This window comes from Gossypium hirsutum, chromosome A03 (assembly GCF_007990345.1).
Source record: "Gossypium hirsutum isolate 1008001.06 chromosome A03, Gossypium_hirsutum_v2.1, whole genome shotgun sequence".
Lineage (NCBI taxonomy): Eukaryota > Viridiplantae > Streptophyta > Magnoliopsida > Malvales > Malvaceae > Gossypium > Gossypium hirsutum.
The window spans coordinates 3,871,488-3,926,477 of NC_053426.1; the positions used below are offsets into that span (position 1 = coordinate 3,871,488).

The 54,990-nt window shown below is 32.6% G+C and overlaps 4 protein-coding genes and 1 pseudogene across 5 annotated transcripts in view; 1 reads left to right on the forward strand and 4 right to left on the reverse strand.

The window, feature by feature from the left end:
* Positions 1-262: 262 nt before the first annotated feature.
* On the reverse strand, positions 263-2,904 carry LOC121223113 (calcium-transporting ATPase 2, plasma membrane-type). Its single transcript, XM_041104143.1, has 6 exons — positions 2,624-2,904; positions 2,352-2,406; positions 1,279-2,261; positions 1,134-1,172; positions 805-976; positions 263-630 (listed from the first exon to the last, which is right to left on the reverse strand). The coding sequence occupies exons 1-6, from the start codon at positions 2,795-2,797 to the stop codon at positions 353-355; spliced, it is 1,701 nt and encodes a 566-aa protein (XP_040960077.1). The 5' UTR covers positions 2,798-2,904; the 3' UTR covers positions 263-352.
* LOC121223750 (uncharacterized) lies at positions 2,623-8,592 on the reverse strand. Of its 2 annotated transcripts, none has more exons than XM_041106041.1 (7): positions 8,206-8,592; positions 7,130-7,608; positions 5,671-5,815; positions 5,452-5,588; positions 5,300-5,359; positions 5,137-5,205; positions 2,623-5,036 (listed from the first exon to the last, which is right to left on the reverse strand). In XM_041106041.1, exons 2-7 carry the CDS (start codon positions 7,319-7,321, stop codon positions 4,941-4,943), a joined length of 699 nt encoding a protein of 232 aa, XP_040961975.1. In that variant the 5' UTR covers positions 7,322-7,608; positions 8,206-8,592; the 3' UTR covers positions 2,623-4,940. The 2 variants fall into 2 exon arrangements, with proteins under 2 accessions (XP_040961975.1, XP_040961977.1); XM_041106043.1 differs by having other exon boundaries at positions 5,692-5,815; positions 8,206-8,563.
* A 12,920-nt stretch (positions 8,593-21,512) lies between these two features.
* LOC107929261 (beta-adaptin-like protein B) lies at positions 21,513-28,215 on the reverse strand. Its single transcript, XM_041106049.1, has 15 exons — positions 27,920-28,215; positions 27,138-27,335; positions 26,315-26,428; positions 25,937-26,187; positions 25,479-25,614; positions 25,211-25,390; positions 24,980-25,072; positions 24,634-24,845; positions 24,429-24,492; positions 24,136-24,315; positions 23,637-23,729; positions 22,775-23,181; positions 22,349-22,538; positions 22,065-22,268; positions 21,513-21,971 (listed from the first exon to the last, which is right to left on the reverse strand). The coding sequence occupies exons 1-15, from the start codon at positions 28,004-28,006 to the stop codon at positions 21,672-21,674; spliced, it is 2,709 nt and encodes a 902-aa protein (XP_040961983.1). The 5' UTR covers positions 28,007-28,215; the 3' UTR covers positions 21,513-21,671.
* Positions 28,216-43,678: 15,463 nt separating this feature from the next.
* On the forward strand, positions 43,679-50,602 carry LOC121223752 (general transcription and DNA repair factor IIH helicase subunit XPB1-like; annotated as a pseudogene).
* Positions 50,603-52,775: 2,173 nt separating this feature from the next.
* LOC121223753 (DNA-directed RNA polymerase subunit beta''-like) overlaps positions 52,776-54,990 on the reverse strand; it is a 3,103-nt gene continuing 888 nt past the window's right edge. The window contains exon 1 of the mRNA XM_041106066.1: positions 52,776-54,990. This exon is cut by the window's right edge and continues 888 nt beyond it. Coding sequence (XP_040962000.1) covers positions 54,046-54,741 — 696 coding nt within the window. The 5' untranslated portion in view covers positions 54,742-54,990 and the 3' untranslated portion in view covers positions 52,776-54,045.

Below are 54,990 nucleotides of genomic sequence, written 5' to 3' on the forward strand. Positions count from 1 at the left end.
GCATCTCCCTATATTGTTGGATTGTAGCCTGCAAATCTTCTCTCGCTCATGTATTTTAGCATTTCCATTCATCTTGACTATTTATCAAAATGGTGGAAGAAAATAGAAGGGTATGATTGTTGCTCTATCGTTGGAATTATAGAAAGGATGGATTATAGGTTTCTACAGCATCACTTTTATTTGGTGTCTAGATCTACCTTAGTGTTAATAATGGATGGAATCTTGGTCTTTTTTTCTCCTAATGATGATAACTCCTTGAAGGTAGAGACAACTTTTTGCTTATTTCTCAGATGATGTTAACTGTTATAATAATTAAGTTAGACAATATTTAGGGGTGCACAATGGTAATGGTTCACACTATGAATAGTGTAGAGGCTAAGCTCATGTAAATTCCAGGTGCTGGTAAGAATTCTTCCCTATACATCACGAAGAGTGACATTAAGGCTTCCTTGATGTTCTTCACAAAATCCAGGCATATAGGCTTCATACTGGGACCAGCTTCAAAGCAGCAGCGATCGGCATGCTGAAGAACCCGATCGGTTGGCGGCTCGGTTGCAAGTGCAAGTGCTCCTAAAGTATCCATGATCATATTCACCCACAATAGCTGAACAGCTGTCAGAGGAGCACTCCCTGCAGCATAAGAAAATATGAGAAATTTTATATTGTTCGGAGTTTTCGTTTCCTTGATACTTACACTCATGAACACATAACCATATTTCATATTCCTGTTCAAGTGATTATCATTTGCAAAGAAGCTAGAACATTGGTTTAAAATATTAGTAGGCAAACATATTCCGTTGTTACCTGTCAAACATGCTGAGGAGAAGTTAACAATTAAGGCAACAATGTTGACAGTCAGTTGAAACTGTACAAATTTCTGAATATTTATGTACACTGAACGGCCCCATTTGGCCACTGTCAGAATTGTTGAGAAATTGTCATCAAGAATGATGACATCAGCACTCTCCTTAGCCACCTGGAATTGAGAATTGAGATTAGTTGAATCTTGATTTTGGTAAATATCACGCAGTACATATACTTGAGCAAAATATTTTACTAGGATCTAACAAAGAATCATTATCATAACACTAGTATCAGGCGCATGAAAGAATATCAGTTCGCAATTGCTTTACCAGAGTATGCTTGTCCATAGGAGAAGATCGAGCTATCACCTGCAAAACGAGAATTGAGGTATGAATTACAGGATTTATCCTTTTGTTAGAAGCACCTAACTGGTATTTGAAGCAAAAATAACAATGGGAGGACACCTGAATCTTAGGAATTAACTTGAGCAAAGAACTCCAGCAATTTCAGTGCCTCATCGCCAGACCAACTCCAGATAGTCCCTTCTTGCAGTTTACTCCTTAACAGTCCTTGCACCATTACGGCAAAAGTCACTACAGCAAAAAACAGGCCTACCTTCCCAATGATAGTTGCTACTCCATTCAATTTCACCTGCAGTGGGGTCTCATCATCTCCCCCTTCACTGAGGGTTGCCATCAATTTGCCCCATTGAGTTCTCATCCCAACAGTGGTAACCAACATCTTGCATGATCCATCTTGAAGCTTAGTACCAGAAAGCATAAAAGGGTTTTTATCATTCACCACTACTGGCTCACTCTCCCCTGTTAAACTTGATTCATCGATTAGCACGGAAAATCCCGACACAAAAAGGCCATCAGCAGGGACTTGGTCACCAATATTAAGGTGTACAATATCACCAGGAAGCAAATCATATATGGATAATTTCTGCCTACAATCATTTCTTGTTACCTGAATGGTGATTTTCTTTTTCTCCTTGTCCAAATCCTTAAACTGCAAAGATTGGCGATAATCGCTGGTTGCCGTGACGAACACGACTAATAAGATACTTGCAACAATCCCAAGTCCATCATGAGCTCCGGCTGGCCAACCTTCCATTGCTATCCCAACGACCAACGACACAATAGCACATGCCCCAAGGATCATAAGAGTCATATCCTGAAGAGCTTCCCAAACAAAGACCCAGAATCCCTTAGCTTCAGGCTCAGCAAACTTATTGATTCCATAAATCTCTTGTCTTTTACTCAACAAAGCAGCATCAGAACTTAGTCCAGTGTTGGTGGATGTGGAGAGTTTTTCAGCAATGCCACTTACTCCACCATGAAACTTTAGTTTCTTCACATCATGGCCTTCCACAATGGATCCTAACTCATCAGCACAAAGTTGAAAACCAGCAGCTATGACTTGCTCAGGAACAACATAGTCACTAGGTTGTACACCTGCAAAACGAAGATTCATTTATACATATTCAAAGGCGTTTTACGAAATAAAAACGTGAACAAAGTTGAATTTGCAGCAAACGGTCTCACCTGATATAAACTGAAAGGCAGCTTTCGAAACCAGTACAGCAATTCTCAATTTTTCCTGCAATTTTCCATAATAATAACAATCTCTACATTGCCATAATCCTACTACCATATTAGAAACGCAAAGCCAATTAACAAAACTAAAAAATTCTGCTCATTTCTCTCATGATAATCACTAATCAGTATATCTTTACTACATTTAGAAAATGATGAAAAATTGAAAATGATATCTGAGCAATCTCTAAATGAGAGAGTGGATTGAAAAGTGAAGGGACCTGATTAGTGCGACGCATAGCAGCAGCCTCATAACGTTTGGAGAGGTTGGCAGTGAATCGAAACCGCCGTTTCGGATTCTTCACGAAACCAACAACTGTCCTCCATTTTTCCAATGCTTCATCCGACGAATGCTTCGATTTCAAATCGAAGTTCTGGTTCAAATAACTATCCATCAATCCTTTCTTTCAAAAATGTTTCAAATCGCCTTTGTTCCTAAAACAGCTACCTCAGCTTCATTCAAATAATCGAAGAAAAATAACTGTGGAAACCGATTAAAGATAAAAAGAGAGGGGAATTTCCGGTACTGCTTGCAACAGCAACGCGGAAGTTTGTGAGAAAAATTGGTGGGAAATAAATAAGATCAAAATGGAATAGAAAAGAAACTGAGAAAATTCTTTTAAAGAAATGGAGGATCCGAAATTTGATGCAGTTTAGTAGAGTGTTTGAACTGGTATTTTCCTTCTACTATTTAGGAACGGATTTAAAGTCAAAAGTATTCCATTTTTGCAGCAAAACTAAGCACGAAAGGCGAAGCAAGAAATTGGGGCTACTGGCCGAAGGCGAAGCAAGCAATGAAAGAGATAAAGGAGAGACAAACCCAGGAAACAGAGGGCAAATTAGGGCGTGAAACTAAAACGGATGTAAACTGAGGAGGAGTCAGGGATTAGAAAACAGAGTCTGAAATTATAATTTTTTTAAATTAAAAAAATGTATATAACTATATATGTGCTAATATTAAATTGTTTTTTATATTATAAAAAAGTTCAATTTCACTTTTAATTTTTTTACTATAACTAAAAATTTAGCAACATTAACTTTTCTATTAAAATATTATACGATTATGTATAATTCGAATTCCATTATGTTACTCTTTTTTGAGAGGTTGCCTTACTCTTTCCTCGTACATACATCATGATAACACTTTAAATTTAATTAAAATAATGATGTCAACATCGTTAACTATATAAATTATTGATATCAATTTTTCTTAAAATATTATTCTAATAAAAAATAATTTTATCATAAGTTAAAATTAATATTTTTATGAAAAAAATAATTTTAATATTATTTTTATTACATAATTATCAAATAAATTTTTTTCGTTTTATCTATATTTATTTTTTGAAAAAGAAAATAGTACTGTCGATTTGATTGAGGGCATGGGTCCATTGCTAGTTTGAAATATCTGGAAAGTTGTGTTATAGCCCACTCCCAGTAATGGCTAAGCGACAGTGCCGTCTGCCATGAATGCCCATGCCAATGATGAAATAAGTAGGGGCAAAAAAGTCAGAACACCCATTTTCAATTTTAACCATCAGCAGCGGCAAATAATTAAGGAGCAAATGGGAAATCCATATGTCCCTATCACCCACTGTTGCACAGATCTCCATGCCACCTAATGCCAGCCTGGCAAATTTTCTTATAATTGTGGGCTTGCTTTACTTTCCGCTAGTCAAATGATAATTGAAAAGGTTTTCAATATACTGTTATTTTTTTAAAACTTTGAGATTTAATCCTAAATTAAAAATTAGATTTATTTCTGTCTATGAAGATTTTCTAATAAAAATAAATTAAATTATAAAAATAATTATTTTTATTTATCACATATGACATTTTATATTTAAAATATTATATTTTAATCACTTATATTATCATTTTATTATAAAATAATTATTTTACTGTTAAACTTCGTTACCTCTATAATGACAATCTTACACAACAATTTAAATGAATTTTAAATGACAACTTAAATATTCAACTAGAACGAGAATAATTTTGTAATTAAGTTTAATTAATTAAAAATTTTAAATTAATTACACCTTGAATTAGAAAAAAAAATATTTCATCCCAGTTAAACATCTAAGTTAATAGTTAAAACCCATTTAAACTACCGCATAAAAGCTTAACAACAAAATAACTAAAACGTAACATTTTAAATATAAAAAATTAAAATGTAATCTAAAACAGACAAAAATAACTATTTTTATAATTTACCCTAAAAAAATTATTTTTAACTTTTTTAAATACAGAGATTAAATCTCAAATTTTGTTCATCTATTCGAACAACCGGAGATTTCAGTCGTTAGTAGTAAGTTTCAATGAAGTCGTTAAGGGGTAAATTGCATTATTGGAAATGGTAGATATACTAGAAGAAAATTAACAAAAGGGCATAGACCCTCTATATTACAAAGGTTAGAATCCGTTTGGTCGGTTGAGCGACAACTCTTCCCAATTAGTCTTTTTTTTTTTTTAAATTAGATTCTAATCTAAGGTTAGAGTTAAAGATATGTATGTAAATTATACAATGTTTGACACTCAAAGTTGCTCACCCTTGGTGTCACCGTCTACCGTTTTCAGTCTCTTAGCCGCCGTGATGAATTCTGATATCACGAGTACCTCGTTCAACGGCCGCTGTATATAAATAAAACGGATGTTAGGTTCAAGCAGAGTAGCATAACCATGGCAACCATGCATGCATGTATATGTATGCGTGGATGGATGGATGTTGGACCTGTGACATAAAATGCTGCTGCACGGTATTAAGCACTTGTTCCCGTGGTGAATAAGCATTGATGCCACCCTACAAAAATTCCAAACAAAAGAACTCTAACCATACTTTTCATTTACATCCTCGAAAAAAAAATTCATCTAGGTAAAGGGTTAGGAGGACGTACGAGTTTGAAGTGTTTGCAATATCTTCGTAACGAGTTGGTATCGAGTCTTGCCAAATTTACCTTCAGATATCGGAAGACAAACACAATACGATCAGAAAGTGTTCGATGAAATTAAGGGTATGTGCAATGGATAAAGTTGGGTGGACACTAACTGATTGTGGCGTGTGAATAATGGATCGGACGTCTCTGTAACCGCTACGATTCGTTGATTTCATGGATGCAGATGGAACCCAAGGTTTCGTATGTCGAACTCTGGGTTTCGCTGGCCTCTGGAACTCAATGCTACTAGCTGATCAAAGAGACGAAAAGGGGATGATCCGTTATGTTAAAACCGACATCGATGATATTTAGTTAAAACTGTTTTGACTTACGGAAATCATGGTCTTTCTCACCAATGTCAGAGCCACTGCTCGAGTTATCGAAATCATGATCACCGTCTACTTCGTTACCGGTAGGATGTTCCAACACGCTCAATGCGTTTCTTTGCAACTTGACTTCAACACCATTCTTCAAAACCTTGAAAATGGCAAGCACTAGTGTGTCACATAATATGATTCTTCCACAAAATAAAGTCAACAAAGTAAGTGCTCACTAGCTATAAAAAAAAAGGGTTTAGCCGCAAAGGTATATCCAAATAAAAAAACAAATCTTATCATAACCAGTTTCATTAAGGACACAACATCATAAACTAAGATGATGTCTGGTCCATCTTCCCCAATTAAAAAACCGATAAAAGGCTAACCAAAAGTTAAAAGCTTTATGTTCACTAACACGGATATACTCAACTTCCTTAAAAATTGATGCAGACATCAACTAAAGATAATTAATCATAATATTAATTCTGTCACTTGTAAGATAATTTATTTTATGGATCCTTCCCACCACATCATCCACGATCTACTTCAATTATTTAATAACATTTCATCAATTTTTTCCATGTCATTGATACATAATTTTGATAATTTTTTATCCTAAATCCTAAACCCCAAATCATGAACCTTGAATCCTAAATCAGGATTCAAGGTTTAGAATTCGGGTTTTGAGTTTGGAATTCAAGTTTGGATTTAGGGCTCAGTGTGAAAAATATACAAAAATTAAGTGTCAATAACATGGAAAAGATTGCTGAAATGTCATTAAATAATTGGAAAGGGACCATGAATGATCTAGTGAGAAAGGTCCATAAAATAATTTCTCCATTTGCTCATAATTTTGATCGATATAATGACAAATTTAGCTCTTGATATTTATGCATTTTGTCAAATTAGTCTTGAATTCAGCCTCAACTATCCTCAACTATTATATAAATGTTGCAGGCTAAATTTGTAAAATCATGACTAAATTAACAAAATGTGTACACTTTCAGCACTAAATTTATTATTATACCAATCAAATCCATATATCATTGATGAAAACATTAAAACTTTCCATTAGTTACTCACTCTCGAAATAGACGAAAATTAAATTGCTCTAATTTTTTCGAAATTGAGAGATAAGGAGAGATGTTCCGAATATATATATAAAACGTGAATCTAGCCGTATCCATATCTGATATGCATACAAGTACAGTAATATTTACAAGTAAAACAATTACAATGCCCTATGGAAAAAGCATAGACCATAGTTACTCCAAAGAATAATCCACACCAATTAAGGACCAAGTTGGTACGACTTAGAAACCATAGACCATAGTTACTCCAAATCAAAGCTTCTTTTTTTTTTAGACCCAAAATTAGTATCAACTTAAGACTTCAAAAAATCATATTGATTAAGGTGAATTTGCATTAAAAAAAGAAGCAGCCAATAATAATGGAAGTTAAGAGGGGAAAATACCAGCCAATGCCAACCACCAAGGCCCACAGCTTTCTTGACTACGCCTTGTAAACCAACCAATACTGACTTTGTTCTATTGTTTCCAGTGACAATAACTTTGGTGTGTCTCGGTAAAACCGATAGCTCTTCGTCGCCGCTTTCTTCCCTGAACGGTGACAGTACCCGAGATGAACACAATTCCTGCTCCAACATTCTTTTTCTTTTCCTTCTGTTAATCGATTCTCAAAAATACCCAGATCCTCAAAAACTCCGCAATTATCTTCACATTTAATTTAAAATTTCTAAGAAAAAAAAGAGAAACCCAGATTTTGAATGTGAGTTTTGGGTTTAGAGAAAACCAATTCACTGATTCACGGGACTTGGATTGATATCAATTAATGAAACCCTCTCCCTACCCCCTCAAAAAAAAGAAAAAGCAAAGAAGGGGATGCTATCTCATAATTTAGTTTCTTCTTGATAAAGCTTGCTGATGATACCACCTGAAAAACAAGCAAGATTTTGTGTTAATATTTGAAACCCTTTTTGTATGTATTAAGAAATTGAAACACAATCAGAATTGTCATATTTCTGTTAATCATCAACATCAACCCGTGAAAAAAACAAAAGGAAAAAGATTTTTGTAAAGCTGAATTGTACACATCAATAGCTTACAAAGAAAAAAAAATTATGTTTGGTTGCTGAGAGAATTGTTAACTATATAAAGAAAGATAAGGAATCCCAACTATAAAACAAAGGTTTTAGTGATAAAGAAAACCCATTTAACCTTATGAGGTAAGCATTTAGAAACAAGAAATTAAACTTGGGTATACACTTCAAAAACCCATTAAATCTAAAAACAGAGAGAGAAAAAGAGCTAAAAGTAGAGGTAAAATTCTATTTGCTGCAATTTTTTTCCAGGAAACTGTATCAAAATAGAGCAATGTTTCTCACTTTCAAATTCTGCTTAAATTCAATAAATATATAAAAAGAAATCAAAAACCCAAGTGGGAATTAACAAGTTCTTTTTTTGGGTATTATAAGAGAATCTTGCATTGAATAAAAGAGAACAAAAGTTAAACCCAAAAAATCTGATGTACCTGCAAGAGCACGAGAAAAATGCGAAACGATTCAAAGAAGAAAGAAAGAACAGAGTACGAGGATGGATTTTGGGTTCGTAACGGATCTGTAGTGAATTCTGAATGAAACAAATGGATAAGAAGAGATAGAAAAGAAAAACCGCTATGAACTGAGCAGAGAAAAAAAAAACAGGGAAATGCACAGCTTTTAAGAGAAAAATTTAATAGAAGAAATCCATGAAAAGAAAAAAAAAGAAAAAAGAAAATGGGAAAATTATGTGAGAAAATAGAAGGAAAAAAAAAGGGTGAGAGAGAAAAAGAAAAGTATAGAAAAGAATTGATGAGAGAGAGAAAGGGAGGGGGATGGTGGGAAAAGCACACTAAATGCTTACCAACTGCCATGGAAACGACCTGCCATGTGCCGTACGGTCACTCCTTTCTTTTTCTTTTTTCTACCGGCTATACCCGGTTTTGTATTTTTTTTATTTTGTGTTTGGGGATGACTCGGCTAAACTGTTATTTGAGCCGAGCTATCGTGTGTGTTTTTGCCTTATACCTTAAACAAGCCCTCAAGAAAATCTTTAAACAATTTGTATTAAAGACTAAAAATTATAAATATTACAAAAAGTATTTAAAAATTCTAATAAATTATAAATTATTTAAACATATTTAAATTATTTAAAATTTTACAAAAACGTATTAAAATTCTTAAAAACTTATAACAAATTATTTGAAATATTAAAATTGATATAAACTTATGAAAATTATTAAAAAAAATCATAAGAACTTGAACTAGATCATATCAATCAATTAGACCAGCTAGATTGAAATTGACAAGGGTATCGATTCAAAGAAAGTCGTCAAATTAGTTGACTTGGGAATCGAACAATTAAACCAACAATTTTATTTTTATTTTAAAATTTTTATCTAACCAAAATTTTATTATCCAACTTTTAACATATATTAGAATGAAATATTTTGACTAAGATTCTCAAAACCGATTCAATAGTCAAAACAATTTGGCCACCACTTAGCCAATTCGGCTAGTCCATTCAATTCAATTAAATAAAACATTAAAAATATTTTTAAAAAAACTGTTTCCACCACTTGGTTCCTAGGTCAAACGACCTAATGACTTTATCTAGATCGATACCTTTATCGATTTCGGTCTAATCGATTCAATCGACTAATCTAGTCCAGTTCAAGTTTGTATGATTTTTTTATATGTTTTTATCAATTTTAATATTTGTAATAAATTTTTTATATTTTTCTATATTTTTTTAAGAACTATTTAGAATTATAATACATTTTATAAAATTTTAAATATTTTCGATATATTTTATATTTTATTAGAATTATATTTTATTATAATTTTTATAAGTTTATAAAAATTTAATATTTTCAACTATTATATTTTTAATAAAATTTATAATTTATAATTTATTGTTTTGTTTTGTTTTTCTACTTTTTATTTTTTTTTTGTTTTTGTAATTATTTTTATGAGAAAATATTAGATTAAACTTAAAGTTGCCACGTGTCACCATCTGAATAGTTCTTCAATTTATTTTAATGGCCAACATGGTCAATGATAAAAATCATTAATGGAGGGGCTCAATTAATTATTTTAGTTAACGACTTGAGCTTAATTTGGTGAAAAATAATACATGGATTTAATTGATTTTTTTCACATTTTCTTAATGGCTTTCTTGATAGATAAGCCTTTTTTTTCACATTTTAACTTATGCTTTGATTTGGATCAAATTCTACTGTTAGATTTTGTACTTTGCATAAGTAGTGAATTTAGCCCATGTAGTTTAATTCGGTAATTTTAGTTCCTTTATTTTTAGAAATTTGAAAAATTTTAGTCATTACCAAATGGTAACTATTATTTATTAAGTTAGATTATTTTTAAAATTTAATGCGTCAGACATATTAGTAGCTTTAATTTTTTCAAATAATTGGAAGTGGTAGTGACATTCGGACTAGTTGGCCGCAACTTTTACAACATTATTTTCTTGATTTTGTTTTGTTTTAAAATTTAGTCCACATTATCGTGGTTTTGTCCACAGTTTTATGGTTTTATTTTTTTCACATTTTTCGTAGTTTTTGTTTTGTCAACTTCGTTTTCTTTTGAAGCATATATGGTCTTATTTTCAATTTTTAATTTCTAGTCATGTTCTAATGCATGTGTGAAATTTGCCAATATAAGAGTGTCGCTAGATCTATTAAGTACCATTCTCAAAGGGTTTTATCATGATAAATCATGGTACTGGTGATAGATTCAAGATAATGATGAGAAAGATAAATTATATGAGACTTAACCTTTTCTACATCACTAATATGGTGGGTCTCTTAGGGCTTTTGGCAGTTTTTTCTTGATTGGTCGAAGTTCATTATCAAGTTGATTTGATGATGGCGAAGATAAAATGTAAATTTTAACGATTTGATCAATTTAATGTATCTCTAGTTTGCTTCTGAATTTTAACATTTTGAATTCACTTGAACTAAAATTTAACTCGAAATTACCCAAACAACCTGTAATAGTTTGAACAAAAAGTGATCAAAATGTAAAATAAGAAAATCCTAAAAAGAACCGAACTTAAAATGAAATGATCCAAACTTGAAAGAACTTAACTTGAAATTGGCCCAAACAGAACTAACCTAAAAGTTTTAAAATTTGAATAGGCATGAATTATATTAACTGGACATAAAAATAACACAACTTGCTAGATTGTATATGATATCCTTAAATGTTAGTGTCAATTTTATATAATCTTAATTGAATTCTAATTAAGGCTAGTTTGGCATTGTTATAACGATTGAGAGGTGTTATTGAAAAGCTTAATTTTGAAAAAAATACTTTTGAAAAGTGCAATTTGTAGTTACAAGTGTTTGACGTTGTTGTTAAACATTACGGCGTAAAGTCAAAATGTCTATTTTAGACATTGTTGAATCACACAGTTGCTAATTGCATAGAAACTAAATGCTTGATTGGAAGTACTTGGCTACAGTGATCACTTCGCTACCACTGCAATGAACTAATAATACAAAGTAAACAAGTGCTACCAAAGATTGTATATGCAATTCGATTCCCCTATGTCTACAAAGCCTAACCCAGTAAGTAATTCTACTATCTTTAATCCTCAATATAACTAGTGAAAGTTCTATCACTCACGAAGTATAGTAACCACACTTATCTTAAAGACTTAGAACACTCACCTCTAAATTCTACCCCTGAGAACTTAGGTTATAAACATACATTCTTTATTCTCAAATGCACTCACAAATACATTCCTCAATGAACAATAAAGTGTTCTCAAATACTCAATACATCACCTTGTATAAGGCTCTCAATATGCAAGAGTTTTAAGAGACTTGATAACATACTGGAAATTAAATATTTTTAATCAATTAATATGAGTTATTTTTAAAATTAATTATACATGAAATATTTGAATAATTTAATACAAAGATATTTATAAATGGTATTTAAATAATTTAATATAATGATATATAAAATATTAATTAATTTAAAATTTTAAATATCTTTGAAATAGTTAATATAAAGAATGATATTTTAATAATTTCACTTTAAAACACAAACACTAAAAACACCTAGATCATATTTTTTGTGTTTGAATAGAAAAACACTATTGTTTAAACCATTCTAAATTTAAAGTAAATTAACTTTCTATTTATCCAATCTTACTTCCAAACCTAATATTTTTAATTTAACATTTCAAATTTTTAAACAGACCTTCAATTCCAGGCGAATAACCTGATTATTAAACAAATAGATAAACTATTAAAATAATTACTTTTGTTTAATTCAGGTTACATTTTAGTCATTTATGTTTAAAATGTTACGTTTTAGTCACGTACATTAACGTGTTGTAATATTTTAGTCATTGAGCCGTTAATTGTATTTAATGGTGTAATGGTAAGCTGATGAGACACGTTAAATCATCATTTCAAACAAAAAAAAGGTTAAAAATACAATTGGTCCCTATATTTTTTCGTTTTGAGCAGTTTAATTTTTTTTTTTATGTTCTTTTAACTTTCATTTTTTTCTTTATTTTTCATCTCTTCTACTTCTTCATCTGTTTTCCTCCCTTCTCCGTCTCTTTTTATTGTAGCTTTTCTATGTTTTACATTTGTTAAAATTAAATGGAAGAAGAAAAGGAAAATAAATAAATAAAAAGAAAAAATTAAACTGTTTAAAAAATAAAAGTATAGTGACTAGTTTTAACAAATAGAAAACATAGAAAAACTACGTTAAAAAATATAGAAAAGAGAGGAAAACAAAAGGAGGAACAAAAGAGAATGAAAAGGAAAAAAAGAAAAAAAAATATGATGACTAAATGTATAATTTAACTTAAAATTTTTATTTGAAATGATTATTTAACCTGTTATGTCAGCTTACCGTTACACTGTTAATAGAAATTAATGACTCAGTGACTAAAATGTTATAACATATTAACGTAATTGACTAAAATATAACAGTTTAAACCTAAATAATTGAAATATAATTTAATAAACATATTTTAAGAGTTTATCGTAAATTTTAACACTTACCGCTAAAACTATTTTGTTTTTTCAATTATTAGAGTAAATTGTGTTTGGGTGGCATTATTGGGATGGGACCCAGTGTTATCGGGGCTGGGTTGATAGTGATCTTGTGGGGCCCGTGGATTTCTTGTTTGTTGTGAAAAACATTGTACTGCATGGCTTATACGGCCACACACGAATCCTTCGTGACTCCATTAAATGCTTATTTATGCCTTATGTTTCCGTTTTTCATTATTTCTTCAATTTGGTCCTTCCTTCCCATCAATCATTTATCCTTGTTGTATAAGTTTTCACTACTACTTTATGTAGTATAATAGGATATCCTTTTGGCATGTACTAAATACTTTGGCAAAAGTTTTATGACATGCAATGCAACGTGTCATAGATAAAAGCTCTGAAAAGATATTTTTTTAATTTAGGGACAACGTCAGAGGACAGTCAAATGTATTGTCTCTAAAGATGATAATATTTAAATTGTCCAATAAATTCTAAAAGATTCTTTTAAAAAAAGTGGATGCAAGATAGAGTGGAGTGTATTTTTTTTTTAATGAACTATGAGTATGAAGCAATTATGATGATTGATTGTCGTGCCTCGTTCCACTATAGAAAGATAACATTTTATTTTTGTATATTAAAAAGGGTAAAAATGTAATAACAAGTTATAAAAAAATTTTCATATATTTTATGTTTTAAGTTGTTCTGAAGAATTATATTTAAATATTTGCTTACCTTTGACAGCTCAGTTTTAGTTCGGTTGACATTAACACTATTATCAGTGCAAGAGGACGTGAGTTCGAGCATACTGAAGCATATTTATCCGCTTATTTAAGACTTGGAAAGAAAGTTATAACTAATTCTAAACATTGTATCTGATGATGCATCAAATATTCATGAAAGTGAAAATAATTTTATTATTATATATCCATAACGGATCAAAACGAATGATGATGAATTTAGCAACATTCACCTCCATTTTTATTATAAAAGTTCAAATTTCATACAACTTCAACCTTGCAAAAGGTAATATCCATGTCATGAACAATATCTTGAATGAATGTCAATTTGTATGGAGAAAAGAAAAGGTAAATTTCGTTAAAAATAATAAATAAAAGAATACAATTAGTTAAAAAAGCTTTTTGTTTTTGTTTTAATTAAAAATATTAAATTGTTTATTAAGTAATCCAAGTTCTTTTTATTTATTTATTTATTTTTTCTATCCAAAGTCGAAACTTATTATACAATAATATCCAACCCTCTAATAATTGAATTTTTTGTCTATAAATATTATACAAAACATTATTTTCAATTTTGAAATTTTTTGGGACTTAAATGTTTAATTTCAGAAAAAAAAATATTTTATAGATCCTTCGCACCATATTATTTTCTGTCACTTTCCAATTATTTAGTGACAAATTTGTATTTTCTTTCATATAATTGTCATATAATTTCGGTAATTTTTTACTTCAAATTTTAAACCCCAAACCTGAATTCTTTGGGTTTAGGATTCAAGTTTAGGATTTGAAGTTTGAGGTTTAGAATTTAGAGTTCGAGTTTGAGTTTAGGTTCGGGGTCCAAGATTCAAGGTATGGGTTTGAGTTCGGGATTTAGGATTCAGGATTTGTGATTTGGGATCTGGGTAAAAAATTACCAAAATTATATACCAATTACATAAAAAAATTACTGAAATATTATTAAATAATTAAAAACGGACCATGAATGATATGATAGAAAGGGCAAAAAATAATAATTTATCTTAATTTAGTAATTAAGAAGGTGATATACCATTCTCACCCCATTATTCATGGTCCATTTCTAATTATTTAATATCAAATCAATAGTTTTTTTCATGTAATTACATATAATTTCAGTAATTTTTTCACCATAAACCTTAAATCTCAAACCCAAACTTCTTGGGTTTATGGTTTAAGTTCAAGGTTTGAATTCAAGTTTGAGTTCGAAGTTTAAGATTTAAGATTCAAGATTTGGAGTTTGAGTAAAAAAGTTATGTACTAATTATATGAAAAAAATTATTGAAATATGATTAAAAATTAGAAAGAAACCATGGATAAAATGATGGAAAGGGTAAAAAAATAATTTCTCTTAATTTAATAATTAAGAAGGTGATATACATCGAGTTTTTATATTATTCAATTCTTTTCAATAAAATAAATAAATTTTAAAAACAGATGCAAAGTAAAGGTGCTCATAGCCTAAACAGCCTCCTCGATTCTTTTTGAGTCGAGTTTAGATAAAATTTTTAGAATTGGATCGGTGGTTGAATTAATTAAATTATCGACTTACATCAAATAAATTATTAAAAATTTCGTAAAAGTTTTACAAATTATAGATAAAAAATTATAAAATTCGGTTCGACAGATGTTTTAGCTTTGTTCAACTTGTTTGATGTACTGATCGATTCTTGATCCAACTGATCTCACCTGATTCTATAAACATTAGGCATAATTTATATTTTTCAATTCTGGACTGACCAGATTTGATTCGTTTTATTGTTTTAGAATAATAATATAATTTTTTTTTGTTCTTAATTAAATTTAAATAAAATTATTATTTTTATTTTTGAACAACAAAACAGTCATCTTGACAGACTTGAGAAGACCAGTTCGAATTAATTTTTTTAAAATCGAATTTCAATCCCGATTTATGAACACCAGTAGCAAGTACTGTTTGTTTGTTCTCTTTTTCTTCTTTTCCAAATGTCCTTCCAAAACGTTCTATTTTCAGGACTCGCTTAGAAGATATCCGACAGTGATTTTCAGCGGCTAGGATTCACCCGATTACCCACGACGCTGTCGTTTCGACCGGATATTTTGTAATTTAGCGTCAACAAATAGCCAAGCCGAGCTGATTTAGTCCAGAAACCAAAGCCAAGCCGATGACCGGTTGTTCCAAGAAAGAGAAACCTACAACGTACACGTGTTAGAGACACAGCTGTCGGATCTTATCCTAGCAACCAAAACTCGTACTATTATACTACACCTATCAAAATTATTATTATTATTATTATTTATCTCATACACTTCCAATTTTTTAAATTCGGTTAGTAAAAGATGACGTAATTTTTCAAAAGAAATTAATTTTATTACCCATCATTTAATTTTTAATTGGCTAAATTTATCGTTTTTCATGAGGTAAGGAAATAAATTTATTTTGGAAAGAGTATGAAATAAATAATAAAAAACCTTATCCAGTTGAGCGAATTTTTCACGTAATTGGCAAAAAAGTTTATTTAATTAGACACGCTTTCACATTTTTCAAAATTAATATATTTTCCTAAATTTTGAAAAAAAAAGACTTATTTGATCTATTAAAAAAATTGACATATTTAACCTATTTATCCTTTAAAAAGTATCTTGTGATATATAAATAGATAATAAAAGAATAAAGTGTTAATTTCTTTTGGTATAATCACAATTTAGCTCCTAATATTTATATTCTTTTATTAATTTGTTTCTTATTTTTTTAATTAAAATTAAGTTTTAAACGAATATATTGACTAAAATGTTAAATTTTTAAACATGGCAATCCGAATGACAATTCATGTTCAGTTCATGCTAATTTCTTTTTGAATTTTATAAATTTTAAATTAATTATTAACGTGACATATAAAACATATAATATCAAGTCAACATAAAATACACAAGCTGCATTAGGCAAATCTAAAATTTTTTTAAGCAGAGGCCAGAATGAAATTATAAATATATTGAGATGTCGAATATAAATTTTTTTTCATGTATTAATTTATTATTTTTGAAGAATTAAATAGAGTATTTCATATTTTTGGGAGCCAAATCATATTTTTCTCTTATATTAATTTATAATCAAATTACAAATTTTCAAAATTTCTGGAGCAGGGCTCAACCTGCCCTTTGTATCCACTTGATCGTTCGTGTTAGAGGCGAACATTGTTAAAAATTAACATTTTAGTTAAAATTTTTATTAAAAGATGTTATTCGATTATTTTAAAGAATTAATAAATGAATTTAATTAAAAAATAAAGGATTAAATTTGATATTATACCTTAAAAAATTATAATTATTGTTTTAGTGGGAAAAAAATTAAATAAATTTGAAATATGATTTGAAGTTCGGTTATGCAGCTGGAGCGCATTTGTAATCTAATCTAAAAGCCCGCTTCTAGATTTTAGGATTCAAAGTGTGGGCCCTTTACTGACCCCACATGTTCCCTTTCTTTGTTTTTTTTGGCACACATTTTTATTTATTTATTTATTTTTATTTTATAAAATTGAAGTTTAATAAAATTTCCCCCTTTTTTAAAGAGGCATTGCTTTAAAAACAAACTTTGTAGCATTCAAATTTTCAAACTTACCCACCCAACTACATCTATCAAAGCTCAATAAAACAATTTATTTATATTTATATTTTCATTTTACATATTCAAACAAATTATTTTTTTCTAAAGTTAATTTTTTAATTTAATACATAATTTTTAGTGAAAAATAATATATAATTTTGGTAAAATTAGTAAAATATATCAAAAATAGAAGTTAATTGGTTAAATAGATCTTTTTTTAAAAAAAAATTAGAGAAATAAATCGTTTTTGAAGAGAGTGTGAAAGCGTGTTCAACTGAGTAAACTTTTCTACTGACATGTCAAGAAAAATACTTCCAATTGGGTGCGTTTTCCAATAATTATGTCCAATTAGTTGTATTTTTCTTGACATATCAGGAGAAAAACTCGTCCAACTGAACGCGTTTTCCTACCAACTATATAGAAAGCGCGTCTAATTAGACGCGTTTTCACGTACTCTCTCAAAAATGATATATTTTTCTCAATTAAATAAAAAGTTTATTTGACTAATTAACTTTTCTTCGACATATTTACCTAATTTAGTAATCTTTTTTTGTCTGATTCTGATATTAATAATTAATTTCTTTTGGATGTGTTTTTCTAAAAATTGAATAAGGGCAAGTATGGAGGTTTCCTTGAAGTTGAGTAAGAAAAAGAAGAGTGGATAATTTGTCTCTATGTGTGAAATGTTTTTTTCCCGCCAAAATTGATTCTAATGTGTGGGTTAGAAATCTGCACTAAAGTTCATTTTAATTTTTTATTATTATTAAAAATAATATTTTAGTTCTGTAGGTTTAAAAAGTTAACATTTTAGTCCCTGCTAATTAACTTTACTTTTAATGAAATAATATCATTTAACGGTGATCGACGTGATATTAAATCAAATTAAAAAAAATAGTTAATAATTTTGAAAATGATTAGAGATGGGAACTTGATTTCGCATTTACCCCCAATTGTTTTCGGGTTTTTTTTATATAATTATTGTGTTTAAATTATTTATAGTTTGGTACACGTTAATCTCCATTAAACTACGTCATTCCGTTGATAAAAGTATTATGGAGACCCTTGTATTAAGTGTCGAACTGCATTTTGCCTCTCAACTGAAAAACATGGATAAATTAGTCCCTAAACATTAAATCAAAATCAAAGAGTAAACTGATCATTTTGTTAAATTTTTTTATCCATTTCTATTGTTAAAAATTGATTCCTATACATTAAATAAGGTACACATGACACACAACGTGCTACTATTTAATTATTCTATCAACCTCCTCACGCTAGTTTTTTATAGTAAAAGTAGATAAAATTTTTAATAAAAAAAAGGTCAGTTCACTCTTTATTTTAACATATGAGGACTAATTTACCTATTTTTTTAGTAAAATGAGTAAAATGCAATTTAACTCCTAATGCAGGAGCTGTATGATACTTTTACCCATTCCATTTGATTACAAGATTTAATGCAACGTCAGCTGTTGTTAAATAACATCATTCCTCTAATAGGAAAGCTAACGTGTAAGTACTAAAATGTTAGTTTTTTGAACATCTAGGACTAAAATATTGTTTTTAACAATAAAGTTGTTAAACTAATTTTTTTTTGATATGGTACAAGGACTTATAATAAAATTTACCTTAAAATATTAATTTACTTTTTAAATTTAAAAATTTTAATCTAATCCTTGTTAACATTTTTTTATTAAAATTTGTTTATATATATATTTATATATTATGTATCATGTATGACAAAAATTGAAGACAAAGACAAGCGCAGCTATTAAAAACGTGAACAATTTGACGCAACCTTCACACTGAGGCCCGCTTCCTACGCTTGTCTTGTCCCTCAAAATCTCAATGCCTTTTAATCCTTGAAATTTTGAAGACATTCTTTTATTTATTTTGATTGTTGGAAATTTTATTTTAGATTAGGATTAAATTATAATTTTTACGATTGGTATTTAATAGTTTATAAAGGATTAAATTAAAATTTTTGTTATTTTTAAAAGGTTAAAGTATAATATTACCTTTAATAATTTAAAATTTTAAAAATTTTAAAATATTTATATAGAAAATTTTCTATTTTAAGAGAGTCGAAGCACCTACCAATCCCTAACTATGCCCCTCATTTCATTTGGAGAAATTTGTAACTTGTCTTATTTGTTGGTATGTTACCAAAATATATTAATTATTTATTTGTATTTTTTTTAGATTTCTGTATAGACAGTCTTACGTTTATAATTGGAGAAGAGATTGAATCAAACAATGTTATTTTTTAAGGATTCTTATGTGATCTATTTATTTTATATTCTAATATATGCAATTCAAGACTATATGAGTTGACTTTACGAAGATCATGATATAAAAGGTAATTGATGAGGTTTGGATAGATCATATGATGGATTGAAGTTTACTTAGTGAAGCCAAATTTATACTCTAAATATAGAAGGCTTGTTTACTTAGTGACTTACACGGTGCTAGCGTAGTTAACACAACGTCAGACAACAAGTCATATTTAAAGTTGACAATCTTTTGGAACAATCTTTAGATTGAGAATCTTGCTTATTGTGGTAGTATGATATTCCATTTATGAAGAATGCTCTATTTAAAGCAACATATCTTGAAGATTAATTTGAATCGGAGCAAGCAATTAGATCCTTTGAAGTAAGATGATTGGATCGAGATTGCGTTGAAGTCTTACCTTCAAACAATTCTATTTTATTTTGGACTTCACTATAATATTGTGTATGTAATTTTTTAAGAGAATTGATTGTATTCTTAAAAAAGAATACATGTTTGTGGAAACAACATTATTAAAAAAGATAACTAAGAATCCTGAACATAATCAGGAAAATAATTATGGACAGACATGCAATGAACTTTTCATCGCCATTCTTCTATTCCTTTTTGTGGAAGAACATGTGCAAAGATGTGAAACAATTCGTCATCAAATGCCAATTATGTCAGCAAATAAAAGCTTCATTTTTGCTTCCGAATGGTTTGCTACATCCATTGCTCATTCCCAACTAGTTGTTTGAAGGCATATCCATGGATTTTATTGTTGATTTACCAGCAACCAATGGGAAAATTGTCATCATGGTAGTCGTCGACTGTTCATCTAAATGTGGGCACTTCATCGATTTAGCATCCAATTTCACCAACGAATCTGTAGCTGCAGCTTTTGACAGAAACCATTCATTTTCATGGGGCCCCGAATGAGATTGTGACAAATGTATATAGGGTGCTATGTGGCGGATTATCCCGAATCTTGGATGCAGATGCTTATCATAAGCGGAATATTTGTATAATACATCTTACTTCTGATCAAATGACCCCTTTTTGAAGTTTTGTATTGTCGTCCACCACCAACAATCGCCCACGACTCTACTGGGAACTCCTTAGTTGAGATTGTATGCTTAATGGTGATGAAGTGTTGTCTTCACTGAAGCATAATTTGCGAACATCTCAACCTCGGATGAAGGCTGATCAACATCAACGTGAAATTTACTTTGAGGAAAGAGATTGGGTAAATGTTGAACTTCTACTTTCTCTCTCATCTTTGCATACTTTTTGCACTTCAATTTTCCTCTGGGGCAATTCTAAATTTCTTTCAGCTGTTTTTTTTTTTGTTTTTTTGTTTGTTTGTTTTTACTATTTCATTGTGGTTGGGAGTGGGGGACCACTAACTGTCACTGCTTCGTGATTTCAGCAGCGATGGATAGGACAAGAAATCCCAGAAGAACCCCAGTGATGGTTTTTACAGAGCAGTTTTATAACATTTACCAACCTCTTCACGTTTTAATGTCTGTATAAAAGTACCATAAAATCCCTTATAATAAAAATTATATTATATTTACTCTATTTATTAAAAATAGATAAATTAATTGTTAGAACAAAAAATTAATTAAAAATATCTATTTATACTGCTAAAAATTAATGTGCATAATGGAATTATTAAATAGTAACACATTACATGTCACATATACATCACACTAACATAAAAAAAAACTCATTCTTAACAGTAAAAATCAATAAATTAAAAAAAAAATATTTTTTAATCTAACATATAAAAATTAATTTAATTTATCTATTTTTTAAATAAAAACAACAAAATATAATCTAACTCCCATTAAAATCAACTCTAATACTTTTACCCCGCAAAAGAGGGTTCAAACTTTTTAATCCCATTAGTACTCCAGTCATAATCATAAAGCCTCGTCTGTGTATTACATTAATTTAGTCATCATCTTAAAAACTGGTCCACGTTGCTTCTTGCTTTTGATAATAACAAGCAGCCATTAACAGCGTAAAAATACATATGTTCAGTTTTTTTTTTCTCTCTGAAAAAGATGGAAAAGTTAATTGTACAAATAGTATTCAACACAAAAATGGAAAACACTTGCAACAATAGAAGAAAAAAGAAAACTGAAAGTTAAAAGTAAAACAGAAAGCAAACATGCAGGGATTATTTAAAAGGGGGGAGATGGGGAGATTAGCAAGAATGTGAATCCAAGAACTCGGTTGCTCGAAGATGAATTTTACATGCATTTTAACATTTTTATAACCAAGTTCAAAAATAACAAAGAGGAAAAGAATCATCATGCCTTCAGGAGTGTTTCAATGGCTTCGAAAAACAGTGGCGCCATCTCTGGATTTGGGGTCTTGATCGCACACTTCACACCCGGGTTTCCAATTATTGTTGTAAGTTCAATCAAGAAAGGTATACCTCGAGGGATCTTGGCTGAGAAGTAGAATACATCTTGATTGGCATGTTTGCGCTTCGCTATAAAGAACATGTTTGATGCAGCTAGTCTATCAAGGGTTGCTTCAGCACTGGTCACCACGATGCCTGGGAATTCTTTCAAGATCTCATTTGAATCGGGTAGTGACCTCCATGTCTGTATAATGGGAAGAAATCATTCCATTTCCATTGCTAGGATCATCCTTTTGTACCATTAAAAAACCAAAGTACTACAGAACAAACTTCCTACCTCGAGAAAACTAGTTCGCTCCATTCTCCCATCCTCGGTAAAGAACACATGCAACAAGATTTTGTCATTGAAGTACCAGACTGGTTGCTGACTATTTTTAACAGCAACCTGCAGAAGAGTGTTTGGAGGACCAGTGGACATATTCTGGAACAATACCATGGGCAGCATTGTTCCTGCTGATGCTCCCGGTGCCAATGGGGGAACCTAATAGACAGTACCCATTAAATCCTAGAAATGCAACAAGAAGCTAAATAAAGCATCAATACTACGCAAGTTGTGATTACCTGAAGAGGTCCAGCAGCTGCCAGACCGAATGAATTCTTGTTAAACTGAATCATAAATCCATCGAGTGTGATCTGTGTGTTATTCTCAAACAGTAAACTGTAAAATATTTGACCATCCTGTCGAACTAATTGTGCACTGATTTGCAAACCCTGTCCACTTCCTGCTGGTAATAAAATAGGCAAAGGGGGGCTGCAAATCATCAAGGTAAAGAATACAGTAAGGGCAACATATCAGCGTGTATGTACTTAAGTACAAGCCTCATGCATGACTCCGATTACACAAAAAACTGTAAAATATTTACAAAGTTCTTCTAGTGTTAAGCAACTTAATTATTATTTAAAATATTTATAACATGTGCAGCAAAATATCCTGGTAACTAAAATGAGACTTCTATCTGCAAAACTAATGCATTCCAGCATACTTACCCAGAAGATGTGGCAGGCTGATCAGCGGGGACAATTTGATTGTTATCAAGGCCAATCAGATCACTTAGGAGGTCAGGCACTGCAGCAGGTGCAGGAGCAGCTGGGGCAGGAGCTGGCTGCCTAGCTGCAGCATGTGGGACACTACTAGAACTGGGTGGTGATGCACCACCATTAGCAGCATTGGAAAGTGTTTCAGAATACCTAGTTTCATTTCCATCAGGGTAGTCATCGTCTTCAGTTTTCTGTGTTGCAGTCTTTGCACGAGTTACAAAAGCATCAGGAGGTTTGTGATAGACAGAAGAAAGTGTAGCGATATTGGCAAGAAGCTCATCAAGAAGGGTCGAATCCAGTTGGTTTGAATCATCACTGATCACAGGTTTCTCAGCTAACACAACATCCTTAGCTGCCTGAGAGCAGAAATAGGAAGTCAACTATATAAAACATCCTGCATGTGGTCTAGATTCACCTTTAAATAAATAACATTCATGTCAGCAATGACACCTGCATTCAAACAATGCTACATCTATTGTGACCTATGATACTGGGACTAGCTAGATTCTGATAGAAGACAAATCAAATTGGGACAGGAAAAACACACAAATAAAAAGGCTCATGCTAATCATACCAACATGGTGAAAGGCATTCTAAACCTCAGCTTAATCATATAGTACATGCCCATTTTAAGAGTGGTCATCAAAATGGAGATGAAGGTGATTCAAGCAAATACTTAGATAGCCCTTCCCCTCCAAGGTAAGGAAGGACATGAAAATAAAAAATGTCTCGGAAGTGAAAAATGATTCCTCAGAAATTTGAAACTGAATTCATTGAATGGTGCTCTGCAATTGGTCGAATAAAACCATACCTCAGGATCAGTTGATAGAAGGCGCCAATAAATGTAGGCACGGTCCCGTAAATCAGGATTGTCAGTTTCCACAGTAGCATTATTCAATACAACCTATGGATTGACCAAAATATTAGAAGTTAGATAGGAAGTGAAATTATTTTCCAAATAAAAATTCAAAAAAAAAAAAATTCCTTGAATAATCAACAATCAGCAGTTAATGTAACTTGTATAACCGGATAATAAAAGCAAATCAAAGTCATATGTTCAGTGGTTCTTAGTGGGAAAAGTAAGATACTAATTCTATGCCTGATTCCCCCATGAAATGATACAGTTTGCATTGCTCTAGACCTGCTTTCTTATGGGGTAATTGCATATAGAGAAATCAGACAATGGTTTTGGAGAAGTGTAATGTGTAATCACAGATGATAAAACTATTAGTAAAATCCTTGCACATACAAATGTGATAAAGCCCAAAACAAATAACAGAAACTATGCATGAAGAATGCATATATAAGACCTGAATCATCTGCTGTGGGCCTTCTGTTGGCTTCTTCAGAAATAGTTTGACTGTTGCAGTTAGCAGCTGCAGTTGAACTTGGGGAGGTTCTTCAGGGAAACTCTCCAAGAAGCTTTCAAGGAGCTCGTCAGCATTGTCAATTCTTTCAGCATATTCTCCAATTATCCATATCATTGAAGCCTTATAAGAGAGGGCACAAGAAGAGGGGAAAAAATGCGCTTAGAAAAAACAATTAAGAGTATTAACAGAAAACGGTGCTCTGATTCGTTTTGCAATTTCTAAGACAAATGTACCTTAGCTTCTGGCTCATCCAAAGTGTCCAAGCTCTCACAGAGGGTTGCAATAATAGATTCATATCTGTGAAAGTTATTAGGAAATCATCAGCTGGGATTCAAGTTGCACACACAAGCATTCAGCTACTGTTAAGAAATATAATGACAGGGCTTTTTATATTTTGGATAATATTGGAATGCAAAGGAGTAAATAAATGATACTTACGTGTTAGGATATCTTCTGAAGATATCTTTGATAACTATAATAGCCTCTTGAACAACATAGTTCACTTTAATCTTGATCAACTCAAGCAGAACACTGATGCACCGTTCAGCTGCTCTCTCTAACTTGATAGCACAACGACCGATGGCACGAACAGCCTTTCTGACAAAATCTACATCTACTTCCGTTGCATATTCTTTGAACTCCAATAAAACCTACATAGACATCATCCAAAGGGACCATCTCAATATGATGGTATACTAACAATATGGTTTTAAATGCAGGAGAAAATAAACTATCAACCTAAATAAGTCCATAACTAATTCTCTACAGACCAAAATCTGGATACCTGGTCTATATTTCGGTCGGAAGCAAGCTTTATCATGATTTCTAACTTCTCCATCTTCACATAAATTGGATCATTGTACTTGCAGAAGAATACCTAGAAAGAATAAGCATTTGATAAGCATACATTAAAGGCAACTACATTGATACAGAAGCATACAAATCAAGCTGTCATGCAAAAGTGTGAATAATGAGTGTGGGCAAGCATGCACATGTTCTATTCATATAAGTCCACCTTGATTTCATGGGCAAGAATCGTAGGCCGTCTTTGTACTATGAGGTTGATATTCCGCAATGCAACATATTGTATCTCGGGTTCAGCAGAGAGTAAGGTCACAAGAGGAGGAGCCATCTTTTTGCAAAGATTTCTAACAACATCAGTGCTAGTGATAAGTTCCATTTGTTGAAGGATCATCTGGAAAGCACAAAATTATGGGGTGCTCATAAGTCAACTAATAGAAGACAATACTGATGCAAAATTATGAATGGAAATGAAGAGTCACCTTAACAGCTGAAAGTACAACAGCGCAATTAGCATGTTGAAGTCGTGGCGTAACTCTTTCCACAATATTTTCTGCTTCACGTGCATCAGATGCCTTGTATCTGGAGAGAGCGTCAAGTATAAAAACTTGACCCCACCTGACATGGAACATTTTCAAAATGAGATGGGTAGAACAAGTTTCCCAGGGAAAATTCAACAAAAATTAACAGATGCTAGGTTAGTGACTTTGTTCAAGTTATAATGCCTGAAGATTAATATAGCAGCATATTCATCTCAAAAACCATGCTATTATACCAACATCCTATTACTCACTTTAGAAAAATAAATCATGATGTCCCAAAATGGAAAATACAAAATATCAAAATCCTATTGATCAGCTTTTTATAGCAATTAGGAAGAGAGCTCAACCACATGGCAGTACCCTGATTGTATTTGTAGGTTTCAAACCTCTGAACTTACTCTGTGCATTCATTAAGAGCAGTAAGAAGCTTTGTAAGTGTGGGAGTAGTGATTTCAAATATTGGTCCACTACTATTCTCTTGTATCTCAGCAAGAGCTGCCACAGCATTAGCCACAACCATTGGGTTATTGTCAGATATCAAATCCTTGAGAGAGTCCAGAAAACCTCTATCCTCAACCAACTCAGCATTTATATCATAAAGTTTAGCAACACATATGGCAGCTGTCTTGCGAACATATGGATCATCATCCTGTTAATATACAGTAAGAGAATCATAATAACTTGAGTGACTTGCATAAAGCAAGTCTATGATATTGGAAAAAGGAAACCAAAAGCATTGCTAAAAGTTTATACTATATGCTATAACAGGAATCAACCTTTAGGCACCTCTGAAGAGGATCACAAAGATATTCTGTGATCTTATCAACACGGATGCATCCCATAGTCCGAACAGCCAAAGCACGAATTAGAGGATTTGGATCCTGTGAATCCTGGATACATACTCATAAAGCAAAAGCTCATTAGAGATTTATAAAGCATTATTACAGAAACCTTAACACAAACATTACTCCAAACAGAACATATCATGTAATCCTAATACTCTATAATCCTTGATACCCTTTGAGGCAGATGGAAAGACAATGGGTTGGTCAGAAGTGCCACTTCTTCGACTTTTTCTTTTCCTTAATACAGATTCTATCAACCAGAAACATTTGTGCGACAAATTTTGCAAATGCACAATGTGCTCATAAAAGAAGAGACATTCTTGCCCTAGTATGCAAACCCAAACCAAAAGAAAAACATTTAACACAAATAATTTACAATCACTTTCAAGCTCTGGGGAATCCATAACTACCATTCCTGAGATATTTAGGCTGCTCGTAAAAGAAGAGACATTCTTGCCCCAGTATGCAAATCCAAACCAAAAGAAAAACAATTAACACAAATAATTTACAATCACTTTCAAACTCTGGGGAATCCAGAACTACCATTCCTGAAATATTTAGGCTGAGATATGCAGCCTGAGCATGAAAAAAATGCCAGTATCTTACTCAACTTAAAATTTCAAATTTAACATGTTCATATCAGGCAAATTCGATATCCATGCCCTTTTTTTTTGGGGGGGGGGGAGAGAGAAGAAAAAATTATCTTTTAAGCTATGATAAATAGCAAAGACAAAGGGCATAATAAGTTGCGCACCTTTACAAATGTATTTACTGCAAGAATAGCAAGGTCGGGCTGACTTTTGGCATAATTTATGAGATACAAATAAACAAGCTTTTTCAGCTCCAAATTCTCTGTTTGCATGCAATTCACCACATCTGTGAACAGCGATGACACATCCTTCCCAACTGTCATTGCGGCAATAACCTTCTTTACGGCATCTTTTCTTTTATCCTTCATAACATGGAAAACAAAGACATGATTACAATCCCATAACCATAAGCCACAAAAACATAGATGCTAAAATATCCATTCAACTTCCAATGGATACGGTTTACGCTTCTTTCACATGCTAAGAGCGCCAGTGTTAAAAATTCTTAGAAAACTCGTATAACTACAGCAAAATCAAGAGAATTTAAAAAAAATGCACTACAGTTAAAATTCAGTTTCAAATTAGATAAACCTAACTGTTCTCGATAGAAACTTTATGAAAGGAGAAACATAATCCAATACTCGAATCGAGTAGCATTAATCCTAATAAAGAAAACTGAATATCTCTTTCCATTTCCAGCTTATTTTCCATTATCTCTAATCGATCCAAATAAGAACCTAAAGCTTAGCTAACAAATACGTAATTCAGCAGATTGACGACTTCAACGAACAAATCAAAACGGAAAACCAATAGATCTAACAAAAAACACGAACTAATGACATCAAAATGTATCAAATCGAAAACCTAGCAAATTAAAACAAGCAGATCAACAAAGAAATCTGCAGAAAAAAAATAACGAAGATGGATTAACAAGTAGGTTAGCTACCTTGTACTGAGAATTGAGCTCTTCCTTGAGTTCAGGGATTTCTCCCTTCTTCGTCGTTGAGAAGTACTTTGAATCGTGACCGCTCATTTCTCACTCTTCGAGACCTCCTCTTGGCGGTGTTGTAGATTGGAGTCGACGAAGAAGAATAAGTAAAAAGGAAACGATGGCGAACAAACTGTGTGAAAGATCATATAAACGAGACCAGATCGAGGATTGAAAAAAAAAAAAAGAAGAAGAAGAAAAAGGCTCGTTTTAATCTGCTGTTGGGCCTATTCTGGAAGCATTGAGTCCAGTCCAGATTATATTCGGACTTTGGTGACTAAGGGGATATGATATCAAACCCCAACATATTCAATCTAGTACCACGGAGTCAAGCTTGAAAACTATCAAGCTCAATTAAATTTCTATTTTTTAAGCTCGTGTTTGGTTTGAAATATAGTTGAATTAAGTTTATTTATCAAATTTTTATTTTAACTTGAGTTCGAACTTATTTGGATGGTTAAGCATAGGATTAATAAAAAAAATATTAAAGGTAACAATATAATTTGATAATATAAAAATATGAAAAGTTCGATAAAATTCACAAGCCATTCTAGTAGAATATTACTAAACTTGAATTCAACTTGATCGATAATTCAAATTCGGTTCAATAATCATCGAATCGGGCCTGAATTTTTTTAAATCAAACTTGAGTAGCTTGCGAATACCAGTATCTCATTATCCCTGATTCAAGCCCTTAACAGTAAATCTAGTTTGGTTAGTTTCGTTTCTTGATTTTTTTTATTATACTAAATTTAAAGTTTTTCATTCATATTCATAAAAAATTTAAGTAAAAAATAATCAATAATTCTTATGTATTATTTAAAAAAATATTTTTTATAATTTTTTTAATTTATTTTACTATTTAAAGTACAGAATATTTATTTTGACATGTCAATTTTTAATTACAATTTGAATAAAAGTATAAATTGATTTGGGATAGTGGTTTTCAAATTTGTATTCTAAAAACCTTAAACCCCAAACATATTCAGTTTTTTGACTTTATTCTCAACCCTAACTAGATTAATTAGTTGACTCTAGAGTGGTTAGTTATGCCAATTACAACCAAAATTTGAAATTTGATCCAATCAATGTAATGAAGATATGTTTTTAATTTAATTTGTATTTGCCTGAATTTAAATTTGATCATAACTCAAAGTTGACTTAAACTTGAAACTATTTAAACTCAATATTATTAAATATTAAATGACTCAAACCCAAAATAATTAAATCATGAAATGATCTAAACTTGAAAATTTAAATGGCTAAAGTCCAAAAACAACTTGAATTTGAAAGCATAAAAGCCCAAACTATTTAAAAAATTTAAAATTTGACCTTATTCACGTGCACAATTGAAAGAACTAACTTGATAAGCTGAAGGTAGGGATACGAATAAGACACTAGTGCTCGCAAGTTATTTGAGTTTGATTAAAGAAAACCCGATTTTGATTCGATAATTATTGATATGAGCTCAATGTATCGATCAAAACTATAATACCCCTACCCGTATTCATTGCCGGAATAGGTTACAAGGCATTACCGGAGTTTACGAATTAATTTTTTTAAAAAAAAACTCAATATAATCCCTTTACAGATATCTAACCCTCCCTGCAATATTGAGACCAATCCACATCAACCAAACCAATTTAACATATTTTCAAGGTAAATTCATGCATATTTATAAGATAATGTCATCACATACATAAAACCAGGTTTGTTAACCATACTAATGGCTAACTTTACATTCATTTCACGTTAACATTTACTTTGTTAGCTTATACATGCCATTGATTTCCAAAATAAATTTCTTTATATACCGAAATCTTGAGGTTGATAGTGTGATGTGTCTCCGACCAAATCCGACTTTCGAGCTCTTAACACTACAAAACAGGGGAAAAGGAAACAGGGTAAGCACTTTGTACTTAGTAAGCTCATGTAACAAGAATTATACTTACCTAATATTTTCAATACAATACAATAAACATTCTTATATCCATTCAATGCATTATTACCCTAACATGCACAAACTCAACATTCAAGTTAATACAATAATTTCCATGTACCTATAATATATATACCATGATTGATGAGCTCATCAATACCATGATTTCCATTTCCTTGTTATTTTTCCATATTTATCCCGTTGAATTTCTTGGAATTTTCGATGGGTTTTCAGAGGTACACTTTTAGGTACATTTCTGGGTCCGTCAATTCATATTCATGTACACAAATTTCCATTTCAGAGAGCACACTCCCGCGAACCTCATCCTTACAGCGGGATTACCAGTCTAGGCTAAATCCCCTGTAATATAAACTCATAGAGTATTGTCGGGATTACCAGTCCAGGCTAAATCCCCTGCAAAGACAATTACTCTAATGAGCTTGGATCTGAATTACCAATCCAGGCTAAATTCAGACCCTAATTCGAATTACCCGTTCGGGCTAAATCCATTTTCCACATATTCTTCGGGAGGGCTATATCAAGATAGGATCACCCGTCCAGGCTAGATCCTTTTTACCGTCAATTCCTTTTCAGAGATCCATCAAATTTTCCTTTCATTCAACTAGGATTTCTTCCCCTTTTTATCAAATATATCAATGTTTCATTAATTTTCATACAATGAACATTCAAATCATATTCACATCAATAACATACATTTCAAGTATTTAAGAATATATTTCAAGTTACATGAACTTACCTTGATACTTGTTTGTAAACAAAAAATCTACTAATCCCGAACTTTTTCCTTTCCTCGATCTAGCTTCGTATTTGAATCTTCTGGATCTAAATAAATAAATTTAATTATCAATTTAATACATTTCATGTTCATATCCAACATTCTCTATAATTCAACTATTATTTATAGTTCATTCAAAGCTGTCTACTTGAGTCATAGTCACTAAATTATTTTTATCTTGAGCTACAGAACTCCAAATTAGGATCCAATAATTTTTTCTGAAACTAGACTCACATATATTCTGACCATAAAATTTTCAGAATTTTTGGTTTAGCCAATAAGTACAGTTTATTCTTTAAAGTCACCCATGTTCTGCTATCCAACAGTTCTGACCCTTTTTCACTTAAAATTAATTATCTCTTGATACAGAATTTTAATGATGTTTCCATTTATTTTTCTTGAAAATAGACTCATTCAGGATTCTAGACATATAAATTTAAGCCCCTAATTATTTTTATTCAATTTTTTTATGATTTTTCAAATTCAGAACAGGAGAACCCGAATTCATTCTGACCTTGTCTCACAAAATTAATTATATCTGAAAATTTACAAATCCATTGCTTACACCGTTTATTCTATAAAAAACTAGACTCAATAAGATTTAATTACAAATTTTTTTCATCTTCTAATTCGATTCCTACAATTTATGGTGATTTTTCAAAGTTAGTCTACTGCTGCTGTCCAATATTGTTTTAGTGCAAGCTGTTTATTACCATTTTTCCCCTAAGCTTTTAATAAATAACAATTTCGTCCCTACTCAATTAGCCTCTCAATTGAGATGATTTTTCTCAATTAACACTTTATTCTATCACCTTAAACTAGTTTACAACCTTTAAGAATCAGAATTTCAGTAATAGACTTTAATTCCAAACATTTTCACAATCAGGTCCTAAAAATCAATTTCTATTGAAATTACCTAATAAAATCATCTCATAAACAAATTAAAGCTTTAATTTCATTCTATTTCATCATAAACTTACAGAACTCAATCATGGTGACTTTCAATTTCATCCATGAAATCAACAACTAATGAATTTAATAGTAGGACCTAGTTGCAAAAGTCTTAGAAACACAAAAATTACAAGAAAAAGGCAAGGATTAACTCACTTGGTGCAAAAATTATGAAATACCAGCTTAGAGAACCCTCCTATGGCGTTTTTAGCTGCTGGAATTGAAGAGAAATGAAGAGAAATCTAGATATTTCCTATTTAGTCCTAGCTTTATTTAGTTAATTTTGCAATATTCCAATTTTTCCTTTAATTTATCAATTTTCCTGCTGATTTCATGCCCTTGCCGTCCAGCCCAAATAAATTTTAGGTCTAATTGCCTTTTAAATCTTCTCTCTGTAGAGGCCCAAATTTACCCGGCCCAACAAATTAAAATCAAACCTAAATCCTACCCAATTCACAAACCCAATTACAAAATCAGACCCAAAACTAAGCCCAAATAATAAAAGCCCTAGCCCAATACAACCTAAACTTATTTTCAACAAAAGACAAAACCCTAGCCACCTTGCCTCCCACATGCACCTACTCCACCACCTTGCCTCCCACTTGCACTTATATCATCAAATGGAGAAGAGACATAAAATGATAAAAAAAATGTATGTAAAATGGCTATAAAAGCCATTCAAGACTAGAGTTTGAGGGGAGTTTTTTGGGAGAAAAGAGTTTGAGGAGAGAGTTTTTGGAGAGGCTAAGTTTTGGAGAGATTAATAAAAGATCAAAGCAAAAGAGGTTTCTTTGTCTATTCTCGTTTTAAGTTCTTTGTTTGCTTATTGTTTTCCTTTCAATTTTATTTTGTTTTTTATATGAAAGTAAAAATAAAAGTAAGAAGCTTACCCATATTTTCATTACCGAAAAAGAGTTTTTTTTGAGGTTCGGCCGCCGTGTACGGTGGCACCGACGGCGGCCCGTGGGGGTCCGGTGACCGGAGTAAGGCCGGACTGATGACTGTATTTAGAAGAGAGGGGAAGAATGTTATTTTTATTACTATTATTATTATTATCATTATTACTATTAATTTTAATTTTAATTTTAATTTTATCTTTTTATTATTACTACCACTATTTTTCTTATTAACATATTATCATCATTTTACTATATTATTATGCCCTTTTTTATATATTTTTATTATTGTTATTAACATATATTATTATTAACATATTATTTTTTTATTAATGTATTATTATTATTTGCATTATTAACTATGTTATTTTGTTATCATTTCTTTTGATTGTCTATGATAGTCTTAAAAGTGGTCCATCTTGTAGTTTTCGTGAATTTTTTTTTTAGACAAAGAAACCTCTTTTGTTTTGATCTTTTATTAATCTCTCCAAAACTTAGCCTCTCCAAAAACTTTCTCCTCAAACTCTTTTCTCCCAAAAAACTCCCCTCAAACTCTAGTCTTGAATAGCTTTTATAGCCATTCTACATACATTTTTTTATCATTTTATGTCTCTTCTCCATTTGATGGTGCAAGTGCAAGTGGGAGGCAAGGTGGTGGAGTAGATGCAAGTGGGAGGCAAGGTGGCTAGGGTTTTGTCTTTTTTTGAAAATAAGTTTAGGTTGTATTGGGCTAGGGTTTTTATTATTTGAGCTTAGTTTTGGGTTTGATTTTGTAATTGAGTTTGTGAATTGGGTAGGATTTGGGTTTGATTTTAATTTGTTGGGCCAGGCAAATTTGGCACTTTTTAAGTCTTTGCTCCATTCTCGTTACACGAAAATGAGCAAAGAGGGGCAGCTGTAGAAGCCTAAATTTGCCCGGCCCAACAAATTAAAATCAAACCTAAATCCGACCCAATTCACAAACCCAATTACAAAATCAGACCCAAAACTAAGCCCAAATAATAAAAACCCTAGCCTAATACAACCTAAACTTATTTTCAAAAAAAGGCAAAACCCTAGCCACATTGCCTCTGACTTGCACCTACTCCACCACCTTGCCTCCCACTTGCACTTATACCATCAAATGGAGAAGAGACATAAAATGGTAAGAAATGTATGTAAAATGGCTATAAAAGCCATTCAAGACTAGAGTTTGAGGGGAGTTTTTTGGGAGAAAAAAGTTTGAGGAGAGAGTTTTTGGAGAGGCTAAGTTTTGGAGAGATTAATAAAAGATCAAAACAAAAGAGGTTTCTTTGTCTAAAAAAAAAATTCACGAAAACTACAAGATGGACCACTTTTAAGACTATCATAGACAATCAAAAGAAATGATAACAAAATAACATAGTTAATAATGCAAATAATAATAATACATTAATAAAAAATAATATGTTAATAATAATATATGTTAATAACAATAATAAAAATATATAAAAAAGGGCATAGTAATATAGTAAAATGATGATAATATGTTAATAAGAAAAATAGTGGTAGTAATAATAAAAAGATAAAAATAAAAATAATAGTAATAAAAATAACACTTTTCCCTTCTCTTCTAAATTCGACCATCGATTCGGCCTTACTCCGATCATCGGACCCCCACGGGCCGCCGTCGGCGCCACCGTACACGGCGGCCGGACCTAAAAAAAACCCTTTTTCTGTAATGAAAATATGGGTAAGCTTCTTACTTTTATTTTTACTTTCGCATAAAAAAACAAAATAAAATTGAAAGGAAAACAATAAACAAACAAAGAACTTAAAACGAGAATAGAAAAAGAAACCTTTTTTGCTTTGATATTTGATTAATCTCTCCAAAACTTAGCCTCTCCAAAAATTCTCTCTTCAAACTCTTTTCTCCCAAAAAACTCCCCTCAAACTCTAGTATTGAATGGCTTTTATAGCTATTTTACATACATTTTTTTATCATTTTATGTCTCTTCTCCATTTGATGGTGCAAGTGCAAGTGAGAGGCGATGTGGTGGAGTAGGTGCAAGTGGGAGGCAAGGTGGTAGAGTAGGTGCAAGTGGGAGGCAAGGTGGCTAGGGTTTTGTCTTTTTTTGAAAATAAGTTTAGGTTGTATTGGGCTAGGATTTTTATTACTTGGGCTTAGTTTTGGGTCTGATTTTGTAATTGGGTTTGTGATTGGGTAGAATTTAGGTTTGATTTTAATTTGTTGGGCCGGGCAAATTTGGGCCTCTACACTCTCATTAGACATTTAAGCTATTTAATCCTCCCATCCACTTTTACACCTTTTACAATTTAGTCATTTTTATTTAATTAACTAGCCAAACATTAAAATTTCCTAACGAAATTTTAATACCACATTAATAACATTTCATAAATATTTATAAAATTATTTTCGACTCAATTTTACGAGATAGAGGTCTCGATACCTTGTTTTTACCCTATTTCTTCAATAATTTCTTTTTCTAACTAACCACTAAATCGGTAAAATTTTTCTATCAATATTTTTATACGATTTTTCTATCATATCAATTTTCATGCAAAAATATTGAAATAAATTTCTCTTTAAATCGAATTTGTGTTTACGAAACCACTGTTCCGATAACTTTAAATTTTGGTTATTACAACTCTCCCCCTTTAAGGATTTTCGTCCTCGAAAATCTTACCAGTAAAGAGATTTGGGTATTGTTTCCTCATGGTCTCCTCCGGTTCCCATGTTGCTTCCTCAATCCCATGCTTTTGCCATAATACTTTCACCAAATTTATCTTTTTATTTCTAAGCTCTTTTGTCTTCCGTGCCAATATCTTGACCGGTTCTTCACTGTAAGTCATATCCGATTGAATCTCTACTTCTGTCGGAGAAATAACATGTGAAGGATCCAATCGGTACCGTCGTAACATAGATACATGAAAAACATTATGGATTCTATCAAGTTCCGATGGTAATGCTAATAGATAAGCGACCGGTCTAATTCTTTCTATGTTTTCATATGGCCCGATAAATCTTGGACTCAGTTTACCCTTTCGACCGAATCAGAGAACTTTCTTCCAATGAGACACTTTCAGGAATACCTTGTCACTGACTTGAAATTCAATCTCTTTTCGTTTAAGGTCGGCATATGATTTTTGACGATCGGAAGCTTCTTTTAGACTATCTCGAATAACCTTTACTTTTTCTTCTGTTTCCTGGATCAAATCAACCCCATGCATCTTCCTTTCATTGAGCTCTGTCCAATATAATGGTGTTCTACATTTTCTACCATATAAAGCTTCATACGGAGCCATTTTAATACTAGACTGATAACTGTTGTTGTAAGCAAATTCAATTAAAGGTAGATATCTCTCCTAATTACTTTCAAAAGCTAGTATACAACATTGGAGCATATCTTCCAATACTTGAATTACATGCTCAGATTGACCATCTGTCTGAGGATGAAATGCAGTGCTGAAATACAATTGAGTACCCAAGGCTTCTTGCAATTTGTCCCAGAAACGAGACGTAAATCGAGGATCTCTATCTGATATAATGGAGACAGGCACTCCATGTAGCCTGACAATCTCAGATATGTACAGTTCAGCTAGTTTATCTAAAGAATAATCCATACGTACCGAAATAAAGTGAGCTGACTTTGTCAATCAGTCAACAATCACCCAAATAGCATCTTTTTTCCTCGGAGACAAAGGTAACCCCAATACAAAATCCATAGTGATTCTTTCCCATTTTCATTCTGGTATAGTAATTGGCTGAAGTAACCCTGAAGGTACCTAATGTTCAGTTTTAACTTGCTGACATATTAAACACCTTGATACAAACTCAGAGATATCACATTTCATTCCTGACCACCAGTACTTTTTTTCATATTATTTTATATTTTATTACTCCCCGGATGTACAGCATAGTATTACAGTGAGCCTCGCGTAGAATCTTCTGTATGAGCTCTGAATTCTGAGGTACACATATCCTACCTCTGAGTAATAAACAACCATCAGAATTAATTTGAAATTCAGAATCATTACCTGACTCACACTGTGCCCGTTTAACCTGTAACTTCTAATCATTCTTCTGAGCTTCAAATATTTGCTATAGAAATGTTGGTTTAACTCTCAATTCAGCTAGGATTGAACCATTATCAGTCAATGATAACTGGGTATTCATAGCTTGTAAAGCAAACAAAGATTTCCGGCTCAAAGCATCAGCTACAACATTTGCTTTACCCGGATGGTAATCAATAATCAAATCATAGTCCTTTATCAGTTCAAGCCACCTGCGCTGTCTCAAATTCAAATCTTTCTGTATCATCAAATATTTTAAGCTTTTATGATCAGTATAAATATGACATTTCTCACCGTACAATTAATGCCGCCATATCTTCAGCGCAAATACAATAGCAGCTAATTTAAGATCATGTACTAGGTAATTTCTTTCATGTGGTTTAAGTTGTCTTGAAGCATAGGCTATTACTTTACCTTCTTGCATTAAGACACAACCTAAACCATTTAATAAGGCATCACTATAAATAACAAATTCCTTACCCGGTTAAGGCTGCACTAATATAGGTGCTTTCGTTAGTAGATCTTTCAATCGGTTGAAACTTTGCTGACATTCATTAGTCCACTCGAACTTTACATCTTTCTGCAATAATCGAGTCATTAGAGAAGCTATCATAGAGAATCCCTGTACAAATCTCCGATAATAACCAGCTAAACCCAAGAAACTTCTAACTTCAGATACATTATTTGGTGGATTCCAATTGACAATAGCTGAGATTTTACTTGGATCTACCCTGATGCCTTCGGCAGATACAATGTGTCCAAGAAAACCCATTTCTCGGAGCTAAAATTCACATTTACTGAATTTAGCATATAACTGCTTCTCTCGCAAAATTTGCAACACAATTCTCAAATGTTCTGCATGTTCTTCTTTATCCTAGTTCTGAAGGTTGTTTTTGGCACATCTGACCTTTACCCGTAGCTGATAATAACCTCATCGAAGATCAATCTTTAAAAACACTATAGCACCTTTCAGTTGATCAAATAAATCATCAATTCGGGGTAACGAGTATTTATTTTTTATGGTTACTTTATTAAACTGCCGGTAGTCGATCACAATTTCAAAGACCCGCCCTTCTTTTTCATAAACATAACCGGAGCACCCCAAGGTGAATGACTCGATCAAACAAAACCCCTGTCAACAAGATCTTGCAACTGTGTCTTTAACTCCTTTAATTCTGTAGGAGCCATGCGGTACGGAGCTATGGAGATCGGAGTAGTTCCCGGAATCAAACCTATAGAAAATTTTACTTCTCTTTCTGGTGGCAATCCTAGTAATTCTTCTGGAAACACATCGAAAAATTCACATACCACTGGAACTGCATGTATCTTTGACTTAAATACCTTGGTGTCAAGTACATAAGCCAAGTAAGTATCATACCCTTTTTTGACATACCTTTGTGCTGCCATTACTGAAATCACATCAGATAACCCCTCTGTCTGATTAGATTTAACCCGGAGCAACTCATCATTCTGACATTTTAGCACAATATATTTCTGTCTACAATTTACTACTGCATCATGCTGGGTTAACCAATCCACGCCCAATATCACGTCAAATTCATCAAATGGCAGTAACATCAAATCAACCGGGAAACAATAACCTCTTACCATCAGTGGACAATTTTTAAAAATTTATCCACCAAAACAGATTGACCTAGGGGGTTCCAGACTTTAACCACAAATTCAGTAGGTTCAACAGATAAATTTTTAACAATTGCTAGTTTAACACATATATATGAATGCATAGACCTAGGATCAGTCAATGCAGTAATATCAGTATCAAGTAAAGAAAATGTACCAGTAATAACATCGGGTGCTGAGGCATCTTCTCTGGCACGGATGGCGTATGTCCTAGCAGGTGCTTGTGACTCAGGCCTACCTGCAGTATCTTTTGTAGCTCCTCGACTACCATTGACATTACCCGATGGTCGAGGTGGTCTGCCCCTCGAAATTGGATTACTCGGCTTCAATATCTGTTCAGCTTCTTTTTCACTCATTTCTGGACAATCTCTGAGGAAATGGTCAAAAGAACCACATCGGTAACAAGCCCCACTCTTTAATCGACATTCACCAAAATGAGCTTTATTACAGTACTGGTATCTCGGCTTAGGAGTGCCAACACTGCCAACGCTCGTCACTGATGGAGTAGAAGGTCTTGGATTAGTGCGTTGAGAACCTCGCTCTCTGCCCAAATACCCAGTGGCTGAGGTAAAACGATTCTGATACTTCTTCAATTTCTTTGAAGCAGAAAATTGGGATTTTCCCATGATCTTTTACTAAAAATTTGAGCTTCCCTCTCAGCCTGTTTCTTTTCTTTGCTCAATTCTTCTACTTTACAAGCACTCTCTGCCAATGTAGCAAACTCTCGAATTTCAAGAATTTCGATTAGTAGCTTAATGTCTTCATTCAACCCTTCTTCAAATCGTTTGCACATTTCAGCTTCTGACTGTACCCATTCTCGTGTATATTTACTCAATCAAACAAATTCTCTTTCATACTCAGATACAGATTTGTTACCCAGTTTCAGCTCAAGAAATTCTTTTCTCTTCTGATCGAGAAACTTCTGGCTGATATATTTCTTTCTGAACTCGGTCTGAAAGAATTCCCATGTAATTTTTTCTTTCGGAACAATTGAAGCTTTAATATTCCACCAATGGTAAGCTGTGTCTTTTAGTAGTGAGACGGTACATTTCAGACATTCTTCTGGTGTACAAGATAATTCCTCCAAAACCTGAATAGTGTTTTCTAACCAGAATTCAGCCCGTTCGGAATCATCATCAATTGCTGCTCGAAATTCTTCGGCCCCATATTTTCAAATTTTATCTACTGGAGCCTTTCCTTTTCTGACAGATTCAGTACCTGTACCCTGTGGGATCTCAGGAATCGGTGGAGGAGCAGGAGGGGGAGCTTGAACTTGCTGCACTACAGGGTTAATTCTTAAGTATTGATTAAACCATTCATTCATCATTTGAAAAAAATACTATTTTTGCCTCCTCCCCTCGACCCTCTGTCTCGGGCCTTCTACTGTTAGTTTCTTCTCTTTGTACTGAAGCCGGAGCATTACTCCCAGCTTCCTCAGATTAAGCTCGGTCGGATGATATTACTATAAGAAAAACACATTTTAAATGGTCAGAAAATATCACACTATCAATAATAATTTAAATGGCATGTATAGCTAATCCCGTATTTGCTACATCGGTCCTAGCACTGGCTAAACCGTAGCTCTGATACCAATAAATGTAATACCCTTACCCGTATTCATTGCCGGAATAGGGTACAAGGCATTACCGGAGTTTACAAATTAATTTTTTTTAGAAAAACTCAATATAATCCCTTTACAGATATCTAACCTTCCCTGCAATATTAAATCGAGACCAATCCACATCAACCAAACCAATTCAACATATTTTCAAGATAAAATTCATGCATATTTATAAGATAACGTCATCACATACCTAAAACCAGGTTTGTTAACCATACTAATGGCTAACTTTACATTCATTTCACGTTAACATTTACTTTGTTAGGTTATACATGCCATTGATTTCCAAAATAAGTTTCTTTATATACCGAAATCCTGAGGTTGATAGTGTGATGTGTCTCTAACCAAATCCGACTTTCGAGCTCTTAACACTACAAAACAGGGGAAAAGGAAACAAGGTAAGCACTTTGTGCTTAGTAAGCTCATGTAACAAGAATTATACTTATCTAATATTTTCAATACAATACAATAAACATTCCTATATCCATTCAATGCATTATTACCCTAACTTGCACAAACTCAACATTCAAGTTAGTACAATAATTTCCATGTACCAATAATATATATACCATGATTGATGAGCTCATCAATACCATGATTTCCATTTCCTTGTTATTTTTCCATATTTATCCCGTTGAATTTCTTGGAATTTTCGATAGGTTTTCAGAGGTACACTTTTAGGTACATTTTCGGGTCCATCAATTCATATTCATGTGCGCACATTTCCATTTCAGAGAGCACACTCCCGCGAACCTCATCCTTACAGCGGGATTACCAGTCTAGGCTAAATCCCCTATAATATAAACTCATAGAGTATTGTCGGGATTACCAGTCCAGGCTAAATCCCTTGCAACGACAATTACTCTAATGAGCTTGGATCTGAATTACCAGTCCAGGCTAAATTCAGACCCTAATTCGGATTACCCGTCCAGGCTAAATCCATTTTCCACATATTCTTCGGGAGGGCTATATCAAGATAGGATCACCCGTCTAGGCTAGATCCTTTTTACCGTCAATTCCTTTTCAGAGATCCATCAAATTTTCTTTTCATGCAACAAGGATTTCTTCCCCTTTTTTATCAAATATATCAATGTTTCATCAATTTTCATACAATGAACATTCAAATCATATTCACATCAATAACATACATTTCAAGTATTTAAGAATATATTTCAAGTTACATGAACTTACTTTGATACTTGTTTGTAAACAAAAAATCTACTAATCCCGAACTTTTTCCTTTCCTCTATCTAGCTTCGTATTTGAATCTTCTGGATCTAAATAAATAAATTTAATTATCAATTTAATACATTTCATGTTCATATCCAACATTCTCTATAATTCAACTATTATTTATAGTTCATTCAAAGCTGTCTACTTGAGTCATAGTCACTAAATTATTTTTATCTTGAGCTACAGAACTCCAAATTAGGATCCAATAATTTTTTCTGAAACTAGACTCACATATATTCTGACCATAAAATTTTCAGAATTTTTGGTTTAGCCAATAAGTACAGTTTATTCTTTAAAGTCACCCATGTTCTGCTATCCAACAGTTCTGACCCTTTTTCACTTAAAATTAATTATCTCTTGATACAGAATTTTAATGATGTTTCCATTTATTTTTCTTGAAAATAGACTCATTCAGGATTCTAGACATATAAATTTAAGCCCCTAATTATTTTTATTCAATTTTTTATGATTTTTCAAAGTCAGAATAGGAGAACCCGAATTCATTTTGACATTGTCTCACAAAATTTATTATATCTGAAAATTTACAAATCCATTGTTACACTGTTTATTCTATGAGAAACTAGACTCAATAATATTTAATTGCATATTTTTTTCATCTTCTAATTCGATTCCTACAATTTATGATGATTTTTCAAAGTTAGTCTACTGCTACTGTCCAATATTGTTTTAGTGCAAGAAACTAGACCCAATAATCTTTAATTACATATTTTGTTCATCTTGTAATTCGATTCCTACAATTTATGGTGACTTTTCAAAGTTAGTCTACTGCTGCTGCTGTCAAATATTGTTTTAGTGCAAGCTATTTATTACCATTTTTCCCCCAAGCTTTTAATAAATAACAATTTCGTCTCTACTCAATTAGCCTCTTAATTGAGATGATTTTTCTCAATTAACACTTTATTATATCATCTTAAAGTAGTTTAAAACCTTTAGGAATCAGAACTTCAGCAATATACTTTAATTCCAAATATTTTCACAATTAGGTCCTAAAAATCAATTTCTATTGGAATTACCTAATAAAATCATCTCATAAACAAATTAAAGCTTTACTTTCATTCTATTTCATCATAAACTTACAGAACTAAATCATGGTGACTTTCAATTTCATCCATGAAATCAAAAACTAATGAATTTAATAGTAGGACCTAGTTGCAAAAGTTCTGGAAACACAAAAATTACAAGAAAAAGGCAATGATAACTCACTTGGTGCAAAAATTATGAAATACCAGCTTAGAGAACCCTCCTATGGCGTTTTTAGCGGCTGGAATTGAAGAGAAATGAAGAGAAATCTCGATATTTCCTATTTAGTCCTAGTTTTATTTAGTTAATTTTGTAATATTCTAATTTTGCCCTTAATTTATCAAATTTCCTGCTGATTTCATGCCCTTCCCATCCAGCCCAAATAAATTTTGGGTCTAATTGCCTTTTAAATCTTCTCTAATTAGACACTTGAGCTATTTAATCATCCCATCCACTTTTACACCTTTTACAATTTAGTTCTTTTTATTTAATTAACTACCCAAACATTAAAATTTCCTAACGAAATTTTAATACCACATTAATAACATTTCATAAATATTTATAAAATTATTTTCGACTTGGTTTTACAAGATAGAGGTCTCGATACCTTGTTTTTACCCAATTTCTTCAATAATTTCTTTTTCTAACTAATCACTAAATCGGTAAAATTTTTCTATCAGATTTGTGGTTACGAAACCACTGTTCCGATAACTTTATATTTAGGTCATTACAAAACCAAACTAGAGCATTGTAATACTCTTTTCAAACAACTCATGAACCTACTTTGGCCTTTCATTTTAATATATTTTTATTTCACGAAAACACATTTTTATCCTTATAGAAAGAGCTTGTACAGATAAACTGAATCGAACTAGAGTTCAAGCATAAAATTGATAAATGAGATTGACTGAGTTCGAGCTCAAATATATCTTGAGTCAAACTCAAACTTAAAAAATAATCTTCGATAAAATTATATCAAATAATAAGCTCCAAATTTCAAATTAAGCTCAAGCCCAAACCTACTGCTACATGAGTTTATCTATGCTAATTACACCTCTGGCCCAAGGATTAAATTGGAGCAACAATAGAAAAAGACAATTAAATTATGTCATAAGTCTTTATATTTTTTAAATTTTAGAATTTAGTCTCTAGACTTTTCAGATTTCAAAATTCATATCCAATTCTTATCTTTGTTAAATTTTTTTCTTATTAAAATTGTTAGTATGACATTTTGAAATTTAAGAAAAATGCTCACTTGATAGTTATGTAATTAAAAAATGACGTTGGAATTAACCTGAATTTAACATTGTTAAAATTTAGACTTGAAATTTGAAATCTATAAAGTATAAGGGCAAAATTTCTGAAAATAAAAGTATAGAGACTAAATTACAAAATTTCAAAAAGTACAGGGACTTATTGCACATTTTACCTGCAAAAGACCTAAAAAAAACGCTGCGTTTTAAGTTTTTGCACGGTGGATCCCGCTAAACTAGAGGTGCAGATCGTCTATAAATAGAGTTCGGCGTGCCTGAAACATTTTCTCGGATTTCTCAGTATAGGAACAATCTATTTTTTTCTCAGGCAAGGAAAAATTACTTGAATTAAATAAATAAATATTCAAGCCTATCGATCTCTAAGGGCTGATAATCCGATAAGGAAACCGGTTTTTCCAATACACAGATTTAAGCAAAAACATGGGACATGGTAACAAAGGAAACTGGAAATCCATGATTTTTGCAGTTTTGATTTATTTTTTTAGAAGGTTTTGTATAACATTTTAATGATTCTCAGGTGAAAGAGGTCGGCCCAACAAAAAGTTCAAATTTGCCAAGGTTAGGCGAATTTCTATATATTTTTTGTTTGAATTTTATGGGTTTTGTTAATTTTTCCTTACAAAAGCATGATTCATTTTGGTTTTTTTTTTTTGCAGGATGATCACAGGGGCTCAGCTATGGAAGATGATTATTCTTTTTATCCTGATGAAGCCGATGATGAACCTCGTGATGGTACTCATTTGTTTGTTCTTTTTTTGCTTTTAATCTATTTAGATTGAATTTGAGTTGTATTTGGTTTTTATTATTATTTTAATTTATGATTAATTTTGAAGGTGAGAATGAAGGAAAGAAAAGAGATTTTACCAAATTAGAACTAAAACTCGATCATGGTAATCGCCCATTATGGGCTTGTGCTGATGGGCGTATATTTTTGGAGACATTCTCCCCTTTATACAAGCAAGCTTATGATTTTCTCATTGCTATAGCTGAACCCGTTTGCAGGTACTGACCCCATTAATATATTGTGATTTAAATTTCTTTTTCTTTTTTTTTTGTTTTGCTTATTGGATGTACATTAATGTGTATGAATGTGAATTTTCAATTTATGTAGGCCGGAGTCAATGCACGAGTATAATCTCACACCACATTCCTTGTATGCTGCGGTATCTGTGGGGTTGGAGACAGAAACAATTATATCGGTCTTGAATAAATTGTCCAAGACTAAGCTTCCTAAAGAAATGATTGATTTCATTCATGCTTCTACCGCTAATTATGGCAAAGTTAAGCTTGTGCTTAAGAAGAATCGTTATTTTATCGAATCCCCATTTCCGGAGGCAAGTTGGTTGTTTTTGGTACCTTTATAATTTATTGGAATTTATTGATTCTTTGGGTATTAATTGTTTGGTGATGTTTGATCCTTGCAGGTTCTGAAGAAACTGCTTCAAGATGAGGTTATAGGTCGAGCAAGGCTTGTTTCTGAGGTTTGTTACATTATTTGAATTGAGCTTGTTGATTTATTTTGTTTATTACATTTGAGGCATAAGCTTAATCTTCTTTTACTGGTTATTCTCTTTTCTTCCCATTGAAATCATGCTTTTGGTCTAAATGATATCTTCTCATGCAAATCAGTTTCTGTGACACTTTGTACTGCTGTATGCTTTTTCACTCAAAGGTCTCAATCTGATTCTGCTTAGTGTTCTCTTAGATGCCAGCGTTGCATAATAGTCTAGGAGAAACAGTTTGAAAGAATAGTTTAAGCTCAATTGGATTCGTTGGGTCACTTTCTGTAGGTTCATGAGTTTCCATGTGGGATTCTTTATTGTTAACTTGCTTGGTTCTTTGGTTGTCATGTTTCTTCTGGATGCTTGTCAACTAATTTCTTGACTTCCCTTTTGTTTTCCTTCATTTCTAAGGAGATGTTCCCTTCTTTTTTTTTTTATTCCCTTCTGGAATGTGTTTTAATCAATCCACTATGGATACTATATAGAATGTGCAGGGAAATGATGGATTTACAATCAGCAAAACTGCGGGTGAAATTGAGTCAGGCCATAGTGGTTTGCTTATGGAATCAGAACTGGCAGCTGCCGCTGAAGAGAAAGAAACACATGCATTTGAAATTGACCCTGCTCAGGTATTTATTTTTCATTTTTCTTTGACTTCTCATTTCAACTTCATGCTGCATAATTTCCTTGAGGATTAGTGTATTTGATTTCAACTAATTAGTTTAGAACTAAAAGACTTATGTAGAGTATGCTTACAGAGGCTGCCTTATTTTTCGTTGCTTTTATGACCAACTTGTATCTAGGTATCTGAGTTCTGTTTAGCCATATTTTAGCTTCTGCATTCCTATCTTGTGATATCTTAAGGAAATGAGTAAGTGATGTTTGAAATGAATATCTTTAGATACATCATTCTATTAGAAGATGCTTTGCTTATAGTTTGACTAAAATGCTGTCAGTTTTGAACTGGAATTGGATTATGCTACATATAAGTTTTTGCCTTGTACATGTACATTGCCAGGTTGAAAATGTAAAGCAAAGATGCTTGCCAAATGCTTTAAATTATCCAATGTTGGAGGAGTATGGCTTCAGAAACGACAGTGTGAGTAACATTTATCATTTTCTTGACACTAGTAATAAAGTGGCTTTCAACAAATGGTGATAACTGAGTTCATAATATCCAGATCCGGGTATTATCCTGGAGTTCTTATTGTTTCTTTGAATTGTAGGTCAATCCTGACCTTGACATGGAACTGAAGCCTCATGCACAGCCACGACCATATCAGGAAAAGAGTCTTAGTAAAATGTTTGGAAATGGTGAGATCATCAATACTATAATTTGTTCAACTAATTGTTATTGTGCTTAATATTCTCACATTCCATTTTTATTGTATTGATGACACCTTAACTTCTTCAATGGAAGAATTATACGCCTTTTCTAACTTACAATGTACTGAATTGTTGATCTGTCACTTATAAGTTACAATAACAATGAAAATATGGATTTTGCGTTGTTAGAAGACCACTTTTATCATTCTATTTCTGAAATTTGTGGACATGCTTCAACTTGTTTTTATTGTTAGGTTTCTAAAATACATAAAACAAATAAACTCTTGTTTGCACGAGTGCTGGATTTGAGACAACTTCACCTGAGTTTCATTCATGCAGGTAGAGCCAGATCTGGCATTATTGTGCTACCTTGTGGTGCCGGAAAGTCTCTAGTTGGTGTTTTCTGCAGCAAGCCGAATAAAGAAAAGTTGCCTTTGTTTGGCTACAAATGCGGTTTCAGTGGATCAGTGGGCTTTTCAATTTAAACTCTGGTCAACCATACGGGATGAAAATATTTGCCGTTTTACATCTGACAGCAAAGAGAGGTTCCGTGGCAATGCTGGTGTGGTTGTAACAACATATAATATGGTTGCTTTCGGTGGTAAGCGGTCTGAAGAATCTGAAAAGATTATTGAAGAAATAAGGAACAGAGAATGGGGACTGCTTCTTATGGATGAGGTAATTACTAATTGTCATAGTTCTTGTCATTTATATACCTTTAAGGAAGTTTTTCAACTTTATATGCACTGATTGCATTTTTTCTTGGTAGGTGCACGTTGTCCCTGCTCACATGTTTAGGAAAGTCATTAGTATCACCAAATCCCATTGCAAACTGGGGCTTACTGGTACTCTATTGTTTTTTGCTTTGATGCATCTCTAGCTCTCAGCTACCTCTTACATCTAAATCCTTTTTTGTAGCCACACTTGTGAGAGAGGATGAAAGAATTACAGATTTGAACTTCCTTATTGGTCCCAAATTGTATGAAGCAAATTGGCTGGATCTAGTAAAAGGAGGGTTCATAGCAAATGTTCAGTGCGCCGAAGTCTGGTGCCCGATGACAAAGGAGTCTTTTGCTGAATATTTGAAGAAAGAAAATTCCAAGAAGAAACAGGTTCAGTTATCTAAACAGTTCACCTTAATTTGTTGGTTCTTAACAAGTTTTGGTGTTAATTTTGACTGCACATATTTGGAATTCGGTAATGCTGATTTTGTTTTTTCTTGTTTAATAAGACTAGTAGCCAACAGTTAACCTTTCTGTTCTTATACTTACACATCTAATGGTTGCCTCTTGCATTTCAGGCACTTTATGTGATGAATCCTAATAAGTTCAGGGCATGTGAGTTTCTCATACGGTTCCATGAACGAGAGCGTGGTGATAAGATAATTGTCTTTGCTGACAATCTTTTTGCACTGGTTGAGTATGCAATGAAGCTACGCAAGCCTATGATCTATGGTGCTACCAGGTTATTTGTGAACATCAATTGCTCTGTCCTTTTTGTATTGTTTTTATATTGTTGTGTCAATCTTCCCTTGTAATGTGCAGCCATCTTGAGAGGACTAAAATTCTCCAGGCATTCAAGACTAGTCGTGATGTGAACACTATTTTCCTCTCAAAGGTATTCATCAGCAGATTATGTTTTACTCAGTATTGTCAGTGATTGTAGAGAAATGCTGCAAAATTTTGATTATGAGCTACTATCGCACCCCCATCAAAAAGCCAAGTTTTACTTTTATTCTCCCCTCTTTTGGTCCCTATAATGTGTTGGGTTTTGGGAGGAGGGGGTGGCGGCAGTGTCTAGAAATGATTCAGATTAACTGCAATATATTCTTAAATGCATTTGGCCTTAATTATCTATTATAGTTAACATCATCTAATCTGTTTTAAGATGATGAGACTGCTAGTTTTGTTCCCAAGTGGATTCTTTTCATGAAAATGGTTTGGTGTTTCTGTTTCTCTCTACAGGTTGGTGATAATTCGATAGATATTCCTGAGGCAAATGTGATCATTCAGATTTCATCACATGCTGGTTCAAGACGTCAAGAAGCCCAGCGTTTGGGACGTATTCTTAGGGCAAAGGTTTGTGTTACAGTTTTATTTTGTTTTTTCTTGTTTAATAAGACTAGTAGCCAACAGTTAACCTTTCTGTTCTTATACTTACACATCTAATGGTTGCCTCTTGCATTTCAGGCACTTTATGTGATGAATCCTAATAAGTTCAGGGCATGTGAGTTTCTCATACGGTTCCATGAACGAGAGCGTGGTGATAAGATAATTGTCTTTGCTGACAATCTTTTTGCACTGGTTGAGTATGCAATGAAGCTACGCAAGCCTATGATCTATGGTGCTACCAGGTTATTTGTGAACATCAATTGCTCTGTCCTTTTTGTATTGTTTTTATATTGTTGTGTCAATCTTCCCTTGTAATGTGCAGCCATCTTGAGAGGACTAAAATTCTCCAGGCATTCAAGACTAGTCGTGATGTGAACACTATTTTCCTCTCAAAGGTATTCATCAGCAGATTATGTTTTACTCAGTATTGTCAGTGATTGTAGAGAAATGCTGCAAAATTTTGATTATGAGCTACTATCGCACCCCCATCAAAAAGCCAAGTTTTACTTTTATTCTCTCCTCTTTTGGTCCCTATAATGTGTTGGGTTTTGGGAGGAGGGGTGGCGGCGGTGTCTAGAAATGATTCAAATTAACTGCAATATATTCTTAAATGCATTTGGCCTTAATTATCTATTATAGTTAACATCATCTAATCTGTTTTAAGATGATGAGACTGCTAGTTTTGTTCCCAAGTGGATTCTTTTCATGAAAATGGTTTGGTGTTTCTGTTTCTCTCTACAGGTTGGTGATAATTCGATAGATATTCCTGAGGCAAATGTGATCATTCAGATTTCATCACATGCTGGTTCAAGACGTCAAGAAGCCCAGCGTTTGGGACGTATTCTTAGGGCAAAGGTTTGTGTTACAGTTTTATTTTGCATCTGACAATTTTCATCATTGCTTTACTAATCGGCTGCATATGTTGGTGAACGAATCCGTTGATAAATGCAACAAACATAAAAATTGAAATTCTTATACGGCTGCAATAGGGTAAACTTGAAGATAGGATGGCAGGTGGTAAAGAAGAGTACAATGCATTTTTCTATTCCCTTGTTTCAACAGATACACAGGTAGATATCTATCATCTTTCAATGCCATAGCTATTGTTAAGCATTTGTTATGTTAAAGATGGTTTTTTAACGAAAATAATGTATAACCTGTTACCCTTTGCAGGAAATGTACTACTCAACTAAAAGGCAGCAGTTTCTAATTGATCAAGGTTATAGCTTTAAGGTACATCATTTACCATGTAACCTGGATGTGGTTAATACTTTGTCTATTCTATTGTACTACAAAAACTGTGCATATGGTACTCGTGAAAATAGAAGTGTGTGTGATTTGGCAAAATTTTGAAAGCAAATACTTCTGACAGGTGATAACAAGCTTGCCTCCTCCTGATGCTGGTGCGGACTTGAGTTACTACCATCTCGATGAGCAGTTGGCTCTTTTAGGAAATGTGCTTATTTATCCTTTTATAACTTTTAAAAATTCAAGAGATAGTTGAACTAAATAGTCACTGACAAGTTCTACAAATCAGGTCTTGACTGCCGGTGACGATGCGGTTGGTTTGGAGCAGTTAGAAGAAGATGCAGATGATATAGCCCTTCACAAAGCTCGTCGCTCTATGGGATCCATGAGTGCAATGTCGGGTGCAAATGGAATGGTCTACATGGAATACAGGTATAAAAAATGTCTCCATTTCCTTCTCATGTTTTCTTTGTCTGTCTAGCTGTCCTTTAGGAGGACAAGAGCAAGCCCTATTTCTGTTAGTCTATCATAAACCTTCTACCAGTTAAAGTTGATTTATTTACGTATTAATCGGCATATATGAATCTTTTCCGTTTGCAGCACTGGAAAGCATAAACTTATGGGGCATGGCCAGAATAAGAGTAAACCTAAGGATCCATCCAAGCGGCATCATTTGTTTAAGAAACGCTTTGGTTGAGATGAAAGCCGAACCATGCAGAATGATGATTGTTTTATGACAATCTACGAGGTTACTTCTCGCATTGTTTTGTTTAAGAGATGCTATGGTCGAGATGAAAAGCATAAACCCGAATTACGTTTGGTTTATATATATCATCTAAGAGGTTCCGAGAAGGAGAGTTTTATTTCTTCAGAACTTGAATTACTTTAATGCCAAATAAACAAATTGCTTGTAGAATTTGTACTCTGTAAGGTATCGGTTTATGTCTTGAGGTAACCACTCTGTATGAACATGGCTGGCAATGGCATATGAGCATGTTATTTCCTAAAATTTCTACATTTTTGTATGATATTGCACTTTGGAAATATAGTATCTTGAAGCGAGGATTGTACTGTCTGAAATGACAACATCGAACTAAGAAGTCCAAGACTGAACAAAAGTCATGGGTTAAAATTAGAAAATATTGCTTTTAACAGATATATTGCATAACTTGAACCGGAGTTTTTAACATTAAAATTATATTATTCTTTTAAATTATTATCTAAATTTGTTACTTTTAACATTAAAATGGCTAACCTGACCTTATTAATCAATGATCATGGTGCCGCGTTAGCAAAGTTTTTGTTGATGAATTTGATTGGTAATAGTTGTCGATATGGAAAGTTCACATGTGGCATACCATATTAAAATTAATTTAGACAATTACTTTGGACAATTGATGTTACAGTTAATTTAGATTTGGCCATACAATTGTTCAGTCTGGACGAGTGTAAAGTTGTAGAAAAATAATAAATAATTATAAATAAATTTATATATATATATATATATATAAAAGAACAAATGATGAATGTGGCTTCAATAGCTACAAAGTAAAACTAACAGTTGTCAATTGAGTTTTTGCTCAATTGACATATGTATTTGTGACAATGCAGGAAAAAGTAGGTTTGAATGCATTGAAGCGCATTGTCTCAAAAAGATCAAATATGATGGGTTATGAGTTTTAAGTATTATCTCGAAAAAAGTAAATATGATCAGAATCTACGTTGAGATTGTTCTATTAGCTAACTTAATTCACAAATTACTCATTTTCATTTCTGTCAATAATATATAATTATATATATAACTTTTGTTAAATTATAGTTTTGATGTTTTTATTATCATAAAATTTGAAATTTAATTTTATATTTTAATTTGAGATGATTTAATTCTTTTAATTTTAAAGAATTTTTACATTAACTATTCTTCTTAAAGTATTAATATATTTTTTATTCTTAAAAATATTATTAAACATTTAGTTGACATATCAATTTTTTATTGGATTAAATTGTTTGACTGATTTGTTATTTAAATTGCCCTTTTAGCAAAATTTCATCTCAACACTTCTTCAAAAGAAGTTTAGGTGTTAATAAAATTATTAAAAATTTATGTTAAATTAAAGTACAATAAATAAAATCAAAATTTTAATAAAGTAAAAGGATCAAAATTAAAATTTAAACTTTAATTTTTAAAGAAAATTACACAAAATTATAACTAAGTTAATATTTTTTTGGTGAAAATAAAACAAATTACATAAGATAATAATTTTTAAAAGCACCGCTTATTTTGTCTTGTTTTGTTCCTAAAGGACCCAATAAATTCTTAATTGAAATTAGAGGATCTTTTTTAATTGATTGTTTTATCACATTGTGATATTTTACATCGTTGAATGGGCCCATGCGAAAACAATTAGATGCTGACAAAATTATCAAAGATTGGGATTCCTTATTTCTGTTCAAGAGCGTATGAATAGTTCCGTGATTTTGGCTAAACGATTGTTGAATCCTTGCGTTGGAATAAATGGAATAAAACGGATTTTTATTGGTACGATCTGACCTATTATCAGAAATCAATTCTGAACTTGACGGATCATTTCTTTTTCTGATATAAAAAATATGAGATTTCACTAAGTCGATTCTTAGGAAATCTCGAATCAGACCATTTGTCCTTACTTCAACAAAGGAAGCACAGACCTCTTCGGCCAAAGAACTTTTGTTGTCTTGGTCCCAACTCAACACTAAACAAGTCCGAACTAGTTGAATACTTGTGTCAGAAATTCTCCGAGTCGGTTTGCCATTTCCATAAAGGATATAATTGACAGCTCGAAGTTGCATATTATCTTTTTCTTGAAATGGATCCTGGGGGAAGAGTGTTGCTAAATTTAGACCGTCCGGTATTTCATATGGGGTTACAGGTCGAACCAAAACAAAATACTTTTTCTTGGTAGGTGTGATCCGTTGGACATAGATCCAATTTTTCAAATTTTTTGATTCCTTAGAGTTTGTTTTGCTCGTTCCTGGTGGTATCAAGATGCCACTGTGTCGAGAAATCTTATCTCTTTCTCCGGGAAAATAGATATTACCCGAAAAAATTTTAGTTCAATCCTTTTTTTTTCTTTCCACTCGGACCAATCCGCCCACTTGGCTTCTTGTATTTAAAGTGATTGGGGTATCTACTCCAATGATACTATTGTTCCGTACCATTATGGAAGAAGATTCGGATAAAATATGCACTTCCTCGGGAATGAAAAAAAATCGATCTACTTTCATTTGGTATTTTGGCTTAACCTTTTTGACTCCTCGATACTCAATCACATCCTCCCTTTTGATGATTTAATGCGCCCCTAGAGTCCCATATTTAGTAATTCCTAAACTCTTTCTTCTGTATCGAGGATCGTCAAAAAAAGCAAGAATACTTTTTTTACGGAAAATACCATTTATGGGTATTTCCATCGAGATACCGGAATGGGAATGTAGCATTAGTTCTTTCTCTTGGTCTTGAATCAATTGAAATGGAATAATAAATCTATTTCTTCGTCTCTTTGCCAATAAATCAGCATTCTCGTGGAGAATAGCAGAATATATGAAATCACAATGCCCAGTACCTATTATTCGATTCAATTCTGAATAATCGTAAATCCTATCTTCTTTTTTATCCGAAAAATCTGAACTAAATAAGTTGTGTCTCACTTGATCATTATTCACTGAGAATCTAGAAATATATCTTCGTTCGGCAGAAAGATAATGAATGTTTATTTGATCTTGATCCTTGTGGAGCGAAAAAGGAACTACACTGAATTTGTACGAACCCCCTGATAATATCCACAAATGGCTTGTTTTTGGTAAGAGATGGACATTACTATATGTAAATTCGGGCGAATGATACACATTGGTACTCCAGTGCATTTCCCCATCTGAGTCAGAATAAATATGTATTCGAACCCTCTCTTTCAAATTTAAAGTGTATGTTCCCGCGCGAATCTCAGCAATCACTTGTTTTGATTCTACATATTGATCGTTTTGAACTAAAAGAAAACTTTTTGGTGGAATAGTCACCTTATGTATAATATCTTCACTCTCAATAATTACATACAAGTCCCGATAACATAAAAAAGCAGGATGCCCGTGACGTGTGCGTGTAGGATGAACCAAATCCTCATTGAATTTTATTTTTCCATTAAAAGGGGCCCGGACATGTTCTGCAGTACCGCCTGTAAATACTCCGCCGGTATGAAAAGTTCTTAATGTTAGTTGCATTCCCGGTTCTCCAATGGATTGCCCCGCAATAATACCTACAGCTTCTCCCAATTCAACCAGGTCACCATGAGTGGGGCTCCGACCATAACATAATCGACAAATCCAAGATGTACTCCTACAAGTAAAGGGAGTTCGAATAGATATTGGTTGTGTTCGAAAGGCTCTGAATCGATCGACAAGCCCAAGCCCAATATCTTGATTTCAAATGGCAATGCACCGCGGACCCATATATATATCGTCCGCTAATACACGACCAATTAATGTTTGGATAAAAATTCTTTCCGGAAGCGTCCTCTTTTGAGGACTCACAGAAATCCCTCGGGTGGTGCCACAATCTGTTCTACGTACAACAATGTGTTGAACTACTTCAACAAGTCTGCGCGTAAGATATCCAGCATCTGATGTTCGTACGGCGGTATCCACAACCCCTTTTCGGGCTCCGTAGCAAGAAATGATATATTCTGTTAAAGACAGTCTTTCGCGTAAATTGCTTTGAATGGGTAAATCGATCATTTGTCCTTGCGGATCCGACATTAATCCTCTCATACCTACTAATTGGTGCACTTGAGATGCATTTCCTCTAGCTCCTGAAAAAGACATTATATGGACTGGGTTAAACGGGTCAGTCATCCTAAAATTAGGATTCATTTCTTGTCGCAAATATTCACTTGTAGCATACCATATCTCAATTGATTGGCGTAATTTTTCTACCGCGTGTACATTCCCAAAATGATGGTGTTTTTCCAAAATCAAACTTTGTTGTTCAGCATCTTGGACTAGCCATCCCTTAGAAGGTATCGTTAAAAGATCATCAATTCCTAATGAAATGGATATAGCAGTGGCTTGCTGGAAACCCAGAGCTTTTACTTGATCCAGGATGTGTGATGTATATGCCATTCCGAAGTGATCTATTAATCTGCTAATAAGCCGTTTAATGGTAGTTCCATCTATCACTTTATTGTGAAATACCAGATTGGCCCGTTTGCCATAAATACCCCCTTATTCCGCTGAGTGGACTTCGCCAATGGGTTTGAGTCAATGATTGGAAAACTTTCTTTTCTCGATCTTGATTTTGGTAGAAAGTCGGGTCAGGAACTGGGGTCCTAGTTGAACCGGAGAGACCCGAATTCATATTGATGTCATAGA

Excerpts from the sequence above, each read along its gene's own strand:
- LOC121223113 (XM_041104143.1), bottom strand. The coding sequence starts at position 2,797 with ATGGATAGTTATTTGAACCAGAACTTCGATTTGAAATCGAAGCATTCG. Across the intron at positions 2,262-2,351 it reads TGCCTTTCAGTTTATATCAG|GTGTACAACCTAGTGACTAT; the intron begins GTGAGACCGTTT and ends TTCGTTTTGCAG. Across the intron at positions 1,173-1,278 it reads TCTTTGCTCAAGTTAATTCC|GTGATAGCTCGATCTTCTCC; the intron begins TAAGATTCAGGT and ends CTCGTTTTGCAG.
- LOC107929261 (XM_041106049.1), bottom strand. The coding sequence starts at position 28,006 with ATGAGCGGTCACGATTCAAAGTACTTCTCAACGACGAAGAAGGGAGAA. Across the intron at positions 27,336-27,919 it reads AGCTCAATTCTCAGTACAAG|GATAAAAGAAAAGATGCCGT; the intron begins GTAGCTAACCTA and ends CATGTTATGAAG. Across the intron at positions 26,188-26,314 it reads CTCTTCAGAGGTGCCTAAAG|GATGATGATCCATATGTTCG; the intron begins GTTGATTCCTGT and ends GTATATTAACAG.
- LOC121223750 (XM_041106041.1), bottom strand. The coding sequence starts at position 7,321 with ATGTTGGAGCAGGAATTGTGTTCATCTCGGGTACTGTCACCGTTCAGG. Across the intron at positions 5,816-7,129 it reads TTGGTGGTTGGCATTGGCTG|GTTTTGAAGAATGGTGTTGA; the intron begins GTATTTTCCCCT and ends GCCATTTTCAAG. Across the intron at positions 5,037-5,136 it reads AGCAGCATTTTATGTCACAG|CGGCCGTTGAACGAGGTACT; the intron begins GTCCAACATCCA and ends ATTTATATACAG.